General features: G+C 45.4%; 2 protein-coding genes and 1 pseudogene across 3 annotated transcripts; 2 read left to right on the forward strand and 1 right to left on the reverse strand.

Annotated features, from left to right (window-relative positions):
- Window positions 1-974: 974 nt before the first annotated feature.
- Window positions 975-1,934, forward strand: LOC136469995 (uncharacterized). Its single transcript, XM_066467983.1, has one exon. The coding sequence runs from the start codon at window positions 975-977 to the stop codon at window positions 1,932-1,934; it is 960 nt and encodes a 319-aa protein (XP_066324080.1).
- A 33,726-nt stretch (window positions 1,935-35,660) lies between these two features.
- On the forward strand, window positions 35,661-39,017 carry LOC136477343 (glucan endo-1,3-beta-glucosidase 14-like; annotated as a pseudogene).
- Window positions 39,018-39,529: 512 nt separating this feature from the next.
- Window positions 39,530-47,354, reverse strand: LOC136477342 (uncharacterized protein At5g03900, chloroplastic-like). Of its 2 annotated transcripts, none has more exons than XM_066475466.1 (13): window positions 46,776-47,354; window positions 46,578-46,685; window positions 46,393-46,493; window positions 46,030-46,104; window positions 44,322-44,391; window positions 44,152-44,217; window positions 43,948-44,040; window positions 43,729-43,794; window positions 41,969-42,111; window positions 41,581-41,667; window positions 41,432-41,495; window positions 41,086-41,229; window positions 39,530-40,035 (listed from the first exon to the last, which is right to left on the reverse strand). In XM_066475466.1, exons 1-13 carry the CDS (start codon window positions 47,184-47,186, stop codon window positions 39,895-39,897), a joined length of 1,569 nt encoding a protein of 522 aa, XP_066331563.1. In that variant the 5' UTR covers window positions 47,187-47,354; the 3' UTR covers window positions 39,530-39,894. The 2 variants fall into 2 exon arrangements, with proteins under 2 accessions (XP_066331563.1, XP_066331565.1); XM_066475468.1 differs by having other exon boundaries at window positions 46,030-46,101; window positions 46,776-47,352.
- Window positions 47,355-72,089: the final 24,735 nt, after the last annotated feature.

Consider the following 72,089-nt stretch of genomic DNA (forward strand, 5'->3'; position numbering starts at 1 on the left):
GACTACAAGGCTCTGATGGAGGACCCACCGAAGCACTATCCCTTTTGGGCTAGAGGGTGTGGGATCTACATACCAGAACGCCATCCACAACCTCTTTGTCAACCACATCGAGTGCAACCACGTCACTGACCTCTACATGATCAACCCGACTGACTTTGGTTAGCCCGCACTCATGGTCAACATGGTGGCTGTTCGCCAGCCCTCGGATGATCCCTCTCTTCTGACCGAATCTCTTCACAACATTTTGAACGAGACCCCAACGATTATTCTAAGGGCTCAACCAAGACCGTATCAAGCTGCCCTACTTTCCCTCTGGGGTTTGGGGGCATGATTTTCCACGTCAACCATGATAACATCACCAAGGACGGTGAAACCGCTAAAGAGCACGAAGCTCGTCTAGCGAAGAACGCCGATCGCCAACGTCACTGAGATGCAGAAGTAGTGCAAGGGGCTGACGAGGATGGTCACGGCCCGCCCCGCCATCAACGTAATAATCTGGAGGAGGCATTTGACATGGTGGGCGACTAGCCAGTCTACCAGACTCCAAGCGCTAATCGAGCCGTCGCTTTCAACAAGCTCGACATACTCCCTCACACTCCAGAGGTCGAGAAGGTTCGAGCACATATCATAGCAATGCAAGTCCAAGTCAATGAGTTCCAGAACAATGCCCAATCTTATTCCACCATATCAGCTCATAGCCGTTGCTCCCGCCGCAATGAAGGAGGCCAATATCATGGCACCGAGGGCCCTTGACCTCAGGCTGGAGGTCCCTACCTCTATAGTGGATCTAGAGGCAACTATGAAGCTCATTCACGCCATGACGGCCGCCCACCGTGCCCCCAAGGAGGCCGGGCTGGCAACCACAACCAGGAGGTCAATCAACCGCTCCCTCGTGACCTTTGTGACCATATCAACGCTACCACAGATGTCTACAGTCGCATAAAAACAATAGGTCCGCACATTATGAAGCAGAGATGGAGCATCGCTGGCAATTCGATGCCAAACATAAGGGATTTGTTGCCCGTCAAGCACCACTTCTTACCGACGCATTAGGATTTCGCCCCTTTGTGGAAAGGCTTCGAGCCATCTGGTGGCCTGTGGGTTTCAAGGTTCTTGGTGTTAACACCTATGATGGAAAGGCCAACCCTACTCAGTGGCTAACTCTATATGAGATCACCGTGAGAGCCGTAAGCGGAGATGAAGACGTCATAGCAAACTATCTACCCATCATGCTTAACCAGTCTGTGAACAACTGGCTCCTTAGCCTATGGGAGAATTCCATCCAATCTTGGGATGACCTTGAGAAAGTCTTCACCGACAATTACATGGCTACGTGTGAGCAGCCCGACACCAAGTATGACCTAGAGAAGCTTCATCAATCCTCCAAGGAGTCCCTGCATGACTTCATCAGGTGCTTCTCAGAGATAATAAATTTTGTTCCCAACATCACTGATGCTGAAGCCATCGCCGCTTTCACCAAAGGACTCTGGCATAAGAAACTCCATGGCAAGCTATACCGCAAGAGGCCCACAACCATCGGTGAACTGATACAAACATCAAATGAATATGCCGACTCCAAAGAAGCCAAACAGGCTGCTCGCTCCACTCACCACCAACACTATGATGATGACCGTCATGAAGATAGGCGCTACGATGATCGTGACCGCCGCCATGACGACCACGACCGCCGCCAAGATGACCGTGAGCCCCAGCATGACGACTGCCCAGATAGCTTAAGAGGTAGACAAGGCCATCATCGCCAGCCTGGTAACTCCATCAACACCATCAACGCCCGTGCCAAGCGCACCTACGACGCTGATTTTGGCAACCTGCTAGACAGTCGATGCCCTATCCATAAGGATGCCAAGCACACCATGCAAGAGTGTAGAGGCCTAAAGATAGCACTTGGTGGTGAATCATCAAAGAAACCATGACATGATGATGATGAGACTGAAGATGGTCAAGGCGGAGAATGAGGCAAGAACAAGGGCCCAACCTACCAGGACCCACCAAGACCATCGCCACCATCTTTGGTGGGAGAGCTGTCTCTAAAGACAAGCAGGAGCAGTAGCTTGTAGCATGATGTGTCATGTCAGTCACTACATATGATGGAACCGTCACTGATCCAAAGTACCTCGACTAGTCAGAGCACCCGATCACCTTCTCTAGGGCCGATCAGTGGTCGGATATCCCATACCTCGGGCATTTACCACTCGTCCTAGATCCCAACATCAAGGACATGCGCTTCCAGAAGGTCCTCATCGACAGAGGGAGCACCCTCAACATCCTATTCGCTAGGTCCCTAGAGGAGCTAGGGATCAAGAAAGAAGACCTTACCCCCATGGACTTTCCATTCTAGGGGATTGTTCCTAGAAAAGCATCCTTGCCTCTAGGATAGATTACACTGTCGGTACAATTCGGCACCGCCAAGCACTTCCGCATCGACTATGTCAACTTCTTGGTTGCTGACTTCAACATGGCGTACCTTGCCATCCTTGGCCAACCAGCTCTTGCCAAGTTTATGGCTATGCTGCACTACACGTACCTAGTCTTGAATATGCTAATGGAGCAGGGGGTCCTCTCCCTGTGCGCCAACCTCGACATCACCTACTCCTGCAAGAAGGAAAGCTTAGCGTTCATCGTGGCTACTGACATCTCCATCCACATGCAAGACTACCTTGCGTGTTCGCAGTAGATTTCCCCACAGGACCTGGAGATCCCAACCATGGAGGCTGCCTAAGCGTCAACCAAGGCCAAGGAGGTGAAGGAAGTGGTCCTCATCCCTAGCGGCCAGTCTAAGACTGCTCAAATCAGGGCCGACCTCGATCCCAAATAGGAGGACATGCTCATGAGTTTCCTAAGGGAGCATGTTGACATGTTTGCATGGAAACCAGTGGATATGCCTAGCATGGCTCGGGAGCTGATCGAGCACTCCTTAAATGTCTTGGCGACCGCCAAGCCGATCAAGCAGAAGCTTCAACGATTCACACAGGACAAAAAGGAGGCCATTAGGGTAGAAATAACTTGGCTCTTAGCCGCCGATTTTATCAAAGAGGTGTATCATCCGGAGTGGTTAGCCAACCCAGTTCTTGTAAGAAAAAAATAAAGAATGGAGAATGTGCGTTGATTACACGGATCTCAACAAGCACTGCCCTAAAGACCCCTTCGGCTTACCTGACATTGACGAGGTCATAGATTCTATAGCCGGTTGTGAGCTCCTGTTCTTTTTAGATTGCTACTCTGGTTATCACTAGATTGCACTAAAGGAAGAAGACCAGATCAAGATGTCATTCATTATGCCCTTCGGCGCCTACTGCTACACGACCATGTCCTTCGGGCTCAAGAATGCGGGTGCGACTTATCAAAGAGCCATCCAGCGCTACCTCAAGGACCAGACCAGGAAGAATGTTGAGGCTTACATCAATGACATGGTGGTTAAGTCTAAGACTGCTGACACCCTCATCGTCGACCTCACCGAAGTTTTTAAAGCCCTGAAAGTGTATCGATAGAAGCTAAATCCCACTAAGTGCATTTTTGGCGTTCCATCCGGTATCCTATTAGACAACATCATCAGTTGTCGTAGCATCGAAGCCAACCCAAAGAAGATTGTGGCGGTGACCAACATGAAGCCATCAACCTATGTCAAGGATGTCCATAAGCTAACGGTGTGCATGGTAGCTTTAAGTCGTTTCATACCTCGTCTAAGCGAAAAGGGACTCCCCTTCCTCAAGCTACTCAAGGTTCAAAAGAAATTTGTCTGGTCGGAGGATGCTAACAAGGCATTCATCGAGCCCAAGCGGTTCCTAACCACACCTCTGATCATGACCACCCCCAAAAGGATGAAACCCTACTAATCTATATCGTAGCGACCAATCGGGTAGTCAGCACCACCATTGTTGTTAAACGAGAAGAGGATGGACACACATACAAAGTCTAGCACCCAGTGTACTTCATTAGCTAGGTCCTAAATGAGTCTAAGACTCGCTACCCTAGGTCTAGAAGCGGTTGTACGCCATCCTAATCACATCCTAGAAGCTCCATCACTACTTTGACGCCTACCACATAGCGGTAGTCATAGAGTACCCACTCAGAAACATCCTCCACAATAAGGAAGCCAGTGGCCACATCATTAAACAGGCGGTTGAGCTCGGCACCTATACCATCGACTTCAGGCCTCACCACACGATCAAGTACTTCAATGGGTCTCATCGACTTCATCACCGAGTGGACGGATATGTAGACTCCTATCCTGATCGACCACCCGAGCACTAGACCATGTACTTCAATGGGTCTCTCAATGTTGATGGTGCTAGGGCAGGTGTATATTTCATCTCACCATTGGGGGATAAGCTTTGCTATGTCCTTCACCAACACTTCCGAGCATCTAATAATACCACTGAATACAAGGCGGCACTTCATGGTCTCCATATAGCTATCAAGCTCGGCGTTAAACACCTCTAGGTGTATGGCAACTCTGCACTCATGATCAATCAGCTCAACAAGGATTGGAATTGCACTAATGAGAAGATGGATGCTTACTACGCCATGATAAGGAAGTTAGAAGACAAGTTTTACGACATCGAGTACAAACATATGGTCTGGGCTGACAACCAAGCAGACGATGAGCTGTCAAAGTTAGGGTTGACCCAAGACGAAGTTCTAGCTAGAGTGTTCATCCAGGACCTAGTGACGCCTTCCATCAAGCAGGGGCAAGAAGGCATTGAAGAAAAGCCACCTGCTGAGCTGTTAGTCGCATCGATCCCTAGCCCGAGCAGTGATTGGAGGGAACCTTTCATCAAATACCATACCACTACAGACGTCCCGGGTGACAACACAGAGAGAGAACGCCTCACTCGCCATAGACAGCATTACATCCTAGTCGAAGGAAAGTTATATCACAAGAACGCCAAGGGAGAGCTACTCTAGAAGTGCGTTTCCATGGAAGAGGGTGAGAAGATACTCAAGGAGATCCACACCGGCACTTGCGGTAATCACACAGCCTCTAGAACACTAGTTGGCAAGGCCTTCCGAGCTGGTTTCTATTGGCCTTTAGCGGTTGCGGATGCTGAGGCATTCATTCGCCGGTGTGAGAACTGTCAGTTTTTTGCTAAGCAAATCCACGTCTTGGCCTAGGCCTTGCAAATGATTCCTGCATCTTGGCCCATCGCATGCTAGGGACTGGATATGATTAGGCCCTTCAAGCCCACATCAAGAGGTTTCCGCTGGGTCTACGTCTACATTGACAAATTCTTCGAGTGGATCAAATACAAACACCTGGTCCAAGCTATAGAGAAGAAGGCAGCCGAGCTGCTTGATGACATAATTCATCGGTTTGGCTTGCCGAACAACATCATCACCGACTTGGGGTCCATGTTCACTGGTGCTGATTTTTGGTACTTCTGTGATGAAAGGTGCATCTTAGTTAAGTATGTCTCAATCGCACACCCTAGGGCTAATGGCCAAGTTGAGCTCACCAACGGTGTGATTCTCGACACATTGGAGAAGAGGCTCTATAAGAACGAGCAGAAGCACCCCGACAAGTGGCTCAAGGAATTGCCAGCTATGGTCTGGGGACTAAGGACCCAACCTAGTCGCAACATTGGCGTCTCCCCATACTTCATGGTTTTTGGTTTCAAGGCCATTTTACCAGCCAACATCGCCATCCGAGCACCTAGCGTGGAGAACTACAACGAAGAAAACTCCGACCAAGCCCAGCTCGTTGAGTTAGATAGCCTAGAGGAGGAGCGCCTGGTTTTGTGTGTTTGAATAGCGAAGTACCTTGACAACATGCAAAGATACTAGAACCGCAATGTCAACGATTGATTCTTCGTGGTCGGAGACCTAGTGCTCTGCAAGAAGCAGAAGACCGATGATATGCACAGGCTATCTTCACCTTAGGAGGGCCCATTCATTGACAAGGCGATCACCCTACCAAGTTCCTACAGGCTATGCGACATGGATGAAAGAGATCTTAGGCATTTCTACCCTTGAAAGGTCTCCTTTCAAAGATATGCACCGTTCATAATCAAGTATTCAATAAAGTTTTTGTTCTAATGTTTCTCCATATTGTTATCTTTGTGCTTTTTTCTAAGCGATTCTATTTTTGCATACAACATCTTAAAGATGACATGCTAACTATGCCTAAGGCAAATACCTAAACAAACACGTTGACGCTCAGATGCCTCTAGAGATGACCATGTCTCCGACTTCTCCCTGCATGTGAGCATCTGCCCTCTGCGTCATGGGTGGTCGATAGTGGTTCCTTAGTGACACCCTGTTCTTCCTACACGCACACGGTCCTTGTGCCCTGCGTTATGGTTAACAGGCTAGCTAGGGCTAGGGACTTAGCTATACACTACTGATCGGATGGTTTATATCAAATATAAACACAAACATACCATTACAACAAGTGTTCAACAAAAGTTGCTAAGCACTTTTGTACAATGATTCAACATGAGTTTTTTCTAATCTACAGAGCACTGCTCCCCCCTTCATCGAATAGCTCAACATCTTCGGCCAACCTCTCCGCTAGCCACCACCAGAGTCGCCCGTGTGGTCTCGAGGACTACAGTGGTCGCCTGCGCTGCCGCCCCTAGGGACCACGATGCCCCCACTAGCCTCCAGGCTGGTTCGATGCTGAGGACTACTCGGCTGGGCATCAACACCCCTTAGCCAATCAGCTGACGGCATCGCCGAGAAGTATACTGCCTGATCCTGCCCACGATTTTTTTGGAAAACGAATGAGTATGTTGCAACAGATAAGGAATCAAGCAAAACTAAAAAGAAGACTCTTACCCATGGTGTGAGGGTCCCTACACTGAAGGCCCTCTACTGATCGTCGATTTTATGAAACCCCATGAGGTTAATCAACAATCTAATTCGCCGCATGACTACGTCCTGGTCAATCAGCTCGGGCACCTCACGAGTCCCATCAATATCTCCCTAGAATTCATATCTAGGATGTGCTCTCTCCTTGCTGGGCTAGCATCGCCAAAAAGTGAAGTTCATCGCTACTATGACCCCATGCACCTTCTCCGATCTATTAGGGCCAATAGCACTGTAACTTGCTCCATCCCATTGGCACTAGGTCTCTCCGACCACTTGGCATTGCTCATGGGAATCTGATCAATGTCGCATGCCACATAGTGTTCCCCCTATGGCATGTAGAACCATCGCTGCGTCCAATACTTCACATTTGTGTTCAACGAGGTGGCGATGTATTGGCCAACCATCCCATCCCAAAGCTACAAGTACGCGCTGCCTAGGATCCTAGATCCACATCCCCTCTAGGCTTTCAAACAGAAGAAGTGGCAAAAGAGATCAAAATGCGGAAGAATGCCAAGATAAGCTTCGCAGAAATGGATGAAGATAGAGACATGGAGGATGGAATTTAGGCCCAGATTGCAAAGACTAATATCATAATAGACAAAATCCATGGAGGAACGGATGGATCAGAACACCAAATCCACGATAGAAATAATCTTCAAAAACTACTAATTCGTCGCCATGAGGAGTCAGAAAGCTCTCACCACGAGCCGGACACCATCCCGCCGCCACCCAATCGGGCAGCATGCCATCTTCCACCAACCGATTGAGCGCCGCCTCGTTGCTAATGGACTCCACCCATTCCTCGACATGATTGAGCTCATGCGATGCTCTACTCGAACCGTCGTGGTTTCTTTTGGGTGCCATCTAATAGATCCATGGCCTAGAGGAGACTGTGCGCTTGCGGTTGCTCTAGTGGCAGAGCAGTTGCCAGGTGAAGCAGTGTGGGCACGAGGAAGAAGATGAAGTGGCAAAGAGAAAGTGGTGAATGTGCGCTGGGGTCATGGTGCTCTTATAATGGTTCGACCCCTGACCCTTCGCCTTCTAGGGTTTTTGGGAAACCACGCCCACCGTGCCGCATTCTCTCCTGACATCTCCGTGCACCAATGGGCCGCTGAGTGGGCCTAGTGGGCCACCACGTCAAACTGTGTCAAATGTGGATTGATATTCAACACAGAGCATTGCTATGACATGATATTTTCTTTCTATGGCCCTACTACAACATTTCTTCATAATTTTCCAACAGGCTCGGGGATTACGTGCGTACATGTCATCTAGCGATGATTGTACTATTTTTCTTAGCTAAGCTAGGAACTAGTTCAGCACCTAAATACTACTACTTTGTACCCTCGCACCACGAGACTAGTTCACCAGTGCCAGGCTCAGGGACTAAGTGGGCACACTTCACCTTGTGGTGAATGTGCTTATTTCTTTGACTTAGATCTCTCCAAAGTGGCTAAGTTCTTCTGTGCTAACTGCAAGGAAAATGGACCCGAGGCCTATTTACTTTGGATTTTGGTGTTTGATGATCAACGTGACCAAATTGGACTAATGAATTTGCAAGTGATTGTTTTGTAGTTCAATAGGATGCAAGACATGACTTGGATGAAGGCGACATGATGATCCGATGATCAACACCTTAAGCAAGACCTTAGGAGCACAAGAGAAGACCCAAGATATCAAGCAAAGTCCAAGCACAAAGATAGGAACCAAGCCACACGCAAGATCATGAAGAAACGAGCTCACAGAAGTGACTGGACGCTGGACCGAACGTTGGAAGAAAGTGACCGGATGCTCCGATCAGTGGCTCGGCAATAGCAGGCGTTAGCAGCAGCGACTGGACGCTAAACAAGCAAAATGACTAGATGCACCAATGGCACTGTTCACTAGTCCGACAACACACTCAGCAAGTGACTGGACGCTGGCGACAAACCGATCGAACATAGGACAATAGCGTCCGATCGAGTACAGAGTGGTTCTAGAGCGGCGAACTTGTGACTAGACACATCCGGTGGCAAGTGACCGGACGCTGGCAGCATTCGATCAGTTGTTCGTGGTTCCGACGGTTGGGACGACCGGACGTGTCCGATCAGGACGACTCGAGCGTCCGGTCAGTAGTAGAAAAGTGGGACTTTGTCCCCAATGGCTACTTTCTCAGTGGGGCTTATAAATACAACCCCCAACTAGCCAAATGAGAAGAGTGGAGCTGAGGAAACATACCAAGGGTGTTGATACACCATTTTAGTGATCTCCACTTGCATAGTGCTTAGTGTTTTATTAGGTGATTAGCGTAGGTGCTTTGCGAAGTGCTTATGTTGATTAGACCATCGCTTATGCACTTGCTCTAGGTTTAGGCCTAGTGTTTAGTGAGGTTTGCATACCTTTTTCCACTCGGTGCTTGCGCGCACCATTGTTGTACATAGGAGGGGCTTGTAGTCTTGTGAGATCACACCAGCCGCGTTTGTGGTGTGGCCGCCACCGTGTACCGGAGGGAACAAGGCCCGCGGTGTTTCGGCCAAAAGCTTGATAGTGAAGATGGCGGGGAGCATCCAAGAGAGGCTCGCCGGAAGGAATGTCAGAGACCCACTTGCACGTGGGGAAGGCCCGAGGCTATCCATGGAGTTACCCGACCGGGAGCTTGGCCCTTGCGAGGGATTCCTTGCGAGGGGCTCCAACGAGGATTTGGGGGAAGCTTGCGCGCTTCTCGATACCTCAGTAAAAATACCGGAGTCATCGACGGGAGTTTGCATTCCTCTACATTGCTCTTTAGCTTCCGCATTTACGTTATTTGTATTACTCCTTTTGCGGTAGAGATAGCAACACACTAGCAAAATCGTAGTTGCACATTTAAATAGTTTATCTATTGCATAAATTTTGCTAGGGTTAGAACAAGAGGCCATAGTTTAGAGTTAGATTTTTAAGTTGCCTAATTCACCCCCCTCTTAGGCGTCATAGTCCCTTTCAATTGGTATCAGAGCCGATTGGCTCAATTTGGACTTTTGGCTTAACCGTCGTTGAGCCAAGACTATTTAGAGTGGTTGGGATGGATACATTTAGGCCTCTGCACTTTGACGGCACTAACTTCCCTTATTATAGAGCTAGAATGGCTTGCTACCTTGAGGCGGTTGATTTGAGAGTTTGGAGAGTCACTCGTGATAGGATGAAACCCAATAAGAATCCCAATAAACCCACAAAGAGTGATGAAAAGGAAATTCATTTCAATGCTAGAGCAAAAAATTGCTTGTTTGAATCATTTAGCATGGATGTGTTTAACCAAGTGTTTACTTTAAATACATCACATGAAATATGGTTAAAACTCCAAGAGCTCCATGACGGCACATCTAATGTCCGTGAGCAAAAACATTGTCTAGCTAAACAAAATTATGATTCCTTTATAATGAATGATGATGAGCTTGTTCGTGATATGTATTCTCGGTTGAATCTAATTATCAATGAGATCCATTCAATAGGACTAACAAAGCTAGATGATGCAGACATTGTGAGTAAGATCATCTCTATGCTACCACAAAAGAAATATGCAAGCATCATCACCATCCTTCACAACATGGAGGACTTGAGCACCATGACCCTAGCCATAGTCATTGGCAAGATAGTGGCATTTGAAATGTCACGCAAGATGGATCAAGAAGAAGCCTCTTCATCAAGCAAAGGCAAAGCTCTCGCATGTGGCAAGAAAAAGAAGATGAAGGGCAAGCAAGTTGAGACAAGCTCAAACTCAAGCTCCTCAAGTGAAGATGAAGAAGAAGATGAGGATGATCATGATGATAAAGATTCAAGTGATGAAGATCAATCTTCCTCCTCCACCTCTGACCTTGATGAAGAATCAATTAAACTAATCAACAAGGTGGAGAATATGATCCAAAAGCTCAATGTCAAGGGTGTGCCCATCCAAATTCAAGATCTCATTTCCACCAATCAAAGAAATGAGCAAAGAATGAAAGGATGCTACGGATGTGGTGAGTTGGGGCACTTTATGGAAGTTTGTCTAAATAAGTCCACACCCAAGACAAAGAAGAAGGCATGCAAGAGACAAGCCCTCACATCAATAAGGATATGGGATGATTCTTCAAGTGAAGAAGAACACCATCACAAGAGGCGAGGGCGCAAGCACTCATCATCAAGCTCTTCTCGTGTGTGCCTTATGGCACGAGGTAATGAAAGCTCATCCTCTAGTGAGAGTGATAGTGATGATGAAATGCCTTCTTATGAAGAAATTGTGCAACAAAATCTCAATTATGCTAAAGTTTGCACTAGTCAACAAAAGAAGCTCGGAAAAATAAAATAAAAGCTAGATAGTTCACAACAAGCATATAAAACTTTGCTTGAACAATATGAGAATTTTGCTAATCTCAATGTGAACTATGTACTAAAATTGAGCAACTTAAGGCTAGTGCAATAACAAATGCATGCACAATTAATGATGAGCAACTTGTTAAGAAAAATGAAAAAATAAAAGAAAAATTAGCTAGCTCACAAGATGCTTATAAAAGTTTGCTTGCTAAAATGGAAACCATGTGCAAACATTGTGATGAGCTAACTAATAAAGTTGCTAATCTTGAAGCTGTTAGCACAACCCCCACTAAGGCATCTAAAAAGAAAAGTTCTATCATTAACATGTCTAAAAAGGATGCCTCCACTTCTTGTAATGATTTATGTTTAGACTCACCTTTGTGCAATCAAGTTTGTGTTGAGAAAGTTGTTGTAGATACATGCACACAAGAGGTTGCAAAGGAGAATGAGCAACTCAAGCAAGAAGTAGCTCGCCTCACCAAGGACTTGACTCAAGTGAAAGGCAAGGCAAAGCAAGCCCAACTTCATCAAGATAACACCGTTAAGGGAGTGAAGAAGCTTGATGAAGGACAAACCATGGTTTGCTACAAGGAAGGTCACAAGTCCTATGAGTGCAAGGTGAAGAATGGGGGAGGAGCAAAGAAGAAAGAGAAGAAGCAAACAAGCAAGCTCTCCAACACCTACACCAATAAGGTGGACAAGAAGGCCTCCACACCTTATCTCCTGAAGAAGAAGAAAAATGACAAGGTGGTGGCCATCAAGGTGAACAAGCAGGCCAACAATTGGGCCAAATGCTTTTGGGTGCCAAAGGAAATCATTTCCAACATGAAGAGCACTAAGAAGGTTTGGATCCCAAAAGGGAAGTGAGAAGTCCAATGGACTTTGGGGAATTTGGAGACTTGGCAAAGTATGAGTGCATTTCATGGGGTGCATCATGATGGACAAACTCATTGCCAAGTGGGTTAGTGAATACTATGGACCCAAATTCCCCTTCCCATGTTAGGTAACTAGATTATATTTGCTTCAAGATTTAACTTTCTTACAAATTGGTATCTTTAAATATCTAGTTACTCTTCGTGCCTAGGTTTGCATTTGCATGCTTACATCTTTTGTCATGCATACACTAGGTATATCTTATGGTAGGCTTGCTTGGTTTCATTCTTAACCCTTGGAGCAAACCTACATGGTTTAAAATTGTTTAGGAGCATGGCACATAGCTTGTCTTTCAATTGTTCATCTAATATATGCCAAAGTCCAAATTGTAGGTAATCTCTCCCGAATATGGCCTTCGAAAATGACTCTCATGTTTATGTGATGTCATCTTTCAAGTGGTTTTTTTATTCTAAAATCAATGTGCATATTACCTATAAGTATTCCATACTTATGTGCACAAATTTAGGGGGAGGTTACTCTACAAGTTGGATGCTTTGAGACTAACACCTTTTCAAGCTTATCATGTGTGTAGTAGTCTCATTGCAAGGAAAATAGAGTCCCCGGAGTTAAGCCTCATACTTCAAACATCCACCACCTATTGCAAGTGGTAGAATTCAAATTGGTTTCCACATGTGGTATTTCTAAACCGATATCATCATGTTGATTTCATTTTGATATTTACATGCTTTCTCCATGCATTATATAGATTAAATTCCCTTGTGCATTAATTTGCCATTTATGCATATGCTTAGCCTTCTACCATATGTATGCATATATTTAGGGGGAGCTTAATCTATATAATGTGAGAGTCAAATTTTGTGATCTATTTCACTCTACACACAAAGGATCACAAAGTTTGACCCTTCCTTGTGCTACTAATGTCTTCCTTTTTGGTGTTTGATTCCAAAGGGGGAGAATTTAGAGGACCAAAAGCAAGTATTAATTTGTAGGACCAAAAGCTAGATCATTTACAAGCGGTAATGGCCTACAAGTGGTGTCTACAAGTGGTAATGGTCCGAGAAAGGGAGGATAGTGGATTATGGATTAGCCTATGTAATATGGAGAATTTGTAGCAAGCAAGGCTTAAATCCATCATACCACATGGGGATATTTGCAAGGGCAAGATAATTTTTTATATAGTCTTACAAGTAGTATCGTTTAGCATCATATAATCTTGCCCCTTGCATTGCATCCTAGCACGTAGATAGTTTTTAAATTCCAAATTTTTATTATTTGCTTGCTTTGGTCGTGTTGTCATCAATCACCAAAAAAGGGGAGATTGTAAGGAAAATAGACCTAAGGCCCATTTACTTTGGATTTTGGTGTTTGATGACCAACGCGACCAAATTGGACTAATTAATTTGCAAGTGATTGTTTTGTAGTTCAATTGGATGGACGACGTGACTTGGACGAAGGCGACGTGATGATCTAATGATCAACACCTTAAGCAAGACCTTAGGAGCACAAGAGAAGACCCAACACATCAAGCAAAGTCCAAGCACGAAGATAGGAACCAAGCCACACGCAAGATCGCGAAGAAACGAGATCACAGAAGTGACCGAATGCTGAAGAAAGTGATCGGATGCTCCGATCAGTGGCTCGGCAACAGCAGCCGTCAGTAGCAACGACCGGACGCTGAACAAGCAAAACGACCGGACGCACCGATGGCACTATTCATCAGTCCGGCAACACACTCAGCAAGTGACTGGACGCTGGCGGCAAACCGACTGGACATAGGACAGCAGCGTCCGATCGAGTACAGAGAGGTTCTAGAGCGGCGAACTTGCGACCGAATGCGTCCGGTGGCAAGTGACCGGACGCTGGCAGCGTCCGATCAGTTGTTCGCAGTTCCAACGGTCAGGACGACCGGACGCATCCGATCAGGACGACTCCAGCGTCCGGTCAGTAGCAAAAAAGAGGGACTTCATCCACAACGACTACTTTCTCGGTGGGGCTTATAAATACAACCCCCTACCGGCCAAATGAGAAGAGTGGAGCTGAGGAAACATACCAAGGATATTGATACACCATTTTAGTGATCTCCACTTGCATAATGCTTAGTGTTTTCTTAGGTGATTAGCTTAGGTGCTTTGCGAAGTGCTTAGGTTGATTAGACCACCGCTTATATGCTTGCTTTATGTTTAGGCCTAGTGTTTAGTGAGGTTTGCATACCTCTTTCCACTTGGTGCTTGCACGCACCATTGCTGTACATCGGAGGGGCTTGTAGTCTTGCGAGATCACACCAACCGCGTTTGTGGTGTGGCCACCACCGTGTACCGGAGGGAACAAGGCCCGCAGCGTTTTGGACAAAAGCTTGATAGTCAAGGCGGCGGGGAGCATCTAGGAGAGGCTTGCCGGAAGGCACATCGGAGACCCACTTACGCGTGGGGAAGGCCCGAGGCTATCCACAGAGTTACCCGACCGGGAGCTTGGCCATTGCGAGGGGCTCCAACGTGGACTAGGGGGAAGCTTGCGCGCTTCTCGATACCTTGGTAAAAATACCAGAGTCATCGACGTGAGTTTGCATATCTCTACCTTGCTCTTTAACTTCCACATTTACATTATTTGTATTACTCCTTTTGCGGTAGAGATAGCAACACACTAGCAAAACCATAGTTGCACATTTATATAGTTTATCTATTGCATAAGTTTTGCTAGGGTTAGAACAAGAGGCCATAGTTTAGAGTTAGATTTTTAAGTTGCCTAATTCACCCCCCACTCTTAGGCGTCACGGTCCCTTTCACTAACTAAGTCAAGGACGCCATGCGACCAACTTCAACACCTGAAACCAAAGTGGGCACACTTCACCAAAGGAGACTTTGAATTTTTTTTACTTGAGCTCCTTACATCCTTCTGACAAACCTTGGCTTCGAGCGTGCTCGGCTCTAGCAACCAGACAAACAGCTTGAACGCATGCTCAGACAACTCAAACACATGCTCAAATAGCTTGGACATCATGTTCAGCAGCTCGAATGCATGCTCAGTAGCTCAGACAAGCTCAAGACGGTGTTGCTCAATGGATGCAAGGCGCTTAGGGACTAGCTATGGGGGTATAACCCCCGATACTAGCAGGGCTATACATGGGCCAAGCTGCTAGGGGAGGTCTAGCCCACAAGACTGCGCATGGGCCATGCCACTAGTGGAGGCCCAGCCTAAAGACGACGCCCTATGAAGCACGATACAGGTCAGTGTGCCTCGCAAGACTGTGTGAAGATCTTTGGTGATCTAGGAAACCTGCTTAGATATGCTAGATCCTATAATATCTGTAACTTCATATCTTGTAAAACTGATCAAGATAGAAACAACCAATCTGTAACTCTACCCTCTAGGCCATATAAGGTGGGTAGGGACCCCCTCATTTTCATCTGATCATATGCAATACAACCCACTAAAAGACACAGGACGTAGGGTATTACGCCAAGTCGGCAGCCTGAACCTGCCTAATCATCGTCTCTTATGTTCTGTGTCACCGTCTAGTTCCCTCACGCGCACCTCCACCGGTTTATCTACTACCGTGGGCATACCAGCCATATCCCGTCGACAGCCATCCACCAACATCGCCCTCGTAAAATTCCCAAGATGGAAAAAGTTGCAAAACTGTAATGGCATCAATGGAAATAACCCATAACAAAACCCTCGACTATCCCGGTCCCGCCCAATACCAAACCTCCCCCGAGCACTGTGGATTTCATGACAATAAGATTCCATGCCAAAAATAACGAAACATCCCCTGAACACAAAAAATGCCATGGTGGCAAGAATCGAAGACAAAAGAACAACATTACCAAAAAAATGGGACCACAGCTACACAATAATGGCAACCTCGACCACCCATCCTTGCTCAGCACCCAACCTCCTATGAAGATTGCAGGTACAATGGCGGCAAGATTCGAAGCCAGGAAGAACACCAAAAAATCCAATGAGCAGAGATGACGAAGAGGAGAAATCCATAACTACATATGCACCTGGTAGGCAGACGAACCATCTAGAGCCGTAGAACTGGCAATAGGACGCTTACTCGGTGTTCTGTCTTCCTAGGTGTCTAGGCCACTGGCACATGGGCCCAAACATAGATGCACCAATCGTTGGTCGATAGAGCAGGTGGCGTTCCGTGAAGTGTCTGGCAGCCGCCCATGGCATTTGGCGCCCAATGGTACCCCTGGCCACACCATCATCCCTGCCAGGTGGGACACATGGCACATGGCCCCACAAGGCAGCGTACCACGACCAAAGTAGCGGCATGATGCCCGCCCAGAGACGGCGGAGCCACATAAGGATGGCAATGGGTAAATCCCCATTGGGTATGGCCACTCTAGACCCATCCCCACCATAAAAATTTGGTACCGCCAGAATACCCATACCCGTCATGGGTGGGGAATTTTCCCCAAACCCATACCCGGCCAGGTAAATCATACCTGTCGGGTCACCCATACCCGCCAACAATTTATTCACGCACATGAAAATCAATAATTCAACAGCAACCACCACTAACCAGAGCACATAAAATTAGACAAATAATAGCATATAATAATATCTTCTGCAAATTAAGATTCCTTTCCATTTAGTTTCTCCTCTATATTAGTCATGATTAATGTAGAAGTTACTGATTATAGACATGGTTTCAGGAACTTCCAAGTGGAGTATTGGACTCATTGACTCCAAAACAAGTGATGCACTGCAACACTAAAGAAGAGTGTAGCCATCTTGCAAGTACCATACCTCCTGTTGAAGCAGCATTGCTTGAATGGGCCATCAATCTCATGGTAGATGTGGTGGAAAATGAAAGCTACAACAAGATGAATGCTCGCAACATTGCTATGGTTTTTGTACAAAATATGACCAAGGTTACTAGCAAGCATATTTGTTTCTCGCTACCTGCATTACTTTTCAGAATCTATAGTCTAACCACGGAGCATTGATCTCTTTCAGATGGCTAGGTATTTTTCACCCATGGGTAAACAGTTACAGGGACTGCTGGAACATACCCATACCCGCGTACCCAATGGGTGAAGGGTTTGGTCCATTTACGTACCCGTGGGTAGTGTGTTTAGTCCATATTTAGACCATAATGGAGTAAATACCCGTCGGGTATCGGGTCGCGGGTCCCCATTGCCATCTTTAGAGCCACACCCACCCCACCCACATTCGACGTCCAAAAGCCCCCCACCCCATCGCACCGTGTCAACGCTAGGTGGGGCACGCGAACAAGAGGGCCCACCCAGCCAGCAAGCAGTGGCCACCGGTGCGCGGACCTGTGGTCAATGCGAGGCCACAGACAAGGGAGGGAGCATAGACTGCACCCACGCCCTACGCCCAAGAGGTCTCGCTGCCACACCATGTCACTGCCACGGGGGCCATGCGGCAGGTGGGGGCCCCCAACCAGCAGGCGGCCAACGTCGACGCGACGCCATACAGCATGGAGGTAGCAAATGCACCGCTGCAGTACAGCTTGCGCTACCACGTGAACTGACATTCGGCCTCCACGAGGACCCACCTGCAGCACCCCATCCCCGCTAGTCGGGGCACGATGTAGAGCAGGGAAGGAGTAGGCGTGCCGCTGCACCGGGGTCCCCAAAGCAAGGGTTGCCGCCAAACCCATATCAACGGTAGGCCCTTGTGTCGGTGAGGAGACACGCACTGCAAAAAAATGTTCCTACAAAAAAAAGTTTTCCTGTTATTGGATGAATGGATCTAGCCGTGAGAGTACCGAATCCGGACATGGCATCGCCATCGCTGATGTCAACGCACTTGAAAAAAAACTTTTCCAGCGAGGGGATGAACGAATCCTACCGCGGGGGCAACGGACCCGGCCTAGGCGTCGCCGGTCATGGCAAGAGAGGTGAGAGAAGAGAGGCGAAAGGAGAGAGGAGAGAGGAAGGCCTTCCTGCTATTGGACGAACAAATCTAGCCGTGAGAGTACCGGATCCGGACGCAACTTGCCGAAGCCGATGCCAACGCACTGAAAAGAAAAAACTTTTCCAACGAGGGGATAAATAGATCCAGCCGTGGCAGCACCGGATCTGGACGCTGCACCGCTGGAGCTAACGCTACCGTGGCTCACGGTGAACACCCTCCGTGTTACGCCCTAAACAAACTATTAAATCATATCATAAGCATTATGTTTATGTAACAATTTATGTGATAGAAGGTGTTGATAAATTTCTTGTAGCCTAAAATAACCAATAAAAATGTTAAATGAATGTTGATTCAATAGCTCATGTATATCAAGTAGGTTTAAAAATCAATTTTTATTAAGCAAAAATACTATAGAACATGTGTGATACTTAAATAAAGTTTGAAGTACAAACTTTGTAGAGGATAATGCAACTCTTGCGGTAGAAAAATAATATGACTAGCTAGTATTTCAAATGGCTTAGAAATGGAACTTGAAGTCAAATTCAGCTCAAGACTTGGAAAAAAATTTAAGTTTGAAAATAGTGTGACAATGCCATGTTGCCAAATTAATTTTGGAAAATCTAGTTAAAGGTCAATGCCGTGTTTTTGCTCCTTATGGTAGATTGATGTGCCTCGTTAGCATGGTCAAGGTAGATTAGCTTCAACTATGTTAGGATAGTTTTTAGATGTGCTTTAAAATTCGTGCACGTCATATGCTTGGATCAGGCGCACCGTCACTTCGCGCGGCCGCTCAGCGTCGCGTGGCTGGCCATGTTTTGCGCGTCGTGGTGCCAACCATGGTCGGCCTGTCTGGACATGGGTTGGCCGTGGCCGGCTCCAGCGGGCCGCTGTCATCGCCCTACAGCTGTTGGCTGTCACGCTACTGCCCCCGCTGCCGCCCTTCTCACCTCGCGCTATAGTGCGGTTGCTGCCCTTCTGGTCATCACATGTGTGGGCTTGTCCCTACTGCCGGCACCATCATGTCCGCACTCTCTGCAATCCTGTGCCACTACCTAGCCCTGTCTGATGGCACTGTCTCTATCGTGTGTGCACTACCGGCCAGGCCATGCATGGGGCCGAGCCGATGTCGCGGCGGCCTTCGTCTTGCCAATGTGGCGCTCTTTCTACCGCTCGAATCAGCTACTCGCCGAGCCGCTGCCTGCCTCCATAGTCATGTCACACTAATGCCCGTGTCGTGCTGCCAACGTCCTACCATGGTCGAGCAGTCCCATCACGGTGCTTCACGATGCTCTCTCTCTGAGTCTTCCCTGTACGGAAGCGTCGCTTCATTAATGCAGCCTGAATCAAAGCAGACATAGCCTTGAAGAGCTACTGCTTCCACCTGCCCTTATCGCCGACAGAATCGCCTGCTTCGCACGACAAATACGTGCGGTTTGGGACACCACACCTCAATTCGGCGTTCTAGTAGTTAGACAGGAAAGCCAACTAGCAGCCCGACCCTCACCTTGGCACAACTGAGTACTACTGGCGGCCAATTTTTGTTTTTTCACGCCACCGGCCAGGTGGGGTAAAGTCCGAATTAGTTCAATTGTTTGTATCCACGACCTCGCCTTGACCTCCTCTATCTGGTGCTCGAGCCATTTGGCCAGGGTGCTTACTAGAGATGTGGTGACACATGGGTGTCCATCCCGGAGCACTGTCGCCCTAGTGGCTCACACGTGGCTAGGCCACCTTGGCACTCCTCCCCACAACCATCACCGCAACATGAATTTCGGTGAGCTACTGGTGCTTACCCGCTATCCCTACCACCCCGATAGAACCTTAGGTCACTAAAATAGTCATGCCGCCACTGTGGATAGCCGCTCGACGCTGTAGCCCATGACAGTGTGCCTCCGAGTCCCTAACCGCCACCCATCCTTGCGCGTTTAGCTGTAGATGGTGGTTGGCCCATTACTCCCGTCATAGCATGCCTAGGTTACCCGGTGTAACCGCCTTATGCTGTCGGCTGCCGCGCCGACATGCGCGGGGATCCCCAGGGACCTCCCCGTGGTAAAGGTGAAAACATCCAAGGGTCTGGTTGCAAGATTACTGATGGTAGGAATAGTGCGCATAGTAGTCATGTTATTATCTAAAAGCATGGGGGCTTTTCTACAAAGCCACCGTCGCGCACGGGCCTCCCAGCCTTGGGACGTGTTGGGCCATCGCGGCGCGTGAGGCCACGCCCGTGCTGGGCCGCTAGGTTGCTGGGCCAGAAGGGGTTGAGGCCGGCCCTTTCCTTTTTCTAATGTATTTTCTAATTTAGTTTCTAAGGTAAACTTGTAAATGCAAAATAAATTTGTGTAGTTGACCAAAAATTATGAAACTGATTTTGTTAAGTTCCTAAAATTATGATCTATCTGCTAGTATATCTTGTTCACATAGTTTCATAGTATTTTCAGGAGTTATCTAATTAAATTGAGATGCTTAATATTGTTAAGATATAAACTTTAGGATTTTTTGTAATAAATTGGTGATAGTGTTGGCTCTGAAACTTTTATAGTAAATTCCTTACATTAGTAGGTGCTCATTGTAATTTTTGTAGCACCATAATAATTTGTTTGCTAAGGTAGCTAAATGAGCCCTAGTTCAAAAATATATATTTAATCCATAAAATGTCAAAACACCTTGGGATTTTAAAACTAGAATATTTTCCGAGAAACAACGTCTTATTTGACAACATGGATATGTAGCTTAGCACGTTAGTTATTAGAGCTATCTCATTAGCTTGCGAGGCGTAATCGTATTTCTAAGAGTTTCGGTTGCCGTTGATTATTTACGTCTCTGCGTTGCATCCACGTATATCATAATAGGAATAACGATGGATCGTGGAGATGATCGGAGTAGCAGAAAGGATGGTGCCTTGATGATCATGTCATCATGATGGAATGCTAGCTTTTGGTTACATCTTACCTAGGCAAGCCCCAGTGCATAACCCCTATTATTCTACACATTATTTTATGCTTGTGCATTAAGTTTTAAGGAGTTGAATGAAATATATCCTTATCATATGAGTCCTACTAGTATGTCAGGATCATGTAGATTGCTATGCTATAGGATCTGGTAGAAGTCGAGTGATTACCTATCACTCGCGAGAGATAGAAAATATATTATTGTTGTTATTATATTACTATCACATGGAATATAAATGAAGGATAATTGGAGACTGTGCGGAATGGTACTTTGGATTTAGACTTAGTTAGGCATTCGAGCGAGGCTCGGATTGCACTTGTTCCGCCTGTGTCGATTGAGGACCGTCCGTTGCTATGGATGGTAGTCAGGTCACAGACTTATTATCCTAAGCACATACTTGCTTATGGGAGCGGGAAGGCTTGTTACGTTGTTATCGTGGGTTCCGGCTCTTTTCGGACTGACTGATTAGAGGTGGGGAAAGGTGGAGGTCTAAGCACCATATTAAGACTGGGTCTCAAGTGTGGGGGCTTGGAGTTCAAGTTTGGACGGGGACCTAGACCCCGCGACGGGAGTGGAATGAGTTGGTCTTGTTTGTGCCTGGGGTACAAGCGAGACATGTGTTTTAGGGTACCCAGCTAGGATATATTGATTCATGAATCGTTGTTTCTGTGAGATGGTACAACTTGGCTATAGTCTAGCACCGTAGTAAGAACTGGAACTTGAAAGGTGATAAAATGGTTCTGATTGCTTACCACCTGCTTGAAAGTAGCATAGGTGCTTACATAGAATGGTTAGTTAATGAACTAATGATGATTGCTAATAAAATTGAATATAAGGACGCACGTTTAGTAATGCTTCCACAGATGCAATAACCCACAAGCCAAATAAGCCTTGCATATCCTTAGAGTCTTTTATTTTCCTCCTGTCAGGTAAGTCTTGCTGAGTACAATCGAGTACTCAGGGTTTTATTCCCCCTGTTGCAGGTGATCGGAGGAAACTTAGAGCTGACTCTTGTATGTGGAAACCTCCTGGTGGGCTCAGAGAGGATTTCTTCACGCTATCATCATAGTGTTTATTTAAAACCCTCACTAAAGGTTTTTATAAGAAAAGGTGTAAAATCTACTAGCATCTCTTGTATAAAAATGTCCACTATGTTAATGCTCCACCATGTCATTAAATTAATCTTTGCTTCCTCTGTAACTCTGATAACATTGTTATATTCCGCTGTTATAATCAATTGAGGTAATATTCTGTTACTGTAATAAAGTGATGTAAGAAATGACTTAAGAATGTTGTAAGTTGTATTCTCTCATTTATGATCCTGATGGAAAAATATGGATTTTTTAGTTCTTTCTTGGGGTGTGATCGATGGAACTGCGTAGTTTAATGTCCTCTCTTGAGTACTTAGTGTCTAATAGAAGACAAGTACTCCTAGGAGACATTAGATTAGGCGGTTCTGCCACACACGGCAAGCAGCCCACGATGTGGCGAGAGAGGAGAAAGAAGAGAGGAAAGTGGAGAGAGGAGAGTAGAGAGGAGTGATGCAAAGAGAGCAACTGATCTAGATCCATGGTGGTGCAGCGCGTGGAGCTCCCACAATCCCTAGCCGTGATCTACGCTGGTGCCACACCAGAGACCGCCGTGCCACCGCAGCCCCACGCCGCCCACCGCGCGCTGGGGCCGCGCACGGGTAGGCCGAGAGGCCACCGCACTGCCATCTTCGTCGAGCCGCCAAGGCTCCCACGCCCCTGAGACAGGACCGAGCAGATATGAAAGGGACCGAGAGGACAAGGGGACGGATAGGAGGCAGATATTCTGCTCCTGAATGACCGTACAACGCGGTAGGCTATCCAGCCACCGTCCAAACTCCATCTGAAGGCCCACGATATTTTTCACCGATGTGGCCACCGCTAGGGCAAGTCTAGGCCACGGCGTTTAAAGACTTTAAATGTTTTTGCGTCAACAAGATCCTATTGCAAGAGATTGAATACATGGAGATTGATGGGATCACATATTAAAATTATATATTTGTTCACAAGAAAAAAAGAGCGGAGCTTTATTTTTCACGATCGTGCCTTACACCTTTTTTCACTATGGCCCCGTTTAGATATCTTTGGAATTAAATTTATTTTAATAATCATAATCTAGACACATATTAATTAAGTTAATATGATTGTATATGGATTATATTTGTATATTATTATTGGCTATACAAGAGAGATACTTATGTGTTTTCTACCGTAGGGGAGCGAGTTGAAGAGCGTGTTATAAGTTGTAAAGTAGAAACATAGCATAGTTATCTATAGAATCAATTTTTATCTCCCAACTTATGAATTTGAGCGCATCGCCACCGCCGCCGCCGCCATGCGCCCTAGACTTCTCATTCTTGGCATAGTGCCCACCACCCTTTGCGCCAAACGACGCTGATGAGTCCGACACCATGCAGCTCTTGATTCTAGCCGCCCATTCCTCCTCCGTCAACAGGAGTCGACTGGCCTTGTCTGTCACCTACTCCACCGAGGGCTTGAACCGATCTTCGGCCGCACGCAAGCGACCCACAAGCTCCTCAATGGACAGCTTCTTCATGTCGCAAAACATCTCGATTGTGACCGCCACTTGGTTGTAGCGCGGTGGGAAAACTCGAAGAAATTTCTTCATGACGCGCGTGTCATCCACGCTCTCCTCGCCAAGACCACGCAGATCGGTGGCGAGCCTGGTGATGCGGATGGCAAAGTCATCGATCGTCTCACCCATCTTAAATGCGAACGACTCAAACTCCGCCAACAGCTTCTATGCATTCACCTCCTTGACACGTTCCGCACCGAGATGCATCAACTTGATTGCCTCCCATGCCTCCTTTGCCAACTTCTTATTCAGGAGCATGGAGTGCATCTCCGGCGGCACGCCCCGGATCATCGCGCCCAAAGCGAGCCAATCCTGGCGTCTCTCCACTTTATTGGATTCGATCGCATCCCACAGATACATGCCTTCAAGGTTGCACTGTACAAGCGTGGACCACTCCTGGTAATTGGTGTGGGTTAACATCGGCCATACCAGATTTTCGGCTGCCTGGTTCCACGCCCGCTCCATCACCTCCTTATCCTTGTCGTTGTGCTCTCCCATGTCGGCGACAGTAGGGTTCACGCCTTCCCTTCCTCGGATACGGTGGACTGAACCACACGGCTTCCTCTACTTCTCGTCCCCGCCACCAAACACCTCCAACTACGGGCCCATCCTTGGCCCTCGTCTCACTTTATTCTATTTGGTTTGGGGTCCCAGATAGGAGCTAAGAGCAATTTAAAGAGACTCTTTATATCTTTCTGTACCATTAGAAAAATACATTTTGGGTGAAAAAAGTCATCTAATAGCTTTTCAGTATTAGATCTCTAAATATTGTGATCCTCTATTCCGGTTTTTTTGCAAGGCAAAGATAGAGAGTGAGGTTGACTCTTCAAAGTGCGTGCATAAAGTTGTTGGAGGTCGAAAAGATATAATGACGAATTTTTATTTAAATGGTTCCTCAAATGATAATTTAGAGAGTGGGTTTAAAAAGAGCCGTTGGAGATGTTTGAAGGGAATATTCGGTTTCGGAGCTAAAAAAATATATTGTCATTTTCAGGCGTCGCATTTTGATGCCCTATGACTAAAATGGGTGGTTGGCTAGGCTAGCACCTGAGGTACAAATAAACATCCCCAAGGTTTTTTGTTTGGCTTGCACGAGAGAAACATGGTGGAGAATTTGTAATGACTGCCGAGATGGAGGATGCTATTCCCCACAAGAACTGGTTTAAGTATAGGAAAAGTATACTTTTCGACTTCCCAAGTTACATGTTAATCTGGTTTTCAACCTTAAATTGCGTAATCACATAATGGACATCCTCCGACTATCAAAATCGAATAAATTTGGTCTTTGATTTATTTCATAGGTGGGTTTCTATTTTGTAAAAATATTAAAAATAAGCTTTGATATCTAAAGGGTCATAATTAAGTTTTTTAATGAAAAAAATATATGACACTGGTACCATTTTTTAAAATGTTATCTAAATGTTTATGATCTATATATAGTTATTTTGTATAAATATATATTTTTCTGATTCAAAAAATAAATTATGAATTTGTAGAGACCAAACTAATTTTTATTAGAAAATAGAAAACTATTTTTTATACCTGCTAGAGGATTAAATTTGTCCAATTTTAGCAGTTAGAGAATGTTCATTATCCAATTTCATAATTTAGGGTTAAAAAACAAACTGACACGCAACTTTACCCTTTGGTTATCTAAATAAGTTTGTGAGATTATCTTTTTATACATACCTTTGTTTTTATGCAAGTACAAACGCAAACGCTCAAGTAATTAAATACACACGTTTACTGATTCATATGAATACATGCACGCAAGCTAGACTGACAAATTTCCAGTGCTAATTTGCTACGATAAGTCATATCATCTATATATCCGGAAAAAAACAATACCGTTAAATCCTGATTAACCATCATGTATTGCAAGTGCTCTAAACAACGGGAAATACATCGCTCATGGTCGAGGGTTTCCCCGTTTTCCGGGTAGTGCCCCTGCCAGATTCCGGCGTGCCATGGCTGTTGCCACACAGCAGCTTCCGCTCGGTGTGCGGACCAGACGCGGCGAGCAAATGCGATCCGCCCGGAGGGGGAACGGATCAGGCGGGATGCGTGCCTGCATTGGACGCGAGCCCACCTACCCGAAGCCCGAGCAGCGGCCGCCAGGCACCGGGGCGCACGTGCCGTCGAGCCGGAGGAGCCGACGAAGGATGACTCGGAGAACGCAATCATGGCTTTCGCCTCTCTTCTTTGCAGGAAGGCAGGTCAAAACCCCAGTCCTAAATGGAGTCTTGAAACCTTTTGCCTCAAGATCCGGCAGTAGAGGCACGTGTGTGCCGCAGGGGTTAGCTACCACTGTTTTCCGTTAGGGTTTGTGAAATAGATCCGGCAGTGGAGGCACGTAGTCCACCATCTTTTTCACTCGGTTTTTTTCCTTAGGGTTTGTCAAAGAGAAGAGATTGGTCTATTGTTATCACGTTGTTTATAAGCTAATAATTAGTAGAAACACTAGGAATGGAATCATTACACCAACATTTGATATTTTGATGAGATAAGATAACACATGATGTACCACCACATTTAATTGGGTATAAATTTGTTGTACGACACTGCAATGTTGGTATTTGCCGATGGATACTACTCCATGTTGCTTTTGCAAGAAGATAATCTTCAATTGTGGCAATCGACTCCTAGAAACTTTAGCTGTTAAAATAATATTTTTTTCTAGGAATAGACCAGAGAACTGTTAAAAAATGGCTATTATGCTCCTGACTATTATACTACAGTACTGTTTGGTTGAACCGTGGATTTTGTAAAAGCAACTGTGTGCTGTGGGCTTTTGAAAAGCTACTGTGGGATAGGAGCTGTGAAAAAGTTAAAAGCCCCTTTGGTGAAACAACTGTGGCTTTTGGATAAGCCTGTCTCACTAACAAGTGGGCCCTGCTCGTGAGCCTCACAGATGCTTCTTCTTCCGCTCGCCCGAGATGGTAGCCGTGGCGCCGCCTGGGGCTGGCCGTGAGCGGAGAGGGAGGAGCACCGGAGGAGCTCGCCAGCCTAGGGACGGTGGCGGAGAGGGAGGAGCTCGCCAGCCGCGGAGGAGCTCGCCGGAGGGAGGGTGGCGCTCACGGGGGTCGCCGGGGAAGGGGTCGAGGTCGTGATGGGGGTCGCAGGGACCGGTGCCGCTCGTCCACCGCCGCTGGAGGAGCACGTCGGGGCCGCGTCCGCGCGAGTAGAGGAGCTCCTCGCCGGTGCTGCTCGAGCGCTGGAGGGAGGGGGAGGGGCCGCGCCGCCGGAGGGAGGGAGGAGAACTCATCTGTTGCCTGGATTGGTGCCGCTCGACCGCCAGAGGCAGGGCCGGCGAGTTGCGCCGCCGGGAAACCCTAGCGCAGTGGCCTCTTCCACTCGCGCGGTTGGGCCTCTCGCGCGGATGAGGGAAAAGAACGAGAAGGATCAAACCGTTTTCTTCATAACGGATGGCAATGCGGGTAATTATGCACGCCTACAGCCGGTGAAAGCAGCTCCTCCCCTGCTGTAGAAAATGAACTACATGAAAGCTGGTTTTGCAAAAGCTATTGGTCTAGCAGGCCCCCTTTGGTTGGCTTTTGGGCTTTTGGGAATAAAAGCTACAGCCAAAAGTCAAACCAAACACCACATACATTCCTTAATATTTATCTAAAAATCATAACTTGCATATGAAGACAGACAAAGACGAACTTTATAGTAGATAAATTTTTATTTAAAATTGTTTAGAGTATCAAAACTTCTTTTAAATTCTCGGATGCAGTGGTTCATTAAACTAAACACCCCACCAGAGAGAGAAATCACTGTTGCTTTTGGCTTGACGTTAAAAGAAAGGTTATGAGCTATTTGATGGACAACAGTAGGAGAGAGAGAACAAGCAGTTGAAAAATAGTCAAGGTTTTCTACTAAAACCTTGAGGCCCTGTTTGGGTGCAAAGTCTTGTTGTTTAGAAAAATACTATGGTTTTATAGAATATACTTTGGTTTTAAAAACCATAACGACGATTGGATGTAAAGAACTATTGTAGTTTTGAAAACCATGGTACTGCTAAAGCGCTAGTCTTTTCGGAGTTTTAGAAACTCCATTCTAGACTTTTTTTTTCTGAACCATAGTTGTGCACATCTCTTGCTCTAAAACTGAAGTTTCTTAGAACCACACCATCCAAACAGGGCTTGAATGGTTGTGGCATGAGGGATTGCAGGCATCCTATTTTTTATCCTTCTGTTCACCTAAACGGCCATATATTTAATGTACATGGTAAATGGAAGACAAATGTGTCATTTATACCACTATACCACCCTAAATAATCCATTAAATGGATTGACCATTTAAACAGTGGAAACAGCCTAATAAATGGAACAAAGGTCAACGTTTAGGGTAAGTATATTGGTCTTGTCTCATAGGTAGTCTTATGTAGCACCACGTAATTTTAAGACGACTTAACAGACAACATGTATAATGGTTATTTTCTAAGTTGTCTCGTAGTAACTCACAATTTCTTAATTTATGGATAGAATACAAATAAAGTTGTGAGTTGTACGGCAACGACAACTCATACAATGTACCTGCCCTTAGTCGGTAGTAGGATCGGAGTTCATAAACCACTTTAAAACCAGCTAATTGGCATCTCTATTAAAAAAACATTTTACTCTGTTTAAGAAGGTGTTTGGGACTACTCCGCTCCATGTTTTTCAACTCTGCTCCACGTTTTTTAGCCAAACGGTTTCAGCTTCACGCACTTTGTTCGAGGAAAAAATGTGGAGTTATGAAAACACCTAAAGATGTGCATCACAAACTCTAATTTTTTATAGAGCTGCTTCATGGTGAATGCTTTGTTCGCTTGGGCTGAAAGTACTGTTGGCTGATTTGTTATGCGAGAAAAATATTGTTTGTTGGCTGAAAAAATACGGCTTATAAACCAAGCGAACAGAGCGGAAGTTCATGAAGCAGAATTTGTGGAGCAGTTCTAAACACCCTAGATACAGTCTAAACCTAAAATATAGAAAATGATACTGTACGGACCTGCAGTGGAGCGGTCGGAGAGAGGCAGCCGAAGGAAGGTGGCAGGTGCCATTCTGCTGGAAGTGCCAAAGTGCGGTGGTACATGAGCTGCCCCCGGCTCGGGCCCATCCTCATCCTCGTCTCTTTCCTTGCATTCTCGCCACTGCCGGTGCCACGGATCAAGCCAGACAGAGCCACAGAGGCGAGGCCCTATTTATTTATATACATACTCTGTCTGACGTTGCAGGCCTGCAGCATCCTGTTGGATTGATCTCCCACGCCATTAGGCCCAACGGCCTTTGGGCCTTGTTCTCGCGTCCTGATCGGGGGCGCCCAAACCTACATGGTTGGTGGGCCCCCGTCGCACAGCGCTATAAAGGAAAGGTGGGGGCCGGGGCTCGTGGTACGAGGTTCACCGCGCCGACAGTCACCCCACCGACATCCTAACCCTAACCCGATCTTGAGAAAGGGCGCTGCCAGTGACGGAAAGCACCACCGACGCCGGCAACGCCACCACGACGCACACGCCGCCGCCAAGGACGCCACTGCACTGACTCCTCTCTCTCCACCGAACGTCGCTGCCGGCGCGCAGATGGCGTCCGCGAACGAGGCCGCGGCTGGCGCTTCCACCACTCCGACGGCTTCGACCACTACGGCCTTCGATGGTCTGCGACTTCCTATTTCACCTACCCCTTTTCTTCCTTTTATATCTCTATAGTTCATGCATTAGGTTTTGTGTATATACTGTAAATCTTGAACATGTATTCATATTCTATGTACCCGATTTGGTGAACTCGACTTGATTGAGTCCTAAGAAATATAACAATGGTACCGGAGCTAGGTTAGAGAAGAAACCGGATCGGGAAAAAGAAAATAGAAAGAAGAACAGAGACATTCGATTTTGAATCGGGCGAAAGAAAGAAATCAAATCGAACCGATTTCAAATCGGTCAAACTAACCCGAACCCTAGATCTAAATCCTTTCGGATAAGAGAAAATCAGACCCAAATCCGAAGAGGGGGAAAGGGGATAACCTTGGAGAACTCGAATCAAACAAAAGAAGGGTCGGAACCCTAACCCTAACCCTAGTCTCCCATTCGGATGAACTAAAAAAAAGAAAAGAAATAAGATAGAAATCGAATCCGAAGGGAGAAGAAAGTCTACCTCGCCACGCGTCGGATGTCCCTTCGCCGGCGCGGGAGAAGAAGGGCCGGGGGCAGCCGCTCGCCGGGCTCGGCCAAAGGGGCGCCGCGGCCAGGCCGCTCGACGGCGGCGTGCTCACCCGTTGGGGAGCACGCGCGCCGGCGAGGGGGCCGGCAACGGCGCCATGGATCGCCTGCTCCTCCGCCTTCGGTTCGCTCTCGGTTGCGCTCGCCTCGCTACTGCGGCTAAGAGAGAGTAGATAGAGAAGAGGGAGGAGCGAATGGCTCTAGGGTTTGGGAGGACGTGGCCAGAGGCCGTTTTTGTTCGCCCAAAGACGGCGCACAGCCGTCCGATGAATCCAACGGCCACGGATGCTCGGGCCGTCGCCGGCCCAGGCGGGCGCGAGCGCGCGCGGCACTTTGCCGGCCCAGGTCCAGGTTGCTGCCTGGGTGCGGCCTGTGCGGGCGCAGACGGTTGGGCCGCTGCAGCGCGCGCTGCTGGCTGGGCCGCACGTATGGGCGAGCTGGGCCGCGCTGGGCTGAAATGAAAGAAAAATTTTGTTATTATTTTCCAGGAGCAATTTTAATGCATATTTTTTGATGAATTTGAATGATTTTGATACAATTTTTCTGTGCAAATTTTTTCCAATGATATTTTGCTCAGAAAATAGTGAATTTTTTAGTGCTTCTGGAAAATAATAATATGAAAGATTATTAAGTTTCCGCTGTGCATGATAATTATTGTTCTCTTTGATTAAATTTGAACCAACGGGATAATTTAATTTTAAGAGAAGTGATGAATTTCTGATAATTTTTTTTGATGAGATTATGATGTTGTTATTTTCTGACCAACGTTGTTAATAACAATATTATAATTTTGATCCATTAGAACTTATGCATTAATTTTACTTCTGCCCAACGGTGATGTAAAATGTTTGCATGGATGAATTATAAGTTTTAATTTGACCAACGTTGAGTTAAAGCATAAAATTTTATGTATAAATGTTTCTTACTTACTCTGGTGTGATTTCAGGAGGCAAATGCATTGTGAACATTGCTAACATCCCGACACTCAATGGGACCAATCACCGTGTGTGGCGGGAGAAGTATGAATTGGAACTTGCGTTGGGAGAGGTCGATTTTGCCATCACCTCACCGTGTCCTACCGAGCCAGAGGACCCAGTGAGAGGTGAAAATGAATCTGACGCTGATTTCGTTGCTCGAAAGCATGATCATGCTGAAATAAGAATAAAATATGACCTTGAACATAGGCAATGGACTCTCTCCAACCGCAAGTGCCTGTTGGTGGCCAAAGCCACCATAGAAGAACAGATAAGGGGCTCAATCCCTGAATGTGCTACTGCTAAATAATATCTTGAGAAAATCAAGAGTCAGTTTATTGGGTCTACCAAGACCACATCAAGTTCACTGATTAAGAAGCTTGTGAATGAGAAATTCACTGGTGGTAGCATAAAAGAGCACATTTTGAAGATGAACACTACGGCATCTAAGCTAAAGGAAATGAATTTGAAGGAGGAGGATTTCCTGATTCATTTGATTTTTGCTTCTTTGCCAAAAGAATATGACACCTTCATTGTGAACTACAATATGCAGCCTGAAAGATGGGGCATAGAAAGACTCATCTCAATGTGTGCTCAAGAAGAGGAGAGGATAAAGTCCTCACAATATGAATCCACTCATTTTGTGAAGGATAACAAAAGAAAGAACTTTAATGGCAAGAATTCTAAACCACAAGGGAAACCTAAGTGGGATAAGGCCTCTTCCTCCAATTCACAGGAAAAGAAACCTTAGGATTCTGAGAATCAGCAGTATGGTGGAGCTGAAAAAAGATCAGTGCAAACACTGCTTCAAAAAGGGACACTACAAGAGGGATTGTCCAGACTTCCTGAAATCTCTACTAAAGAAAGGTGATGAATTTATTATATTTGTAGATGAATCTCTATATTTATGTTATGATAAATCCACTTAGTGGGTTGATTCAGGTGCAACTACTCATATTGCAAATTCCTTACAGGGGTTAAGTGGGACGAGAACCTTGCAAAGAGGAGAAAGAACGATTAAAGTTGCAAATGGAGTGCAAGCTAATGTTGAAGCCATTGGAGTTTTTTCTTTAGAATTGAATAATGGTTTTGTACTTAGACTTAAAGAAGTACTTTATGTTCCCTCTTTGCGTAGAAATTTGATAAGCGTTTCGAAACTTGATGATGATGGAATTGATTGCCACTTTGGTGGTGGCAAGTGTAAGATACTGGTTGATAATAAATGTGTTGGTCTTGTCTTCCGACAAGACAAGCTTTATTTATTATCTCTTGCTGAGAATGCGAACAATGTATGCGATGAGAATGTGAATGATTCCCCATCTGCAGATGTAACTAAGAAGTAGAAGAGAATTGATTATGTCTCTTCGAAATTATGGCATTGTCGCTTAGGCCATATTTCGAGGGGGGAATAGAACGATTGGTTAAGGAATCAATTCTCTCGCACTTAGAATTTTTAGATTTAGAACAATGTGTTGATTGTATCAAAGGAAAGTATGTCAAGAAAATTAAGAAAGATGCCAAACAAAGCACAGGAATTTTAGAAATAATCCACATAGACATATGTGGTCCTTTTTCTGTGAAAAGTGTGGATGGTTATGACTCGTTTATAACATTCACAGACGACTACTCTCGTTATGGCAATATTTATCCAATTAAAGAAAGATCGGAAGCATTGGATAAATTCAAAATATTTAAAGCTGAAGTTGAAAATCAGCACAATAAGAAAATCAAGATAGTACGATCAGACCAAGGTGGAGAGTACTATGGGCGACATACCCCATATGGCCAAATTCCTGGACCATTTGCAAGGTTTCTACAGGAAAATGGCATAGTTGCTCAGTACTCCACACCGGGGGAGCCTCAGCAAAATGGAGTGTCTGAAAGACGTAACCGTACCTTAATGGATATGGTAAGAAGCATGATGAGTTACTCCACATTACCGATTAGTTTATGTATGGAGACACTGAAAACCGCCATTCACATACTTAATCGAGTACCAAGTAAATCAGTGCCTAAAATACCGTATGAATTATGGACAGGAAGGGAACCCTCACTTAACCATTTGTGTGTGTGGGGCTGTTCGACTGAGGCAAAAGTGTTTAACCCAAACATAGGAAAGTTAGACTCCAAGACAGTCAGCTGCCATTTTATTGGCTATCCAGAAAGATCGAAAGGATATCGCTTCTATTGTCCTGACAGACATACGAAGATTGTAGAAACAAGACACGCTGTATTTTTAGAGGATAACATGATCAGGGGGAGCATGGTAGCACGAGAAATCAGCCTACAGGAAAAGTGGGTACATGTACCCACTCCGATGGTTGAAGAACCATTCTTCATGCTACCTGCTGCTGTTGCACCAACAATGCAGGACACTGTAGTGCCAACACCTGTTGCAAGTTCTCACGTGGTGACAATGAATGAACATGAGGAACTAGTCCTTGAGGAACCTATCCTTGAGGAACCTATAGAACCAAATGATGCACATGAGGAAGAACAACAATAGCCCAATGTGGAACAAGTGCCAGAGGCACCTAGAAGGTCTCAAAGAATAAGAAGATCAGTTATAACTGATGACTATGAAGTTATAACTGATGACTATGAAGTTTATGAAACAAAAGAATTTTAGATGGGGGATGATCCCACCTCATTTGAAGAAGCCATAAGAAGCGATCACTCATCAAAGTGGCTTAAGGCCATAAAAGATGAATTGAAATCAATGAGTACCAATAAAGTTTGGAACTTAGAAAATATTCCTAAAGGAGCCAAAACAGTAGGCTGTAAATGGGTCTATAAAACAAAATATGACTCCCAAGGGAATATAGAAAGATTTAAAGCGCGACTTGTGGCGAAAGGCTTCACGCAAAGAGAAGGGATTGATTACAATGAGACGTTTTCTTCAGTCTCATGTAAAGATTCCTTCAGAATTATAATGGTACTTGTAGCCCACTATGATTTGGAGTTACATCAAATGGATGTAAAGACGGCTTTCCTAAACGGGGATTTGGAAGAAAATGTTTATATGGCACAACCGAAAGGTTTTGTCATAAAAGAAAAGGAAAATATGAGATGCCACCTGAATAAATCAATCTACGGATTGAAGCAAGCTTCAAAACAGTGGTATTTGAAGTTTGATAGAACGATAAAAGGTTTTGGGTTTAAAGAAAATGTTGAGGACAATTGCGTTTATGCAAAGTTCAAGAATGAAAACTACATATTCCTAATTTTGTATGTGGATGATATCTTGCTTGCTATTAGTGATATCAATCTACTAATGGAAACGAAGAAATTCTTGTCCTCAAACTTTGATATGAAAGATCTCGGTGAGGTCTCGTTTGTTTTGGGAATAGAGATTCACCGAGACAGAAGAAAGGGGGTTCTAGGATTATCGCAAAAGGCATACATAGAAAAGGTCCTGAAAAAATTTAGTATGCATGCGTGTAGTCCTTCACGTGCTCCTATAGTCAAGGGCAATAGATTTGGGGAACATCAGTGTCCCAAGAACCAATATAAAATTGACTGAATGAAAACGGTACCGTATGCTTCAGCTGTTGGAAGTTTACAATATGCTCAAGTGTGTACACGCCCTGACTTAGCTTTTGTTACCGGGTTACTTGACAGATATCAAAAGAATCTAGGAATTAAACATTGGAAATTAGTGAAGAAAGTCCTGCGTTATTTGCAGGGTACGAAAGGCCTCATGCTTACGTATAGAAGATATGATTCCCTGCAGATAGAGGGGTATTCAGATTCTGATTATGCGGGAGAAGAAAAAAAATCCACATCAGGATATGTATTTACTCTCGCAGGAGGGGCTATATCGTGAAAAAGCTTCAAACAAACCGTAACTACATCCTCGACAATGTATGCCGAGTTTGTAGCATGCTATGATGCAACGGGGCAGGTGAATTGGCTGAAGAAATTTATACCCGGATTGAAAGTGATTGATAATATAAATGAACCACTGAGGTTGTATTGTGATAACAACCTAGCAATACAGTATGCTCACAACAATAGGTCAAGTGGTGCTGCCAAACACATTGACATAAAGTACTATGTTGTGAAAGATAAAGTTCGGGATCCTATAATAAATCTTGAGCATATAAGTACAGAGAAAATGCTCGTGGATCCGCTCACAAAGGGCTTACCACCCAACGTGTTCAGAGAACACGTAGCCGACATGGGTTTAAGGGAAAGCCTATGATTCCCGAACATACGAAGGGCCCAAAAAAAGTTTACATTTCAAAACAGAGAAGTGTATTGTGGCTGTTAGTCTAACGGCACTAATTGCTGTGACGATGGGACAGTTCTAAGCACTAATCTGTGATGAAATAGGATGGAAGCAAGAAAAATATGAATCGAAAGTTTGAGTAAGAATTAAAGAACGAAGAAAGTGATGAGAGATCAAGGGGAGAATGTTGGATTGATCTCCTACGCCATTAGGCCCAATGGCCTTTAGGCCTTGTTCTCGCGCCCTGATCGGGGGCGTCCAACCCTACATGGTTGGTGGGCCCCCGTCGCACAGCCCTATAAAGGAAAGGTGGGGGCCGGGGCTCGTGGTACGAGGTTCACCGCGCCGCCAGTCACCCCACTGACATCCTAACCCTAACCCGATCTTGAGAAGGGGCGCTGCCAGCGACGGGAAGCACCACCGACGCCGGCAATGCCACCACGACGCACACGCCGCCGCCAAGGACGCCACTGCACCGACTCCTCTCTCTCCACCGAACGTCGCTGCCGGCGCGCAGATGGTGTCCGCGAACGAGGCCGCGGCCGGCACTTCCACCACTCCGACGGCTTCGACCACTACGGCCTTCGATGGTCTGCGACTTCCTATTTCACCTACCCATTTTCTTCCTTTTATATCTCTGTAGTTCATGTATTAGGTTTTGTGTATATACTATAAATCTTGAACATGTATTCCTATTCTATGTACCCGATTTGGTGAACGGCTCGATTGAGTCCTCAAAAATATAACACATCCAACTGCGTGTGTAGCCAACAGCCTCCAACAAGGTCATTCCCCTGCGTGCTGCGTGCGTCCGCCGTGCGCCTTCCTTGCCTCTATGCATCTGATTGGAGTTTCTTGGTCGCTCCTCTGCGTCCCTGCACGTGTTCGTCCTTCTGTATGGGGAGCGGCGGAATCCGGTGGAGGTGCGTGGATGGCAACAGCCGGGAGGCCGTCAAGAACTGCGCTGTCGCTGCCAGCTCCGTCCTGCAACCTCGCCGCCGCCTGCTGCTTCGTCCTGCTCGTCGTCCCCATCCTCCTCACAGGTGAGTTTACTAGCATCGGTCAATCAATCTCCACACAACCTCTAGAATAATCAGCTCGCCAAATACCCAATAATTGTGACAAGGTATGGATATGGTCGTTGAGGTTCTTGACTAGCCTGCACAGGTAGTGTGTGATGTTCTTGCCAATTGCCTAATCTTTAGCTTAGCTACGTTTTTGTGTGCTGCCTTGCCAGTCTTGGATCGGAGCTCGCATATGGTTACAAGGACCCTTTGCTAAGATTCCACTGTAGCTAGAGTAGAAGGCACATTTGTTAAGATCATGTAGTACATTTCCATGTGCTGTTGCCAAAACCAATTGAGCTTATCACTTCACCGCTTAATTCAGAGGCGAAATGGAATCACGGAAATGACATGGAATGTTCGCTATAGTCTAGCTTGCAAATGCCAGGTGCGGCGTGGCGTAAGGCGCTCTCGCCGCCCACTATGGCGGCATATCTCAACTCCGAATCGCCATTTCAGCTTTTCACGGCGCTTTTCCGAAGCGCAAAATGCCCACTGGCAAGCAGCCAGCTTAATTTACTCGCTCCTGAATTATCTGTCACTGATGACGATGAGCATGAGCTTTATTTAGTTTCTCCTCCTAAAATTTAGTCCCTATCATATCGGATATTTTGATACATGAATTGAGTATTAAATATAAACTAAAAAAATAAATAATTACACAGAATGCGACTAATTTTGCGAGACGAATTTTTTAAGCCTAATTAGTCCATAATTTGACAAAGTGGTGATACAATAAAGCTACAGTAAACATGTGCTAATGATGAATTAATTAGGCTTAATAAATTCGTCTCGTGGATTACTAAGGACTTCTGTAATTTATTTTATTATTACTATCAAAAACACTCTCACATGACCTAATGTGATATCCTAAACTTTAGCTGGATTTAAACACCACTAAAGTTGTGGTCGCCAGCTACCAATCTGGTGTGCCCGGCGATTTGTGCAATTGGAAGTTCCGGCTAATTTGTTGTGAGAGAAAAACATTGTTCTGGCTGAAAAAAACAAACTAAAAAACGGATTATAAGAAAAACGAATGGTGAGCAGTTTTTTTAGGTTATTGGTAGCTCTCAGTGACAGTGACAGTGGTGGCAGAGCCACACATGCCGATGTGGTCCACTGAGATCTTGCTTCCATTGCATCACGTGCTCCGTAGACCGTAGCATTATACTAGCTATTTGTATAGTTGTATTATACTCCTATATTCCATACTCTTACGTACGTACCCAGCGCTGTGTTACCATGGTCAAATTATCACACATGCATCAAATTAATTAAGCTGTGTTTCTTCGATCTCCTTGTTTTAATGGCCACAGATCGGATCACCACTCACTGTCACTAAAACTTCACCGGAATGAATGTGTGAACCACAATCTAGCCTAGATCGGATGAGTTTGTACTCGTCCTCGATGCTGATATATAACAAAAAAAATTAAGACAATCAATATAATTAATTGCAAATCAGCAAGTGACGGTGGCCGAGTCCCTGTCGATCGGCGTCAACTACGGGCAGATCGCCAACAACCTGCCGTCGCCGGCGCGGGTGTCGTGGCTGCTCCGGTCGATGCGGATCAGCAAGGTGAAGCTGTACGACGCCGACCCCAACGTCCTGCGCCCGTTCCTGGGCACGGGCGGGGAGTTCGTGGTGGGCATCGGCAACGAGTACGTCCCGGCCATGGTGAGACCCGCGGCGGCGCAGGCGTGCCTGCAGCAGCACGTGGTGCCGTACCTCCGCGCGGGGGCGCGCATCACCTGCGTCACCGTGGGCAACGAGGTGTTCAAGGGCAACGACACGGCCCTCCAGGCCGCGGTGCTCCCCGCCATGCACAGGGCGCTGGGCGCGCTGGGCCTTCAGGGCCGCGTCAACGTCACCACGGCGCACTCGTTGGACATCATGGGCGTCTACTTCGCGTACAAGGACGACCCGGCGCGGGTGCCGCTGGACTACGTGCTCTTCCGCCCCAACGCCGCCGGCGTCGTCGACGCCCGCACGGGGCTCCGCACGACAACCAGGTGGACGCCGTGTACGCGGCAATCCAGGGGCTCGGGTACACGGACGTCGAGGTCAAGGTGTCGGAGACCGGGTGGCCGTCGCGGGGCGACGCCGACGAGCCCGGCGCCACGCCCGAGTACACGGGGACCTACATCCGCAACCTGCTGCAGCGGATCGAGATGAAGCAGGGCACGCCGCTGCGCCCGGCCACGCCCGTCGACGTCTACGTGTTCGCGCTCTTCAACGAGAACCTCAAGCCCGGCCCGGCGTCCGAGAGGAACTACGGCCTCTTCTACCCCGATGGCACACCGGTGTACAACGTCGGCCTGCACGGATACCTCCCGCCGATGCTGGTGTCGTCGTCGACTGCAGCACGACAGGTACGTGCGGTATATTCTTGATTAATTGTTCCAGTCTTGTCACATTTGGAGCACTGGAACTGGGAGAGAGTGAGTGATAGATGCCGAGTGGCATGGCCAGGTTAGGCATGGTCGGTCGCAAGGAATAGGTTCTCCACCACGGGAAAGGGAGGATGCCGTAATCAGTAGTTGCATTAACACAAATTCACACGCAGACCAATCCCATCTGCTGTCGTCTGAAATGTGCCTGTATATATTAAATTAAAACTGAAATACCCCCTTGTGCATTTTGTGTTTGGCAGGTGATTCGTTTGTTTGCACTAGTCACCATGGCGTCCGTCGCATTCGGCCTATATCCTGACAGCCTAGGCTACCGACGGAGCAGGAGCACTAACAACTGCAGCTAGGAAATGTTAGCTAAGCATCTCATGCTGACAGGGTTTCCTGTCGCAACTCAAGGTAAATCAGTTTGACATTACCATTGTACAGCATTTTTTTCTGTACGTCAGATAAATAACAAACTGGCATATTCGGCAGGAACTTCTGAGTAATTTGGTCACCTCAACTTGAGTGCGTATACTGGATTTTTGATAGCGATCAGAACCTCTTACTGTACTCACACTGACAATAGGTTAGAACTGACTGAAGCATATGCATCGTCGATTCATCAGAGCTTACCTTTTCACCCAAAAAATGAAAGGTACAAACAGTAGGAATAGCTGCATTGACTGCAACTATTTATTGGTGGGATAATTGGTATCAAATATACTATGTAATTCTGCTCTTTTGACCTTGGTAGATTTCCCTTGTTTAATTCTCCGTGTATGGAGTACAGAAACTGGACACGTTGAGGCGAAAGTGTCTCAATCACAATGATAAAACGCATACAGGAGAATAGGAGATACACATTTTCATCTTAATGCAAGAAATTGTTACGTTCCTATCATGAATTGATTCACCTGGCTGAAAGTTGTAACAGTATGTCTATTCCTAGACAAGACAGTTCTGAGTTCTGACACGAATGCCCAGGTCTGAGTCCCCTGACAGGACTTATTCGGCTTACCTTATATTCGGCTTGTTCGGCTTCTTTTTTCAGCCAGAACAATGTTTTTCTCACAACAATTCAGCCGGAACAGTGTTTTTCAGCCAGTTTCAGACCAGCGAACGAGGTCAGATCATCTTACATGTTCTGATGGGACTCCACTCAAACCGAGTAACATCATATCTATATTCCCTGTTTTTCGTGTCGAAATCTGAATTTGATCTCCAGTCCCGTGAATGGAACTATACAAATATGCAGATCAATGCCACAGATATGTACATCAGCTTGCAAACAATGGTCGATTTCAATGAAACCAACAGCTTCCACAAAACTTTCATAGCAAAGTGGTTAGTGGTGGGACGGTGGTGATATGACTGTTAGTGAGGTCCAGTACCATCCAATTTCACTTGGTTGAGTGGTTCAGTCAGATCTATCTTCCACTCAATTGGATGCAGATAAAAATTACCACCAAGTCTGATGGGAGGACCGTGTAGAGCTACTACAAATGTCAAGTATATCGGTCATGTCCATCACTCTGATTCAAGCTCCTTAAATCTCCTCTCCCACTCCTTGACTTCATAATCCTGCTCCAATAGATCCTTTTCAGTAGTATAGACGATCTCCTCCGGCGTAATTACTTTCCGTTCAGCCATATCGCGTGCACTGAGCAACTGAAAATATAGGAAAACACAAGCCAAATTTATGCTACTTCAAAGGTTCAAAAAAGACCAACTTAGAGAAGGTCATGAAGCCAAGTATCAATTACTTCCTCTAGTTGGAAATATAAGCCCATTCGGACATCGACAGCTAGTAATATTAATAAAAATACATTATCTGAAGTGGAAAGAATTATACATTAGGAGAATATTTTTCCACAAAGAATCTAGTAATCCCAATCTTGTATTGTCAATCTATATAAAATTTTGGATATCGCTAGTCAAAGTTCAAAAGATCTTTAGGACAAACCTAGATAGACTTATATTTGTAAATTGTGATTGGATGTAGCATCTAAAATGTGTATGGCGTGAAGTTGATGATAAGGCACCAAAATAAATTGAGTATTATTAAAGAATGCAATAAAGACGTGCATACCACACAATCTAAAAATGTCATGATAAGCATATATTTTCATTCAAATAGCCAGTATTGTGATTGGATGTAGTATCCAAGCTGCATAACAGATTATTGACACACACTTTGATCTTATGCTTTAAGCCCCTCTACAGTGGCTTCACTATGGATCTAGTTATTAGGCAGGGAGGAGGTGGCTGCCATGGAGATGGGGGCGAAGGGAGACAAGAGCCATGGCAGAGAGTGGCGGCAGCTAGGGGAAGGAGAAAAAGGATTGAAAACTGTTTAAAAGAGTTAGCACAAAGGCTGAAACCAGTTTAAGAGACTCAGCAAAAGGCAGAGAGATGACCCTAAACTACGCTTAATCCAGTAGGTACTGTTCACGCGTGGCCGTACCACAGGGTGACAGGGAGCCCTCGTCAGCCACTGTTAGACCTGCTGGTCCAGTCATGGACATTAAGCCCATAACAGGTTTCTTTTTAGAAGTTTCTAATGTCAGGAATAAATAAGTTGCTACCGATCACAATAAGTCTAGTCTACAAGGTTTCTGTGAATGCTCCAAATCCATCCTGATTTTCTCCAAACAGATCCACACATGGGTAACGGAAAAATAAACACAGAGAGTTGTCTGGAACTTCAATTGTTATTACCTTTCTTCTTAGAGAAGAATCTGGTGACACAAGTTCCTGAGCTCGTTGTTCTCTTGCCTTATTCCTCTTTCTAATGTCATTGTTGGTCTTGCGTAGCAGAAACCATCTAAATAAAGGTATTGCAAAAAAGGAGCCAGCGTATATCTAGAAATGACCACATTGTATCAGTACATATCATTGATAATATTATTAATTCATAGGTAATTCAACAATCAACAATTTTGCAAAATTCACAACATCTGGAAACTCCCTTAAAAAAGAGAAGGGCTAGTGATTTCTGTCAGGCCAAATATGCATAAATGTGGCCACGATATGTACTAAACAGGCATATCAAGCCCAGCCATACCTGAAGCAAAGGATATAACTGTGCCACAAATGAGATTAGTCCACCAGGTGTCACTGTCATTTGCCTTCATGATAAATTTTAATACATATTGTTAGCATTACATATCATTTATCAATGATACATGGGGCCAGAATTAGTATAATTCTTACTTCAACAAGTTTCCAAGAATGATGACACCAAAGAGATTGAGTCCTCCCAAACCAGCAACCATTGCCTTCTCTGATGCATTCGCTTTACTGCAAAATCAACAGGGTAGGTGTATGAAAGGGCATAGAATAGATTAAAATAGCAAATTTAGAGCTGATGAAAAAATACCACTTAATGAATCAACCTATATAACATAACGCCTAATCTCTAGATCCTCATGCATTGCGCTCCTGATGTAACGTATTTACAAAATACTATTTAAAATTCACATACACTAATTGTATTAGAAATCTAAAAAAAATATCATGGGAGTTTCACACTTCTTTATTTGGTAAAATTGCGTCCTGGGTTAGTTCAACTTCACTAAGGATGACAATGATATATACTGACCTGAATTTCCATGATTTCTCCTCTAAGTACTTTTCAATTCCGCTAAACATTGCAGACCATTTGGTACCCACATATTCCCTGCTCCTACCACTTTTTGATGAAGCAGTACGTTGCAGCGATGGGAATCGATACAGGATATTGCCCTATAAGAAAAACAAAACCATTAAGTTACTCAGAAAAATGCCATCTTCAGTATGTAGCTGGCACAGGCAGAGCTATCTGTCAGCCAAGGTGGACAATATTTAACTCGCTGCAAACTACTGATGTGTGATGGTTGCAGCCCGTATGCCTGTATTCCCCTTCTTCCTCAACCTCAAGGTGGCGTTTGGATTGCTAGTGGGATAGGGAAATGGATATAGGAGAGGATTGAGAAGGGTGGGTTACGGATAGGAAATAAGGTACTAAACCCAATCCGTTGTTTGGCCTATCAGGAGGTTTAGGTTTGGGTTTAAAGTGCGCCCCATATTCTAAAAAAAAGAATACAGAAAGCCTCCGCTGCACATCATCCTTATCCCTACGCTGCAAACCGCCGAACTTATCCCCAATCTCCATAGACCCAGCTCCCTGACCTCGTCAATCGTCTCCAACAATTAATCAATGAAGCAGCACCTCCTAACACACTTCAGAATCGAGGGAGGAAGCAGCTGCTTCAGCACTTGCAGGCGGCTGTGCGGCGCAGAATGAGGGAAGCATCAACTCCAGATGTAGATGGTCATAGCCACCTACTCGAGAGGAAGGTGGCTCCGGCGACCCCATGGCGCGAGGCGAGCAGCGGTCCTCAACTGCTCTGATGGCCAGTGCACGAGGTGACCGCGGCATCTTCATCGCTATCTCTTTTGGCCCCGCTTCCACGTCCACCACATCATTTCCCAATCTAACCCATCGCTATCTCTTTTGGCCCCGCTTCCACTTTCACTACATCATTTCCCAATCTAACCCCCCCCCCCCCCCCCCCCCCCCCCCTCCCTCATCGGGTATAGATGGCCGGGAAAAGGCAAGCCTTATTTCCCTATCCCAATCCATGTTCATTTTCTTATCCCACAATCCAAACACGGGATAAATTCTATCCCACCCTTCATTTCCCTCCCAGTCTCTATTTCCCACCAACCAAACGTCATCCAAGTGAAGGAACTAGTGCATGTAATGTAAGGGTGTTTTTGCTTTGGCTGACGCCTCCATGGCATCTGAAACCACCCGCTGCACCCTTCATCATCCAGGACATGGCATTTCCCAACACCTTTTTCTTACATCTACTCACACATTGCATGTTCCTTTATCATTTTTCTTTATTGGAAACTTGCAATAGATCTGAAGGATTAGATACTTAGGCATGCAAGATCCAATGATATAGTATGTTAGTCAATTGAGATCTACTATTTTTTAGTAGAGAACCTGACATGATTGGGGTTATTTGTTTATTCCAAATTTTTTGGTGGTACATAACAATGTTTTCAAGTCATCCAGTCGAACCTAGTCGCCACGGTACCGACTAGGACGATTAATCGCGATTAATCGGACGACTTGTACAAGTCGACGGTACCCCTAATCAGTCAGCAGGGACCGAGTACGACGATTAATCGGACGACTTGAAAACATTGGTACATAATGGAGAAAAAACCCAGTAATCCCCCCCCCCCCCCCCCCCCCCCCCCCCCAACCCTCCACCAGAGTTAGCTGGGTGGGTTGAAAGTGTAGGCTATATTTGACAATGGTAGTTCTTAGGTACAAGTCTGAACTGCTAAGAGAGAAGAAGGTTGGACCTGCTCATCAATTTCTGGATGTCCCTGGAAACGTAAAAGAACTGGAAGAACAAATGATTCATCGTCCTGCAGTTCAAGAAATGATATGAAAATATGAATACGATAAGCCTCCCTTAGTTTATTATTCAAAGGAAGAGCAAATTGCTTTCACAGGTGCAGGGAGTAGAGAACTTAATCTCTTAACTAAATAAGCAGTACTTAGGGCAAGAGTTCACATGCCTTGGACTCTTCTGATGGAGGTGGCACATCAAGAAACGGTGCTAGTTCTTCAGCTGTGACAACTCCACCGTTTGATGAAATGTACTGCCCAATCTGTGAATTATTCAAATAGGAATTAGAAATCTGTAATAGCAAAAAATGAATATATAATAAATGGTCATGAAGAAACAAAATTTTCTCAAAAGAAAAAGAAAAAGAAAATACCATCTTCCACCGCTTCTCTTCAAGCCCATCGTTTGGATCACCATCCCCAAACACAAACGAAAATACCTGTGGCATTTATTTAATAAACATTACCTACAGTTTCAAACTACCTACACATTCCATCAAAACATAGTGAGAATGAACAATCAAGTCAAACCCTTTTAGATTACAGATTCAATAAAGTTCATCCCATTTTTGTTTTCTACTCGACGCCTTCTGTAATAATCTGCATCCAAGTACCTGCAGGCACATGAACAGTGAACGTACATGATACTTTCTGTTCAGAACTTCCGATACAACGTTGCAATTTCAAAATGATATGTGTATGTCCCATTTCATTATAGTCATCTTAACATGAAATGGTGAGAACAATATCACTGGAACTTTCCAACAACAGAATACAGAATCTTCTAACAATTGAATAGTTGGATGGCTTAGGATCATTGTTCTTGTTCATCAGGAATATTATCATGCCCAAATTATTAGATGATTTGCATGACAAGTGTAGTGGATGCAACAACAACAACAACAACAAAGCCTTTAAGTCCCAAACAAGTTGGGGTAGGCTAGAGATGAAGCCCAGCAAAAGCAATCAAGGTTCAGGCACGTGAATAGCTGTCTTTCAAGCACTCCTATCTAAGGCTAAGTCTTTGGGTATATTCCATCCTTTCAAGTCTCCTTTTATTGCCTCTACCCAAGTCAACTTCGGTCTTCCTCTGCCTCTCTTCACGTTACTATCCTGACCTAGGATTCCACTACGCACCGGTGCCTCAGGAGGTCTCCGTTGGACATGTCCAAACCATCTCAACCGGTGTTGGACAAGCTTCTCTTCAATTGGTGCTACCCCTAATCTATCACGTATATCATCGTTCCGAACTCGATCCCTTCTTGTATGACTGCAAATCCAACACAACATACGCATTTCCGCGACACTTATCTGTTGAACATGTCGTCTCTTCGTAGGCCAACATTCTACACCATACAACATAGCAGGTCTAATCGCCGTCCTATAAAACTTGCCTTTTAGCTTCTGTGGTACCCTTTTGTCGCATAGGACACCAGATGCTTGCCGTCACTTCATCCACCCTGCTTTGATTCTATGGCTAACATCTTCATCAATATCCCCGTCTCTCTGTAGCATTGATCCTAAATATCGAAAGGTATCCTTCCTAGGCACTACTTGACCTTCCAAACTAATATCTTCCTCCTCCCGAGTAGTAGTGCCGAAGTCACATCTCATATACTCAGTTTTAGTTCTACTGAGTCTAAAACCTTTGGACTCCAAAGTCTCCCGCCATAACTCCAGTTTGATTCACTCATGTTCGGCTTTCATCAACTAGCACTACATCGTCCGCGAAAAGCATACACCAAGGGATGTCCCCTTGTATATCTCTTGTGACCTCATCCATTACTAAGGCAAACAAATAAGGGCTCAAAGCTGACCCTTGATGTAGTCCTATCCTAATCGGGAAGTCATCCGTGTCTCCATCACTTGTTCGAACTCTAGTCACAACATTGTTGTACATGTCAACAAGTGTAGTGGATGCATTCCTGGAAAAACGTATATACCTTCAACCCATGTACTTTCTTCTATTGGTTTGCCAACAAGCAACATTTCAAATTGAACTTTGTTTCGGGTTCTTTTTCCTTTTCCCCTAGGATGGTTTATTTGAACACAAAATTCCAAAACACTAAGCATGCAAAGTACAGGCAACATCCAACTTGAAATGTACAGTATATAAATGATTTGGACATGTGGTTGACAGATTGAGTAGCTACACGAGTCCAAGAGCAAGGGGAATTGCATTTTTGTTCTTTTAAGTCAAATAACATAATAGCGTGATCCAGAACATCTCACAAAATGTATATGAAACTTACCAAAACATATCTGTTGGAATGATGACAGTAGAACCATAAGATCTCCGCCGCCTACCACGACTATCTTCATCACTGCTAGTAGAAGAGGAAGTGCTACCAATCAAAGGGGTGTTGAGTTAAATGACAAAACCTACAACTAAAGTCCCCAAAAAAAGCAACTCATGAAATCTAAGTGTACTTCATTTTTAAAACACTTCACGAATCAAATTACAGAGAGAGCACCTCTAAGATAAAATTCACAGAATGCCCGTTTCAGGGAACTGAACCATATGACAAAGATGAAGATATTGTTCCATAACAGGCCTTTAGGCAGTGAACATACAATAATTAGTGCACAAATTCTTCCTGATATACTAAACATACCTTGAGCTTGAGAGAATGGCAATGATTGTAGTGTACACCAGCACAATTGAGGCAACGAGCGCAGTGCCAAATGAAACACGTACCAGATAAGCACCCACTTGCTACAAAAGAGCAGCAGCACAAACCAATATCAGAAGAGCTCATAGTAACCAAGCGCATTATTACACCTTCCTTCCTGGAAATACCTTGGCTTTGTCAACCAGAGGCTCGACCCGCATCCTAAACGATTTGCCAGCCAGCTTTGCCCTGTAGTCCTTTGGGAAGACGTATAGCACCTCCCCGTCCTCCGATACCTACACAATCAGCGACGATTATCAGAGAAGGCCGGAAGGTTACCAGCGGAGGAGGAAAGGAGGGAGTAACTGGCAGATGCAGCGGCGCACCTCCAGGAAGCCTTCAGTGTCGGCGGCGAGTGCTTGGAGCGCGCGCTCTGCCTGCGCGAGCTGCAGCCCAGCGCGAGAGGCGACGTCGCCTATGGTGACGCGACCGCCGAAGTGGTCGACCGCCTCCATGGCGCGGTCCCGCACGTCGGAGGGGAGGCGGTCCGTCTCCACGGCGCCGCCCGGGCGCGCAAGCGCAGGCGGCGCCCCGATGGTACCTCCAGCGCGCGCCCGCACGTCGGGGCGCCACGGGGACGCTGAGGGGCGGCCGGGAGCGACGCGGAGGCGGCAGGGGGCAGGAAGGGAAGGGGAGAGCAAGGACAAGGGGGCGTGGTGCGGGGGGTTGCGTGGAGGAGGGAGGGGCGGGCGGAAACGAAGGTGGAGGGATAGAGAGATGGAGGCGGCGGCGGCCATGGGGGAGGACGGGCCGACGGCGGAGGCTTGGGGGTGGGTTCAGGCGGTGGCACTGGGCATTCTGTGAGAAGCGGCTGAGGAAGGGGAGGAAGAGGTGGACGTCAGTCGTCAGGAGGTGTGTGCTGGCCGTGGCCACGAGATCGGATTTGGTCCAAGCAGCCACCGGGGTCCGACGCGATGAGATTGAGCGACTCCACCTTTCCTCTCTCAAGTGATCATGTCAGAGACAACTGCTCCGGCCATCTATTTTTTCTACCAAACAAAATACTGTATACAATTAAGAGTCAAGAGATTACGTAAATTCACAAGGAAATGTTTTTGTCTCAGAAGACACAAGATATAGGATAGGCTCCCCTTTAACATGTTCATCAAGTACTTGTGAAATACACTTGATCCAATTAAGAGTCTAGAAGAGTTCATCATACATCTTGGTCAAGGCACAGTAAATTCACAACAACTGAAATTATGCCCAAAAAAAAAACACATGCCACCGCTAAGGTAGATATATTACCACAAATTTCCACTGACTTGACAATCACAAGTGAAACTTTATTGATTTGACTAGCTATAGTTCTTACTTATGAAATATGGTGAACTAGAACTCAGACAATCACAAGTGAAACTTTATTGATTTGACTAGCTATAGTTCTCACTTGATGAAATATGGTGAATTAGAACTCTTGTGCTCATCCAAGATCCATATCATGCCCCTAGTTATTTCTTCATCTAAAGCAACTCAAAAAGAGACTAAAAGGCCAAATTCATAAAATTTCCGAATTGCAAATTAGGAGTTACCACTCTTTATTGACATGATCTTGGATGATCAATGGGATGAATCCATGTACTCCCTCCGTATCCTAATTAGAAGTCGTTTAGGACATGAGTTCGGTTACCAAGAGGTGATTAATTGGGGGGTAATTTTCCTGTCTTGCCCTTATTAAACAGAGCTGCGGGTGCTACTTGTACAGCAATCTACCATAGCTCGGTTGGCCAAGGCTGCGCTGCCTGAGGCCGGAGCTCCACCGTTCGAGTGCTGGCAGCCGCGTTTTTTTTTTTGTATTTGCATGGAAAAGTGCTCGTTTGCATGGATTTGCATGGTACTGTGCTTGCGCGCGTTTTGGCCCTCCGCTTTGCCCTCTGAGCTGCTCATGCGCGCGCGTGTTTTGGCTGTCTGCGGGATTTCGCCGCGCGCGGTTTTTTTTCGATTTTTCGCACAGTGCACGCTCGTTCTGTTCGGCCGGCTGTCCAGCTACCCCTTCCTATTTAACCGGCGCTTGGACTGCTAGCTCCAGTGCTCTTTGTACCTCATTTCTTTCCACTTAACCGTGCAATGAGTGATTACATCCCTGCCTTTGATCTCAACGTGCCATTAGAAGAAGATGACGACGGCAATCTGCCCTTTGATCTCAACGCGCCATTACCGGAGGACGACAACAACAATGGTAAGCAACAATGTTTTTTCAAACTTCTCTTGTTGCATGTGACACGTCTGGCTGAATGGCCTGTTCTTTTTTTAGAAAATCAATGGCTATGTGTTTGCCTTTCCTAATATAATCCATGACATGAATATGCTTCTTTTTTTCCCGTTTAATTAGATCTTGCTGTGAGTGAACACGACGACGCCGACGACGTGTTTCAATTCGGCGAGCTAGAAGATGACGACGGCAACGACGTCCTTGATGTTGACGACGAGCAAGAAGACCACGACGTCGGCAACGACTTCCTTGATGTTGACGAACAAGATCACCACGGCGGTAACGTACCATGTCATTGTTTCCTTTTATACTATGAGCCTTCAATCTTCTCGTTCTAAGAACGCAGTTTTTTTAAGGTTTCGATTTGAACTTACCACTAGATGAATTTGGTGCCGTCGACTTCGATTATGAAGAGAACCTTGCTGGTAACTTTTTTTATTCTTGCCATGAAGTAGTACTATGAACTTGCTTGTTCCATTAGCTCCAACTTGCTGTGAAGGAGTAGTATTATGAACTTGCCGTGAACAAGTGTTACTATGAATGAACCTTGCTGGTATTTTTTGTTCCCTATAAATAGAAAATGCCATGGCTAAGCTCTGCCGAGAAGAAGTATTTTTTCATGCATTTGTAGAACTTGCCGTGAACAAGTGTTACAATGACTAAGCATTGTTTTCTTTAACAGAACATGCAGTGGACAACCCAAACGTGGAAGTACAGGTTGGACAACCCCACCGAAGACCAGAAATGTCTGAACAACTCCGTAAACGAGTTTATCAAGTTTTGTTGACTAGAAGCAACAATGGCAAACTACGCAAGGACACTGCAATTGTTGCCAAGCAATTTGGGCTTCATATACGGACAGTTCAGAGGTTATGGAGGAGAGGTAAAATACAACTTGCAAACTCAGTTCCGGTTGTGGTTTCTAGTCTAAAGAAGGGTAGAGTAGGCCGTAAGGTAACCCCTGTTGATTTAGAAGCTTTGCGAAACATTCCTCTAAAACAAATAATGACTATAGAGGATGTGTGCACCGCACTAGGAATGAGCAAATGGACGATTCAAAGGTATTTGAAAAAAGGTTACCTTAGACGCCACTCTAGTAGCATCAAGCCATATCTCACTGAAGCTAACAAGAGGTCTAGGTTACAATGGTGTGTTGACATGGTTAACAGGGAGTTGCTTGATGATCCAAGGTTTAAGGAGTTGTATGACTTTGTGTTCATTGATGAGAAATGGTTCTACCTACATCAAAAAAAAATGAAAGATACTATTTGTTACCCGAAGAAGATGAGCCCCATCGGACTTGTAAGAATAAGAACTACATCCCTAGGCTTATGTTCTTGTGTGTTTGCGCTCGACCAAGGTTTAGGGATGGGAATTGTATTTTTGATGGTAGGATTGGTTGTTTTCCACTTGTTCGTTATGAACCGGCTATGAGAGGTAACTAGAGAACCAGTCGTGTCCGTGGAGACTTGGTTATGAAGCCCATTACATCGATCACAAGAGAAGTGGTTAGAGAGTTCATGATCAACCAAGTGTTGCCGGCCATTAGAGCCAAATGGCCAAGAGAAGATGTGGGTAGACCAATCTTCATCCAACAGGATAATGCACCCTCTCATTTGAAGTTGGATGATCCCTATTTTTGTGAGGCTGCTAAGATAGGTGGATTTGATATTCGGCTAACTTGTCAACCACCAAACTCTCCGGATTTCAACATTCTAGACTTGGGCTTTTTTCGAGCTATACAAGCAATTCAATATAAGAAGAATGCAAAAACAATGGAGGATCTAGTTCCAGCCATGCAACAGGTAATTTGATCAAATTGTTCACACATGTTTCAATGTTTTTTAACAACAAATTTGCTCATTCATTCATTTCTTGCACAATTTTTTTGTAGTCATTTTTGGAGTACTCGCCACGGCTTGCAAACCGAATGTTTGTAACACTACAAGGTGTCTTCATAGAAGCTATGAAAGTGAAAGGTTGCAACAAATTCAAGATACCTCACATGAACAAAGAAACATTAGAAAGAGAGGATCGGTTGCCATCTTGTATCCCTTGTGATCCATCATTGCTACATGAAGCCGAGGCTACTCTTGCTGCATGAAAAAATTATAATGATGCTTGTTAGCTTTTGTGTAGTAGAGACATCATCCTTTCTTGTAATGCCGATTGTTGCATGAACTAAATTTGTAATGCTGCATGAACTAAATCATCCTTTCTAAGTTATCTTACCGATGCTTTGGCGTCGTCCTTTGTCGGCAGCAAGCCCTTGTAGTGCTCCATGAAAAGCTCGCAGTCCACGTTGATGTGGCCGAGCATGGCGTCGATGGAGTAGTCCGCGTGGACGAGACCGCAGCGAGGGCATGGGTAGAACCGCGAGTGCGCATGGTTCCACGCTTCGCGGTCCTCATGGACGAGATGGCAGCGACCGCAAACGAAAGCGCCCGGCGGCAAGTACTCCGGCACGATGTCGATGGGGTCCGCAACCATCTCGACGGAGTCCGGCACCACCAGCAGCGCCTCGATGGAGTCCTGCGCGATCATGGAGTCCTGCGCGACGACGGACTCCAGTCCTTCGACAAACTACAGCGGGTCGACGGAGTCCAGTGACTCGAAGACGTCCTCGGTGGTGACCTCCTGCGAGTCCAGCCCAACGTCCACCGCGGCGACCTCCTCCGACTCTGGCCAGACATCGTCCGTGGCAAGCAGCACCCGTGTGCCGCCAGGCTCCATGGCGAGCATGTTGATGGCGAGCGTGCTGTGGGTAGGGGGGTCAAAGAAGATGGGTCGCGCAGGCGAGGCGCCCCACGACGCCGCGACCAGGCGTGGTAGGTGTAGGCGAGGTGGATTCGTGTGGTTTCATCGGTCGGCGTCGCCACGGCTTTCGCGGGTATCTACAAACCGAATGCTTGTTAGCTTTTGTGTAGTAGAGACATCCAGTCGTTTGGAATCGCTTGGACTCATCCATGCGGCCGGCGCGAGTTCGTGTCGATTAATGGAGGCCAGTCCAAGAGTCCCGAGGGGGCGTGCATGCGGACCGGCGGCGTGCGTGGGAGGCGAGTCGAGGAGACGCGAGGGAGGCACGTGCGGACGTGCGGCCGGGTGGCGCCGCGTGGCCCTAGGGGCAATCGCGTCCAAAACAGGCTTCGTGGACGCGGACGACATCCTTTGCCGCGAACGTGCTCGGCTCCAGAACGACTGCTAATTAGGATACGGAGGGAGTATGTTTGATGAGCTCTAGAATGGGAAAAATAATGAAAGTCTATTATTCAAATCATTTCTCCACCTCATTAAGTTCAATTCCACTCAAGGATTGGGCATCCAACATTAAACCAGAGTACTCGGTTTATAAAGACTTAGACCTCCTAGAGTAGATTGGTCTTCAAATCATTTTTCTACCAGATCTCATTGTGACTAACATATATTTTGCAGAGGGGTTAAGTCAGGTCACAATGAGGGTTGATGATTGGGCAATCAATGTTTTTCATGCCCCATATTGATGGAATTTCGTTTTGGATTTCAAAGGATATGTGATAAGGTTAAGGACGGATCAGTTCTAAGTGTCATGTGGAGTTGGGAGATACTTAAAGTAGTTTAGGACTTTGTTTTTCCTTTGACAATACTATAAAGGGGGTATGAACTAGTAGCTTGACCTAGATGAGTCTAGTGAGCTAGTGTGATGCACACTTGTGAAACTTAGCACTAGATAGCTTAGAGAAAGCCCAAGAATTGATTGGAAGCAAGTCATTCACATAGGTGATTGAATTAGAAGTGAATGGAGGTGTTTTTTATACCACCTGATTAATCTGGTGCTATGGCGTGCCTTGAGAGCACCAGATTATGCGTTACAACACCCAGCTAGAGTTTGTTGTATAGAGAGAAGCAGTGAACATCGGATTGATTCGATGCTTAGGCAACAGATCATCCGATGCTATATATCTAGAGAGCTACCAGAGAGGAATATTGGCCACCGGATTATTCTGGTGCTAGGCTCCGGACTATGCGTTACTAGGTCACTTCACCGTACACAGTTACGAATAGTCAGATCCTAGCCGTTGGACAGGCACTGAATTAGTCCGGTGCTTAGTTCAAAGGATCACCGGATCATCCGGCGGTGCTGAATTTTGTGTAGTGGAGTTGTAACGGCTAGTTGTTGTTGCGAGGCTATTTATACCCCTGGCAGCTCTCTTGCCACTCTAAAATGTTGGTTACACGTATTAGAGAGCAAGGGGGAGTTCAAGCTTAGTGGAGTGATTGAGAATTGCTAATTGTAAGATTAAGAACTTCATTAGTGCTTAGGGAGTAGCAAGTGTGCATCCACTCATTTCATTAGGCTTAGTTAGGTCAAGTGAGAGTTTGTGCTTGTTACTCTTGGTGATCGACATCACATAGACGACTTGGTGGTGATTGGGAGCTTGGTGTTCTCTCAGTGGAGCTTGTGGGAGACCCAACTCATGTTGTGATCGGTTGTGAGCGATTCACCATGCCAAAGAGGTGAAGAATTAGCCCATAGAGAGCACTTGATCCTTGCATGGATCAACGGTGTGGCTGAACCGCCCGAAATAACACACTTATGAAGCCGCTTGTCTTCCACCGACACTAAGCACCCCGAAAGCAAGCTACATCGGACGGTTTCCGTCGGGCACACCCCAAGCCGGAAAAATCCACATTTCCCTCCAAGGATCCAATAATGAGAACGAGTTACAATACTTAATCCATTTCATACATCTAGAGTTCTTAGAAATATATTATTACAGTACCAAATTCAGAGTGTGGAATATTAAACAGCAGAATGAAAATACACATCTATCGATAACGAACAAGGATCCGTCTGTGCCCACTAGATGAATCCTTCACACAACGGCTACTCCTCAAGCATTACCTGTAGCAGGGGTAAATAAACCCTAAGTACACAATGTACTCACAAGACTTATCCGACTAGTGGGAATACTTTCCTGACTTCAAGGGATATGATAAGCTTTATGGTTTGCTAGGTTTCTTTTTGTACAAAGCAATGCTAATAGTGGATCCTTATTTATGTTATTATTAGCGGTCATGATTAATTCTTTATCTAGCCATTCTATGTAAGCACCTGTTCTATTTTTAAGCAAGAGTTGAGTAAACAGTTCCATTTCATCACCTTTTATCTTTCAGTTCTTACTATGGTGCTAGACTGTAGACAAGCCGTACCGGATTGCCCAGCGATTTACGAATCAATGCTCCCAGCTGGGCACCCCGAAAACACACGCCCCACTTGTACCCCAGGTACAAGCAGGACCAACCCATCACTCTCCTGTCACGAGGTCTAGGTCCCCATCCAAACTTAGACTTTAAGCCCCTGCTCCTGAGTCCCAGACTTAGTATGGTGCTTAGACCTCCACCATCCCCGCCTCCAATCAGTCGGTCTAGAAAGAGCCAGAACCCATGACAAGAGAGCAACAAGTCTTCCCTGTGCCCATACCCAAGTATGTGCTCGGGATAATAAGTCTATGACTTGCCTAGAACCCAATGCAATGGCCAGTCCTTAACGGACATAGACAGGGAAAAAGTGTAACCAAGCTATGCCCTGTTGGTCATAGGACACAACCTCTTACACCCACCAATACCCAAACCATATCCCTGCCCGGTCTCCATTTTTTCTTTCCACCATTTTATCATGAGCGATCATAATTATCACCTATTGTGAGTAACGGTAGGTTACTCACGCTACCGATAACCTGAGCATAGTAGTCACTCGACCTATACTAGTAGGACTCATAGGTAAGTATATCTATGCATGTAGTTTCCATAAAATGCCTGTAACATAAATGCACATCATATATATATTCACTGATCATTCAAAAATAGGGGTTTTGCACCGGGGCTTGCCTTGGGCAGGCGATGTGTCAATAAAGTCAGTGATGAAAGGCTCCGAGGCTCCCTCCTATATGAGAATTTCCTCCTTGTACTCCTCAATAATCTCCTCATAGTCCTGTTTGTCTGTAGGCACGAACTATACCAACTCGTTATCTACAAGCATGAAATGATGATGCAACACTTAGTAATACGACAACAACAATTCTTAAAATAAAATACATCCATCAAGCTACTAAGCTAGTCCTACCGACTAAGGTGCTAAGTTACCTATTGTTACCATTAACAAGTATGAAACATGGCATGTACTACCTTAGCAACTAAAGGCATTCTTACTCTTAATACCGATTTACTCTATATATGGTAAAACAAGGAGTACTAGCTATTCTATTTATCAACCTACTCTAGGGCTACAAAAATTATAGTAAGCACATAATAATCTAATGAGCCTACTGTAAAAATTTCATGTCTAAAGCTATCACCAATTTGCCTAAAAAATTCCTACAAATATTAAGCTAAATAATACTAAGCTTTTTAAAGTGAATTTATGAGTCTATCATTACCATAGCTAAGTGTAAACTAACTATACCAATAGATAGATAGCATTTTTCTGAACCTAACAAATTTTGTTTCACTATTTTTGGACATCTTTAGAATTTACTATAATTTTTCAAAGTTCAGCTCAAAACTAAATTGAATAAACATTTATTACTTCACTGGAAAAAGGAAAACCGAATCCACCCGTGTGGCCCATCGTGTGAGCGGCTCGGCCCACTCCCACGTAGGGCGCGCGTCTACGTGACCCACCAGCGCAGCCCATGCGATCGCGGCCTAGACGCGCGATGACGGCCCGCGACGGGGAGGCCCGCGCTACGGTCGTTTTGCGAAAATGTCCCTGACCTACCGGTGAATCACCCTGAGAAATACGACACTATTCTTCTAGTCATCTACTTTGTAGATAAGCCCTCAGAACACTCTATCTTCGTAATGGCGATACTCTCGTGCACCCGTGCGCGCACCCGCGTGACGGCGCTGGCACAGGGCGGTGACGCCGACTAGACCAGCCCCTCCCCGCCCCAATAGCGAGTCGATACCTACCTAGGCGTGAATGCAAAGCACTAGGCAAAGAAAGCGTGAGCCGGGACGCCACAGTAAAGGCAGGCCACGGCGGTGGAGCTCCTACAATAAGGCGGTGGCATTCCATTGAGTCATAAGAACGCCAGAGTAAATAGGGTAGCGAGTGAGCTCTAGGCACTCACCACGGACCTAGACAAGGTGGTGGTTCGACCAGAGGCGGCCCAAGCCAAGCTGGCCATGTGCGCACGGATGGTGTGGTGGTGCACCATGGTGGCAAGGCTACGCCAGGTGTGGCTAGAGGGTGGTAGCGACTTGGTAAGGGTACGCCGGGTGATGGGTAGGTGGAGGCGAATCTGGTAGTGCAACGAAACAAACACAAGTAGATCTGGATTGGGGGCCTTGCTGTTGACGCGTGCCAAGACAGACTTAACGACACGGCGAGAGGAAAGCTCCAAATTGGAGCATGGCTCAGCGAGTAACACTGCATGATGGGGTCGGGTGGTTGGCTGACTACACGTGAAGCCATGGACAAAGCTAATTGGACTGAGGTGGCTCCACCAGGCCAAATTGAAAGGCGCAGGTTCGGCGACCACGGCGACAGAGGAACAGGGGAAGAGCCGGCATGGCTTGGCTTGTCGCTACCGTGGCGGGATGTGGCTGTCCACTCGGTGCACAAGCGTGCATGTACTATAGGGTGATGGGGGGACAGCGAAACATGCTCTAGATGGTTGGCCGCATGGCCATAAATCACAAGCCGACGACGGCGGCTTGGCCCTATGCGCCGTAGTGGCTGGCGCTGGTCTGGGGGAGGCAACAATGTAGCATCGCATCGAGCGTGGATGTGATGGCAATGCAGGTTGGGCAAGCCCACGTGTGGCAAGGCGATGTGTGAGTAGGGCCATGTGCAGGCCACAGTAGGCCAAGTGTGGCCATGCATGCATGGTCTAGGTGAGCGTGAGGCGACAGAGCAGCCAGGCGGACGTGACGGCGGTGGTAGAGCGACTTAGGTGACTCAGCACTTGAGGCCATGGCTAGCAGCAGTGCAATGATGTGACACAATGGAGGCAGTGACATGGCAAAATGGCAGCAGTGAACTGGCTAGGGCAGCGGTCCCATGACGACGACGGTGGTGGCCGAGTGGCCAGGCCACCAGGCACGGCGTGCGCGTGCTTGCGTGAATCGCGTGCCCAGGGGGCGGCAATGGTGAAGCGGCCTGCATGGCGGTGCTGGTGTGTGCGCTTGGACAAGCCCGTGCTATGGCACCGAGCTGACCCAATGCCTGGTGACCACGTCCAGATGCTGAAGCTAGCCGGGAACGTGCCTTGCACGCTTTTTAAAGCGTCCCAAAAATCCATCTCAGTGATCCAGTTGCTAAACCACCTATTTTACACTCGAGATGGCATGTCAAGCTACTAAAACAAACCCTAAGACCATACCACTACTTAGCCTGATTCTTCTACAAAAATTGCCAAACTTAGCTTCGTCAAAGCGTTTTCCCACTTAGGAAATTTGATAAGTCTCGATCGGTTTCGCGTCGAATGCGATTTCCAAGCTATTAAGCTAGCTAGTGAATCCCGTTCTCGACCACAAGTATTTCATCATCACCTACGAATCTTATTCTACAAACTTTATTAAAGTTCCATATATGCATTCTATAATATTTTTGTTCAATAAAAATTCGTTTAAAACCCTAAGTGATAAAACATGACTTGGAATGTAACTTTCGTTTCGCGTTTCCGATGGTCGTTTCAAGTTACGTACATTGCTTTACACCCTATATTACACACATTTACACATAAATATGATGCTCATGCAGTGTTTTAGCAAAAGACTGTACATTGTAACACCAAGGGTGTTACAAATCTACCCCCCTAAAATAAAATCTCGACCCGAGATTTCATGTGTTAGTGTGGGAAGGAGATAGGAAATACATTTCAATGTAACATCTACCTATCAGAACCAGAAAGAAGGTGGGGGTGATGCTTCAATATATAGCTCTCTTGTTCCCACGTGGCTTCATCCTCTGAGTGGTTCTGCCACTGCACCTTGTAGAACTTCACCACATTGTTCCTTGCCACTCTTTCCTTTTCGTCTAGGATTTTGACAGGGTGCTCAATATAAGTCAAATCCATCTAGAGGGGAATTCCTCCAATTTCCATGGCTTCATCAGGGACCCATAAACATTTCTTCAATTGCGATACATGAAACACATTGTGTACCGTAGATAAAATATCTAGAAGCTCGAGACGATAAGCAACTAGGCCACACTGCTCCAAAACCTTGTAAGGACCCACATATCGAGGGGCTAGCTTGCCATGGACACCAAACCGATGCACCCCTCTCATAGGAGACACCTTGAGATACACATAATCCCCAACTGCATACTACAAGGGCCTTCTTCGCTTGTCCGTATAAGCTTTCTATCAGCTCTAAGCTGCCTTCAAATGACTCTAAATAATGCTGACTTGCTCTCGAGCTTCTTTGATGAGATCGAGCCCAAAATATCCACGGTCTCCCACTTCAACTTAGTTAAGTGGTGTCCTACATTTCTTTCCATATAGAGCTTCAAATGGTGCCATGTGAATGCTCTCTTGATAGCTATTGTTGTAAGAAAACTCAGCTAACTTCAGGCATTCATCCCACTTTTTAGGAGAGGAAATGGCACAAGCTCTCAACATATCCTCGAGTACCTGGTTTACCCTTTCAGTTTGACCATCAGTTTGTGGATGATAAGCTGCACTTCTGAGGAGACGGGTACCAAGACATTGCTGTAGTTGCTCCTAGAAATGAGAGACAAAAACTAACCCTCTATTAGAGATGATAGTAAGGGGAACTCTATGCATATCTGAGCATACTTCTTGGTTGTATATCTAGTGTCCACAGAAGAAAATGAGTAGACTTAGTGAGACGATCCACAATGACCCAAATAGAATCATAGCCCTTAGATGTGCAGGGCAAACCCACCACAAAGTCCATGGAGATATCTTCCCATTTCCAAACAGGAATGGGCAAGGGCTGCAAATATCCTAGAGTACGCATATGATCTGCTTTAACTCTCCCACAAGTGTCGCACTCTACGACGTACTTGGTGATGTCCTACTTCATGTTGGACCACCAATACAAGTGGCGCAAATCATGGTACATCTTGTTGCTGCCAGGATGGATAGACAACTTGGAATGGTGAGCTTTATTCAAAATCTTCCTTCTCAGCTCCTCATTTGATGGGACCACCAATCTATCCTTGTATCTCACTACGCCTTGCTCATCAATACTAAATTGAGGACCATGCCCTTTGGCAATTAGTTTCTTGATGTGAGGAATTTCTAAAGTGTCTTGCCTTTGCTCCATAATAATCTGCTGAAGTAATTCTAAGACTAAGGCAATATGAGCCAACACATCTGCATAGTTGAGAGACAAAGGTGTTTCTTCACCCTGATATGACTTCTAGCTCAAGGCATCAGCTACAACATTAACCTTTCTGGGGTGATAATGTACTTCCAAGTTATAATCCTTGATCAATTCCAACCATCTCCTTTGCCTCATATTTAACTCATACTGAGTAAATATATATTTGAGGCTCTTATGATCTGTAAAAATATGTACTTTGTTGCCCAATAAATAATGCCTCCAAATTTTTAGAGCGTGGATCATAGCAGCCAGCTCTAAATCATGGGTGGGGTAATTCACTTCGTGCTTTTTCAGTTGGCGTGAAGCATAAGCTATCACACGCCCTTCCTACATAAGCACACACCCCAACCCCATCTTTGAGGTATCATAATACACATCAAAAGGTCTGTCAATATCTGGTTGGGCCAAGACAGGAGCAGTGGTAAGAAGGTTCTTCAAAGCTTGGAAGGCTTCTTCACAGGCCGGATTCCAAACAAACTTGGCTTCTTTTTGGAGCAGCTTGGTCATTGGCTGAGCTATCTTAGGGAAATCTATAATGAAACGCCGATAGTATACAGCAAGACCAAGGAACTGATGAATCTAATGCACTAACTTGGAGGACTTCCAATTTAGCACATCTTGCACCTTGCTTGGGTCAACGGAGATACCGTCAGGTGTCAAAACATACCCCAAAAACTACACTCGATCTAACTAGAATTCACACTTGCTAAATTTAGCATACAACTTGTGTTCCCTCAATCGAGTCAGTACTATCCAAAGGTGTTGGGCATGCTCTTCCTTATTCTTGGAATATATCAGGATATCATCAATGAATACTACTACAAACTTGTCTAGCTCTGGCATAAAAACTGAATTCATCAGGTACATGAAGAATGTAGGAGAGTTGGTGAGACCAAAAGACATGACTAGATATTCATATAGCCCATACCTAGTAGAAAAAGCTGTCTTTGGTATATCTTGTGGTCTAATCTTGATTTGATGATAGCCCGAATGGAGATCAATCTTGGAGAACACCTTGGCACCAGCTAGCTGATCAAACAAAGTATCTGTACGAGGTAAAGGATACTTGTTCTTTATGGTTACCACATTGAGAGGGTGGTAATCCACACACATCCAAAGAGTGCCATCCTTCTTCTTCACAAAAATGACTGGACAACCCCATGGTGAAGAGCTAGGACGGATGAAGCCTTTTTCCAACAACTCTTCCAACTGCTTTTTTATTTCAGCCAATTCCTTTAGGGCCTTGTGGTACAGGCATCGAGAGATAGGAGCAGTACCAGGCTCTAACTCAATGGAGAATTCCACATCTCTGTCCGATGGAAACCAAGGCAGATCTTTAGGAAAAATATCTAGGAACTCACATACCACAAGAATAGAGGTAAGATCAGGAGAGGCTTCAACATGAGCAGCAACAGGTAAGACTAGATCTAAGGGTACAAGAAGAGACTGAAAGGATCAAGATGGCCAAGAGAGGGGGTGAATTGGGCTAATTCTAAATTTCTTTTGCAATAATTAAGTCCTATGGTTAGCCCAATTAACCCCTTGTGCTTAGAAAGTGTTTCTATTGATCTACCGCACAAAAGTTTAGCAACCTATGTTCCAATCCTACTCTAGCATGGCGATTCTATCAATGTAAATGACAAGAATTGAATTGCTTAAAGTAAATGCTCAAAGTAAAGAGAGAAGGAGGAACGTGGTGATGTTTTGCTGAGGTATCGGAGAGTCGCTACTCCCCACTAGTCCTCGTTGGAGCACCCACGCAAGGGTGTAGCTCCCCCTTGATCCGCACAATGATCAAGTGCTCTCTATGGGTTGATTCTTTGACACTCTGTCGCGGTGAATCACCCACAACCGCTCACAACTTGAGTTGGGTCATCCACAAGCTCCGCCGGATGATCACCAAGCTCCCAATCACCACCAAGCCATCTAGGTGATGGCGATCACCAAGAGTAAGAAGCACAAACTCTCACTTGACCATGACAAGCCTAATGAGAAGGGTGGATGCACACTTTGCTACTCTTGCTTTCACTAATGAGGGATCTCTTTGGGATTCTCAAATCTTAATCACCTCACTAGGACCTTGCTCTTCTTAGCACTCTCAAAGGTGTTTCTCAGCTGTTTGAATGAGCAAAAGTACCCCCACACATGAATGGAGGAAGTATTTATAACCATGGCTAAAAAACGAACCATTATGTGCCTCTACAGGGTGACTAGACGCTCCGATCAGTTCTCCCCGAACTCTAGTGTTTAAGATGTAACCAGACGCGTCTGGTCATGATTTTCCCTCTCTGGAACCTTACTGGAGTCGACTAGACACTGGGACTCAGCGTCCGGTCACTTCACCTCTTAGCGTCCGGTCGCACCAGATGATTTCACCTTGATCAAATGAACTGACCGGACTCTGTGCCAGCATCCGGTCACCCCGGAGCCAGCGTCCAGTCAGTATTTGACCCTCAATTCACTTCCAACTCTCGATCATATGTGAATAAAGTTTGCTCCAATGGATCTAAGGGCTTCTTAGGAGCTACCTAGTGCTAGATTTAGCAAGTGTGCACCACACCTAACTCACTAGACTCACCTAGGTCAAGCTACCCGTCCATACCCCCCTTAATAGTACGACCAAAGGAAAAATAAAGTCCTAAACTACTCTAAGTGTCTCTTCCACTCCAATTGACACTTAGAACTAGTCCATCCTTAACCTTGTCGTTCATCTTTTGAAAACCGAAACAATTTCCATCTTAGGGGCATGACCATAATGATAGCCCAATCGATCTCCATTACCATGACCTAACTTAATTGCCTCTGCAAAACACACGTTAGTCATAGTAATCACGTATTGTCATTGATCACCAAAACCCAACTAGGGGCCTAGATGCTTTCAATCTCCCCCTTTTTGGTGATTGATGACAATACCACCTCGAGTATGTGAAAGAGTTGAGGTTTTTAACATGCTTGGTTCATATAAGTTTTTGACAATAAGAACAAAGGAGTTAGGCAAGCTTATATGACCCAAGCCAACATGATGTACTCAAAAGATATGAAATAAGCATGAGTACAAGTAATAAAGCTCATTTGCATCGGAGTAAAACGTGGAAGCAAAGCAAATGAGCATAACACTAGTGATATGACATATAAAAGATTCAAAGTAGAGAGCACACATGTCAAATATCATGATCACGTAGATATCACTATCACATAAATATAGTTTGATGCATGAAAGTAAACACACACAAATGCATAATAGTATATCACACATAAAAACAAATATAATAGAATACTAAGCTCCCCCTAAGTCGCTCCCCCTTAGTCTAACATACTCGATCCCTCTCCCCCTTTGGCGTCAAACACCAAAACCTAAGGGTCGGTCGGTAGGGCTACAGCAGACGAGCCAGGCATTGAGGTACGAGGAGCGAGCTAGAACTATGTGCCATCATCATCTGACCCTGAGCTCTGAGCTACCTAACCCTGTGTAGCTAGAAGCGATGCTAAAGCAGTCTAGGTCGGATCAAGGACTAGAGCGGCCATAGACTGTGTAGGTATCACTGAAGCAGGTGGCTCTGATGATGCAATAGAAGAAGGGAGCGTCTCTATAGTCTTGGTAACAGGTGCAACTGTAGAAGGACCTAGGACATGCAAATATAGAGGAGTAGGCTGCCCTGTCAACTCACTAAAAGTTGCTCCAAGGCTCCTAAGACTGAGGTATCTGGCACTAACAACGAGGAAGTCTGAGCCGGTGTGAAGCCCGTCTGAAGAGGTGTAAACTGTGGGGCTAGCACTGGTGAGGCAAACCATTAGGACACCTGCTCTATAGGTGAAACAAACTATGCTGGTGGCTGTCCTTGACTCAGAAGCCCACTAGGCTATAATGCTGAAGTCATAGAAGTGGTGGCAGGTTGACCAAGCTGGGGTGAATGCTGTGGTGGTGGAGCCCCAATAGCTATCACAACATGTTGCATAAACCCCAATAGCTGCTGCTGCATGAGAAGCTGCTACTGATGCATGGCCTACTGTTGCTACTGTATAGCCTACTACTACTGTTGGATCACCTGCTGCTATCGCTGGAACTCATCCTGCCTAGTCTGGAACTATGCAAAAGTGGCAGCTGTCTCCTAAGCCTAGCGAGCCTGATCCTACCTCATCCGCTCAAGTATGGTAAGTAGAGCGGGGTTTGTCTACGGTGCAGGTGGAGCTAAACTAGAGCTACTGACCTCATGGTCATGTCATTGTGGAGGCATCTGAGGAATAGGTTGGTAGTCATCATCTAAGCTGTCATTGGGGTTGCTCACGACAATCCCCTCCTGCTAAGCATCAAGCTGCTCCTCCTCTATAGCTACTATGCCCCTGATGGTCTCATCCTACTGAGCTACAGTCTCTGGCACCTCTGGACATTGGCTCGGCTGACTGGGTGTCCTCATTGCACTATGATGGATCATCGGAGTCATGTTGTATGTAAAAAATTCTGTAGTAGCACCACTATACTCTGCCAGCATCTCTAGTGGCCTCACAGTAATTGCCCTGTCGATCAGGAATGTAATTCAGTGAGCATATGGCAGCTACCTATGACCCCTAAACCCCTCTGCAATAGTATCCTCCATCTCTGGTAGAAGGAGATCCCAAATGTCAAATACTGTTTGCTGCATCAGAGAGTTTAGTAACCATAACTGTATGCAAGTCAAGCCCTCACGATACCCCATCCTCGAAAGCAGTGTCCTCATAATAGCATCCAGCACTCTAGCTGTAGAAGTGAGATCACTGGGTGTCCTGCTCGTCCCCTCGCTGAATGGCTCTGTAAAGCAATGGCGGACTAGATCTGTAGGGGGCACAAGACCGCCATGAGGGCGTCTGGGAGGCGTTGTCTGTCCATAGCAAACCTCATGTAGCCGGATAGGCTGCTCCTGAAGTCTAAGTATCTCTCTGGCCCTAGTGCTCATCAACCTATAATCTCTGCCTCTGAAAGCAAAGTGAGTGAATCTGTGCTGCGGATCAATCCAAAGTGTAGCATAGAACTGATGGACCCAAGATAGAACATATAAGCCTTTTCGTTCGAGTAAATCTGTCAGCCCTGGTAGGTAAGATAGGTGAGGGTGAATATGCTCTCCAGCTGCTGCTACAATGGTCTCAATGTTGTATACCCTCTGAGATCTGAATACTACCCCACTGTTAAGATAAGCATTATAAAAATCTTCCTACAAAGGTGTGTAGAAACCCTCTGAAGCACGCTCATCCCGCCTCGGTGGAAACCACTACTCAAAGTCCACAAATCTAAGCTACTGCACCTACTTGGCCTTGGCGGCCCTCAAATCCAAGTGAGTCTAGGCGGTGGGCGAGAACCCCTCTGCTGTGTCTCTGACCTCGGTGTGACTGGAGCAAGGGTATGACCAGAGTGGTGAAGCTGTGGCTGAGGTGCCTGCTCTGTCTCCTCGGCCTACTCTCCCTCCTGAGTTTGCTCTGCTAGCTATGGCTGATGTTGAGGCACCCCCTGAGATAGACTCTCATCAATAGCGACATGCCGTCCTCCAACCATGGGAGTCCCAGCTAGACCACCATGACGGCGCTCAACCTACTCAAGTGCAGCCCTTGTAGATGGAGAAAGCTGATCTGCAATAACAACACCACTCTGAGCACGTCCTCTCTCTGCGTCCTCTGCGGCCTCTACAACTGCGGCTGCTCTTGCTATATCTGCATCAGGATACTTGCACTTCCTCGTTGCTAGCTTCTTCGTCGTCTTGCCTTTTGCATCTGTAGGCTAGCGAGGCGAGGGCCTTGGATCCTCATCGCTGGGACCACCTCCGACATTCTTGACACAAGCCATATGACGAAGCTAAGAAGAACAACTGCCACTGACAAGGATCAACTGCCAACTATCACTTCTGAGGCTTGGCCTCAATCCGTACTTGTGAGCTTGGCCTTGAGTTGACTGACAACTACCACTAAGACCTCAGAAACATCGACTCGTTGCACGTTAGAGTAGATCAGATTTATAAATAGTAACAATACACATCTAGAGATATGAAACCCTAAGAAAGCAAGCAATGGATACGAACTTAGAAACAAGGACTTGCTACCTTACGAACTAGCAAATCGACAAGAAGAGGAACAAATTAAGGAACCATCGGGTCGGCAACTTAATGTCTAGGGTTAGGGTTGTGGTGAAGTTCAGTGGCCAAGCAATGCAATGACCAATGAGGGCACTGGAGAAGCTTGTGAAGGCAGCAGGGAAGGCACTGGCACGAGTTAGGGCACGGGCACAGCGGCGGCGCTGGTGTAGTGGTGCAGCTTGCTGTGGGTGGCGAGGGGAGCAACATGGGCTAGCGGTGCGTGCAGGTGGTGCGGGAGCACAGCGCGGGCGGCGGTGACGTGGATGGCGCAGATGCGGCGGCATAGGTAGGGGCGGTGATGACAACGCGATGCTAGATGCAAGTTAGGTCATGGCGCGGCCAATTATATGGGTCCCCCGATGGAATAGATAAGGAAACAGAGAAGAAACCGGATCCCGTACGTTTTCTACTGATCGGACGCTCTGGTGGCAGTGACCAGACGCTGCCACCCAGTGTCTGGTCAATTCCAGAGAGGTTCAAAATCCCTAGAATCATGACTGGACACGTCCAATCACCACGGACCAGACACAGCTAGAGTCCGATCGATCCTGACTTTGTCTTCTTCGCTTGATCGAACGCTGGATCACCATTTGATCGGACGCTAAGAAAGCACTGTTTTAGCGTCTGGTCACTCCTTCTCAGCAGCAGTTCACCTCCTATGAACTGACTGGACGCTGGACTTCAGAGTCCGGTGCAGCATCCGGTCACTCTTTTTCTAGCAAATCTTCAAAGTCCTTCGAGCTGCCTATTCCCAATCAAGTACCAACTTCAATAAAATCCAAATAAACACCAATTGAGACTGATGTGAGTGACCTCTCTCAAACCCTCAAAAATTTCAAAATAGTTTGCCTTAGGCTATAATTCTTTTTATGAAAATAGGCAATAAGAGGGCAATTGAAGATAAACGACAAAGCAACATTCATGCATATGCAATGCAATACTTGAAAGTAAATCTAGTTGCTTGTCAAGTTTGATCCAAGGTTAAGCTTCTTCATACGCTTTTTGGCGGTTATCTTAACCATGTTAGACAAGCCCTATATGCATCACCATAAAAAGTAAACATGTTGTATATTACAATGCAATGCAAGGGACAACACAAGCTTATTTTTAGTGAAGTTACTAAAATCAAGAACATTGAGCGGTTTAGTGAAGATATCCACCAATTGATCCTCGGCCCTTACACCTTCTAATGAAATATCATTCTTTGCAACATGATCTCTAAGAAAGTGATGACGGATATCTATGTGCTTGGTGCGAGAGTGTTGAACCGGATTATTTGCAAGTTTTACCGCACTTTCATTATTGCACAAAAGAGGTACTTTTTCTAGAACTACACCATAATCTAGCAAAGTTTGTTTCATGTAAAGTATTTGTGCACAATAAGCACCCGTGGCAATGTATTCTGCTTCGGCGGTGGACAAAGCCACACTATTTTGTTTCTTGGAGGACCAAGACACAAGTGATCTACCAAGCAAATGGCACCCTCTGGATGTGCTTTTTCTATCCACTTTGCAACCTGCATAATCTGAATCGGAATAGCCAACTAATTCAAATATAGCTCCTTTGGGATACCAAAGGCCAATGTTTGGCGTGTGCTTAAGATACCTAAGGATTCTTTTAATGGCAATCAAATGAGTTTTTTTAGGATTAGCTTGAAATCTAGCACACATACACACACTAAACATGATGTCGGGCCTAGATGCGGTTAAATATAACAAGCTACCAATCATAGAGCGGTAGAGAGTTTGATCAACTGTGTTACCTCCCTCATCTAGGTCGAGATGTCCATTAGTTGGCATTGGTGTCTTGATTGGCTTACATTCATCCATCTTGAATCTCTTGAGAAGATCATTTTTATATTTCTCTTGGGAGATGAAAATCCCTTCTCTCATTTGCTTAACTTGAAAACCAAGAAAGAATGTAAGCTCTCCAATCATTGACATCTCGAACTCCTTTGACATCAATTCACCAAACTCTTTGCAAGAATCTTCATTTGATGATCCAAAGATGATATCATCAACATACACTTGACAAATGAAGATATGCCCATCAAGCTTCTTGGTGAATAGTGTGGTGTCGACCTTCCCAATGGTGAAGCCCTTCTCAATGAGGAAGTCCCGAATGCGCTCATACCAAGCTCTTAGGGCTTGCTTAAGCCCATATAACACCTTTGACAACCAATAAACATGATTAGGATATCTAGGGTCTTCAAACCTAGGAGGTTGATCAACATAGACTAGTTCATTAATAAAGCCATTTAAAAATGCACTTTTCACATCCATTTGATATAGTTTCATGTCATGATGTGATGCATATGCAAGGAGGATACGAGTGGCTTCTAGTCTTGCAACCGGTGCAAATATTTCTCCAAAATCCAAACCTTCAACTTGAGAGAACCCCTTTGCAACTAGTCTTGCCTTGTTCCTCACAACAACACCTTGATCATCTTGCTTGTTGCGAAACACCCACTTTATTCCAATGACTCTTGCACCTTTTGGTCACTCTTCAAGAGTCCAAACTTCATTGTGGGTGAAGTTGTTCAACTCTTTGTGCATGGCATTTATCCAATCTAGATCTTGAAGAGCTTCTTCTACCTTAGTAGGCTCAAAACAAGAGACAAAAGTGTGCTATGCAATAAATGAAGCAAGTTTTTTGTGAGCGAGTCATTACACCCTTTGATAGACTCTCTATGATAAGATCTTGTGGATGATCTTGTAGAGGTGGTGTGTTTCTTCTATTGACCACTTGAGGAGGAGGTTGTAGAGCATCAACATCTTGTGCTTGTACCACTATTTGATCATGGGAGACATGAGTGTCTTTATTTTCTACTCTCCCATCTTTATCATCATCTTGTGGCACATTTGATGAAGAAGGTGGATCAATCACTTGTACATCATCTTCATCATCTTTAGGCTTGACATCTCCAACTAGAATGTTCTTCATAGCCTCCCTCAATGGTTCATCACCTACATCATCAAGATTCTCATGTGCTCCTTAGGAACCTTTAGATTCATCAAATTTCACATCATATGTTTCTTCAACCAAGCCGGTGGCATGATTAAATACTCTATGTGCTTTGGACTTTGATGAGTAACCAACAAAAAAACCAATATCACAACATCTTTGAAACTTCCTTAGGTGTTGTCGCTTCTTGTAGATGTAGCATTTGCAACCAAACACCCTAAAGAAGGAGACATCTGACTTCTTCCCATTGAGCAACTCATAAGGTGTCTTGCCAATGAACTTTTGAAGGAATTGGCGGTTGGATGCATAACATGCGGTGTTGATAGCTTCCGCCCATAGAGCTTCGGGGGTGTTGTACTCATCTAGCATTGTTCTTGCAAGAGTGATTAATGTCCGGTTCTTTCTCTCAACTACACTATTTTGTTGAGGAGTATATGTTGCAGAGACCTCATGCTTGATCCCAACTTCATCACAATAGGCTTCAATGTTTGTGTTGTCAAATTCTTTCCCATTGTCGCTTCTTATCTTCTTTAGCTTCACTTCAAACTCATTTTATGCTCTCTTGGCAAATTTCTTGAAGCAAGATGCAACTTCGGATTTATCATGAAGGAAGAATACCCATGTGTATCTTAAATAGTCATCAACAATCACAAGACAATTAAGATTTCCTCCCAAACTCTTGTATGTTGTTGGTCCAAATATGTTCATGTGAAGGAGTTCTAGCACTCTTGTTGTTGACATAAAAGCTTTTGTTGGATGAGTATTTGCAACTTGCTTACTGGCTTGACATGCACTACAAAGCTTGTCCTTCTCAAACTTCACATCCTTCAACCGTCTCACCAAATCATTCTTCATTAGCTGCTTGAGTGAGCTCATCCTAACATGAGCAAGTCTTCTATGCCATAGCCACCCAAGTGTTGTTTTGGTGAATAGGCATGTCTTCAAGTTAGCATCTTCGGAGGTGAAGTCCACTAGATATAGGTTGTTGTATCTAAATCCTTTAAATATCACTTGATCATCATCCTTCTTAGATACAATAACTTCCTTCTCGGTAAACAAGCATTGGAAGCCAAGATCACACAATTGTCCAATAGATAGCAAATTGAAGCTCAATGAAGCAACATAGAGCACATTTGAGATAGAATGATCATTTGATATTGCCACTTTGTCCAATCCTTTAACCTTGCCCTTTGAATTATCTCCAAATGTGATTCTTTCTTGTCCATCTACTTCTTCATCTAGTGAGGTGAACATATGAGGATCACTGGTCATATGTTGTGTGCAACCACTATCAATAACCCAATGACTTCCACCGGTCTTGTAGTTCACCTACACACAAGAGATCAAGCTTTAGGAACCCAAACTTGTTGAGGGCCCTTCACCTTCTCAACAAGTGACTTTGCAACCCAAATTTTCTTAGGCCTATTCTTATTTGGAGGTCCTAAGAACATGACTTTCATCTTTCCACTAGAATCCTTTCTAAGCATGTAATGAGCATTGAAGGCAAAAGGTCTAGCATGCTTGGGCAAGGGTTGTGGTGGTGGAGTTTGGCACTCATGGGCAAAGTGTCCTTGTCCACACTCAAAACATCTCTTTAGCTTTGGCTTTGACTTGTGTTGTTGTTGAGCTTGAGCCTTCTTCTTATGGTTTGCCAAATATCCAATGCCACTTCTATCCATCTTCATGACGGTGTTCATTAGTAGCTCACTTTGAAGATGCTTGCCTCTTGTGAACTTGCTCAATCCAATCTTGAGATGCTCTTTCTCCAACTTGAGCTTCTTGTTTTCTTCCTTGAGAGCATCATTATTTTTCTCTTCCTTGAGCTTCTTGTTCTCTTCTTTGAGCTTCTCATTCTCAAGAATCAAGTCACCATCATGATCACGAGTTTCAAGCACTATGGTGTTGGTGGTCTTGAGCTCTTCAAGATCTTTCTTGAGCTTTTCATTATCATTCTTGAGCTTGACAAACTCATCATAATCATTGGCCTCAACCACTTGCTTGCCCTTGCTACTAGAACTTTGCTCAAAGCTCTCAATGATCAAATCATCACATGATGTAGCTATATCAATCTTAACAATATTGTTAGTAGCATCATGTGGCTCATTTGATAGAAATTCTTGAGCAATGACAAGATTATCATGATTAATCTTAAGAGTAGTATATTCTTCTTTTAGCTTGTGGCTAGTGATGAGCTCTTTGTGCATCCCCTCAAGTTTATCATGTTTATCTTTAAGCTCTTTCTTAGAAGATTTGAGCTCCTTGAGTTTGGATGATATAGCATCATTTGCTTCTCTAAGCTCAACACTAGCCTTTTTGGCTATATCACATTTTGCTAAAAGTGAATCATTCTTAGCTTCTAGTTTTTCATTCTTAGCTCTACTCTTTCTAATGATCTTAGTGCATTGATTTAGCAATTTAACAAGATCATCATAAGAAGGTGATTCATATTCATCATCATCACTATTGCTTGCATGTTCATCACCACTACTATCATCATTTGATACTTTGCGATCACCCTTGGCCATAAGGCATAGGTGTGTAGGGGATGATGGTGATGGTGGTGGTGAAGATGATGAAGAGTCAATAACAATGGCGGCCACCTTCTCATTGTCACTATCATCATCGGATGAGCCAGTAGATGAATCAATGTCCGTGAGCCAATCACCGACGATGTATGCCTTTCCACTTTTCTTTTTCTTGTGGAAGTCCTTCTTGCCATCTCTCTTCTTGTATGGCTTGTTTTTCTTCTTCTCATCTTCTTCTTCATTACTTGAGTCATCTTTCTTGCCCTTGTACTTGTTCTTGAACTTGTCTTTCTTGGGCTTGGTGCATTGGTGTGCTAGATGACCAAGTTCTCCACAATTGTAGCAATCCATCTCAGAGATTGGCTTCCTTCTAGAGCTAGTGAAGAACTTCTTCTTGCCATCAAACTTGATGCCGCTCTTGTTGAGCTTCTTTAGCATCTTGGTGGTTCTTCTCACCATGAGAGCAAGACTTACATCATCAATTTCATCATCACTTGAGCTCTCATACTCAAGCCTTGCTTTGCCCTTCTCTTGGCTAGCCTTGAATGCCAAGTCTTTGTCTTTCTTCTTGTTAGAGGATGAGCCATCTTGAGATGTGATGTGCATGTATATCTCATGAGCATTGATCTTTCCCAAGATTTGTGTTGGTGTAGCGATGGAAAGATCACCTTGATGAAGCACGGTCATAATATGCTCATATTTGTCAATGGGGAGGACACTCAAGATCTTTTTTACAACATTGGATGGTTGCATTTAAGTGAGTCCAAGCCCATTGACTTACTCTACAAGAACATTCAAGCGTGAGTACATTTCATTAGCATATTCTTTAGGAAGCATCTCAAAAAGAGTTAAGCTTTTTCATGACAAGATGATAGCGTTCCTCACGCTCACTCTTGGTTCCCTCATGGAGCACACAAACGTCCGACCATAGTGCATGTGCATCTTTGTGGTTCCTCACCCGGTTGAACACATCTTTGCAAAGGCCTCTAAAGATGGTGTTTTGAGCCTTTGCATTCCATTTTTCATAATTCACCTCATCGCCTTGTAGGCGTGTAGCATCCTGAGGTTTTGGGAAGCCTTTATGAGGCGGCTCTAAGTATTCCAACATCTAGAGCTTCTAGATACGCCTCTATGCGGATTTTCCAATATGGAAAATCATCCCCCTCAAAGATATGAGGAGGTCCATCCCCGTGAGACATCTTTCTATAGGCGGTTAAGCCTAAATACGTGAGCATGAGGCTCTAATACCAATTAAAAGGATCAAGATGCCCAAGAGGGGGGTGAATTGGGCTAATTCTAAATTTCTTTTGCAATAATTAAGTCCTATGGTTAGCCCAATTAACCCCTTGTGCCTAGAAAGTGTTTCTATTGATCTACCGCATAAAAGTTTAGCAACCTATGTTCTAATCCTACTCTAGCATGGCAATTCTATCAATGTAAATGACAAGAATTGAATTGCTTAAAGTAAATGCTCAAAGTAAAGAGAGAAGGAGGAACGCGGTG

This window comes from Miscanthus floridulus, chromosome 8 (assembly GCF_019320115.1).
Source record: "Miscanthus floridulus cultivar M001 chromosome 8, ASM1932011v1, whole genome shotgun sequence".
NCBI classification, from domain to species: domain Eukaryota; kingdom Viridiplantae; phylum Streptophyta; class Magnoliopsida; order Poales; family Poaceae; genus Miscanthus; species Miscanthus floridulus.

Coding starts and splice junctions, on each gene's coding strand:
- LOC136469995 (XM_066467983.1), top strand. CDS start 975: ATGGAGCATCGCTGGCAATTCGATGCCAAACATAAGGGATTTGTTGCC.
- LOC136477342 (XM_066475466.1), bottom strand. CDS start 47,186: ATGGCCGCCGCCGCCTCCATCTCTCTATCCCTCCACCTTCGTTTCCGC. Junction 41,668..41,968: donor GAGAAATCATGGAAATTCAG/GTCAGTATATAT, acceptor TTGATTTTGCAG/TAAAGCGAATGCATCAGAGA. Junction 41,496..41,580: donor ATTCTTGGAAACTTGTTGAA/GTAAGAATTATA, acceptor TTTATCATGAAG/GCAAATGACAGTGACACCTG.